We start from the raw sequence: 72,089 nt of genomic DNA, 5'->3' as shown, positions 1-72,089 counted from the left end.
CAGTTTCAAGGCACAATCATGATTTCAAGCTCGATTACACTTCCTAGTGCTTGACACATGGGTAGAGCTATGTAGATGGCACTAGGAAGTGTAATCGAGCTTGAAATAATGATCACCAAGGAGAATTTAGATGTCAAGATTTCTAGTGAAAATGTTGTTACATTTTGGTCTGTTCTCACCCAAAACCGATTGGATCAGACATGGATTAAACCACTGGAGTCTTATGCATTACTTTTATGCCGCCTTTATGTCCTTTTCGGAGCTTAAAAAATTTGGTCACCATTCACTTGCATTGTAAGGACCTAAATAGCTGAGATATTCTTCCAAATATCTTTTTATTTTATCCCCTTTTTTCCCCCTTATTTGGCATACTCAATTCCCAATGCTCACTAGGTCCTAATGGTGATGCAGTTGCTCACCTCAATCCGGGTGGCAGCGGACAAAGCTCAGTTGCCTCCGCTTCTGAGAAAGCCAGTCTGTGCATCTTATGACGTGGCTTGCTGGGCGCGTTACTGCGGAGACTTAGTATGTGTGGAGGCTCAGGCTATTCCCCACGATCTTCGTGCACAACTTACAACTTACTTGCAACTTGCTTAGGAGGCCTGGCTGGAGTCACTCAGCACACCCTGGATTCGAGGTCGTGACTCCAGGGGTGGTAGTCAGCGTCATTGCTCGCTGAGCTACCCAGGCCCCCCTCAAAAATCATTTGTTTGTTTTTTGCAGAAGAAAGTAAGTCATACACATCTGGGATGGCATGAGGGTGAGTAAATGATGAGAGAAGTTTAATTTTTGGGTGAACTATTCCTTTAAAATGCACCGCACATAGTCGGAAATGCATCAAAACGATCAAAGATGTCCATGGAGTGCATGATTACCTAGACCAGTAATGAATAATAGCGCAGATGGGCACAAGATCGCATCCAGGACGCGTTTATTTTTCAAAACATCAAATTATATTTATAGTTATAACTTGACACAGCTTTTTTTTAAAGCAGTGCAAGATGCACAATAGTGGCCAAAGACGTCTGTCTAGTGCATGTTAATGTACAAAAATATTTCAACATAGTCCAGATGGGTACAAGAAGGTGTCCTGTGTAAGTCCTCTTTGGTGTGCAGGAATACTAGGCCTATCTGTCCTGCTTTCTCTCGGTTTACCATATGAGCGCCAGTGGGCGGGGCCAAGGGTGCGGTGATGTAAAAGTAGGCGTTAATGTCATTGCTGTCGAGGCAGTCATGAATTAATGCGCCCCGAAGTGAAGTAGGAAAACCACGAAAGTAGAGAACAAGGCGTTTTTGCAGCTTGGTTTCAATAAGTGCTTTTGTTACATTGAAGAGTAAGTTTTGAGTTCTGAAACTAACAGTATCTTTTTATAGTACAATGACCTCTTATGTCATAATATCAAGGAAAATTTGATTCCCCTGACATGACCCCTTTAAAGAAATACATTTGCTAAAAAGACATCTTTTAAGAGCCTCCTCATCTTTCCAGAATCATTTGGTTTCATTCTGACTGGCTGAATTTAACGTTTGTGTTAAGACAATAACTGTCTGTCCATGAAAGCGTGAAAGCCCATTTAAATCAAGCCAAACGTGTCAAGATACTAATACTGATAAATGTCTAGAGCATGTTTGGATTTGTCAGTGGGTGAACATCATAGTTTAAAAATCTCTTCACAGTACAAAAGCTCTCATGATTTGAAGAGAACAATGAAGAGCATAAAGATGAAAGTGATATTTAACGTTAACACAGCAATAAAAAAAAGTTATAAATAAATTCTTCACAGTAATACAGACCAAATTTGGTCATTAAGCTTTGATTTTTTTAAAAGACAAATGAGAATATAAGATAAGACAAATGAGGGGAAACTACATGGAGAACTGAAATAGAGAACAGAAACCAAAAAGGTGGTGAAAAGTTAATTCTTTTTGCTTGAAATATCACACCAATAAAATACTTGTGCTGTCACTCAGGTAGTTTTCCTGTAACTGTTTGTGGACCTCCCCAGTCTGGCCTCCCACCCCTTCACTACAGCATGTGCTCATATATAGATACTGAGACACACACCACCCAGGATCTGTACCCATTCCTCCAGTCCTCTCTCTCTCCTCCAATATGTTCACATGTTTGCTATCTCTCTGGGTGACTGGGGCTTTGTTGCTGCCCCTGAGCTGGGGTAAGTACAAAACCGCCCCCTTACCCGGCTGCCTGGGGAAATGCATGCATATTAGGATTGCGTTTATTGTGTAGATGAGATGTTTGGTGTGATACGATTACTGCATATAACTCAAAGAGTGCACAGATTTCATAAAGATTCTCATAATGAAGAGTGTTTATGTTGCTCAGCTGGTAAAGCATGTTGCCAGCAACACAGGGGTCATGGGTTTAATTCCCAAGGAACATGCAAATGTATTAACATATACCGTGAATGCACTTTAAGTTGCTTTGGATAAAAGTGCACTGTAAATGATAGTTTTCATACTGAGGATTTTTGTCTATTTTCCAGTCAAAATAGCTAAACATGCTCAAAACAACAAAAAACTATATGCCAATGGGGTAAGAAAAATAAACTAGTTTTCCATTTGAATCAAGCTTTTCTTATTATCCCATTGGAAAATAAATTTGTTCTCATTATAAGCATAAAAGTTACTAAATGTGGTTAGATTTCTCTACAAACATGACAAAATGTAATTTTGCTTCTCAAGTAAGTTTATCTTGTTTTAAGAATGTTTTGATATGTATACTGGAAAACAAGACAAAAATACTCAGTAAGAAAATGTTTTTTTTTTTCATTGTTTCTGCCAAATACATAAACAATGAGTCTATACATCTCTTCTGCACAGCAAAAATATACAGCTCTACTATATGGTACAGAGGATCATCTCTTAGAAATGATTCACCCTTATTTCCTTTTCTTCTTCCCGAATGTGAATTTGCATCAAGCCTCCTGAGTTTGTTTAACAGCAAAGCAGGACACAGGAGGAGACATTCCTTAAAGTTTTGTTATTCAGCTTGACTTTCTTACTTTTCTTCACAGCAAATTAGGAACAAAGGTAAATGTGAAGTGATAATCAAGAAGAAGAGGGGGAGAGAACAGGGTTGTCCCATATGTCAGTCATGGTTGAGAAACACCTACAAATTATGCTTTCATGTTTCTATAGGACTTGAGTCAATCTGTTCCATTTCATTCTGTGTTTGAACAAAAAAGTGCAGTTCAATAATAAAACTCTGCATCTTGCCACTGATGTAATTGGAGTTTTCAGTGTAAATATTGTTCATGTTGATGCCTGTCTGAGGAGGTATCTCAAATGATCGTGAGCCAGTGTCAAACCTTATCTGTGGTGGGGGGCATGGCTGGCATTGTTCACATAGATGGCATATCCTGGGAATTTTCACTGCATTGTGAAGGTTATCTTTTATAACTACAGAAAAATCCAGGGAAGAATTTGAGAATGCTTTAACCCTGTTCTGGTCAAATCCCAAACAATACTGCAACCAATATGCCAACAGCACAGCTGTGCCTAAGCATAACAAAAGTGATATTTAAGCTTTTATAAGGCAAAACATAGGCAGAGTGTTGCAATGGAAATTAATTCTGTGTATGAGGGCCTGTGATATAACCAATAAAGCATGAAGAAAAATATCTTCAATGGCTTCATCTTACACTGCAGTCTACAGCCCAAGGTGCAGTGGCTTAATGACAAAAGAAAGCAAAAGTCAGGGATTAAAGGAAGGGTAGTTCAGAAAATTTTTTGGCTGTCGCCAGTCAAGCTCTCCAAATTGAATCTACCCAAGGTTAGAACACATCCAGATCGTGTCTAAGCTTGTTTAAAAAAAGAGAAAATGAGCTTGGCGAAATGGTGATAATGCTACGGCTCATTAGTTCCTGGTTGGACAGATCTAATGCATCTCTTTGGTAAAGTTCTCTTGTGGGTGAGGTTTGTCGTTAGGGTCAAGATTATTGCAACTAAAACATACCTCGCTGTTTCTGCAACTTCAGGCACTTTTATGTTGCAGAGGTAGATTTTTCCTACAGTAAAACTAAAAAATGCATCTTTTTTCTTTATGTTTTATGAAGATCATCAGAGGTATCATCCTTTCAACTAATGCTCTCTCAGATTTTTGAGCCAAGTTGATTTTTAATCGATTATTTGAACTTCCAAAATGCAGGCCTGTTTGTTCCTTTGATAAATAAATGGAATGATTATTGTATCATATAACTTCATTTATTTTTCTACTTTTCAAATGCATTTTATAAATACATTTGGTTTTAACCTTGTCCCAGACCAAAATTTATCCTGAAATGTGAAAATATATCATATAAATTTAGGGATGTCCCATAACAGATACTGGTATAGGAATCGGGCCCGATACTACACTCATGTACTCATAACATCTGACGAATAAATGCCTTTTAGAGCTCCTTGGCTCATACAAGGAAAACGCCATCATAAGCATTGCACACCTCGTTTGTTGCAGCCTTTAGCGGTTTAATAATCACATTGGGTCATGTAGCGACCTACTTTTCCGGAAGTGAAAAGCTACTGTCAAAAACACAGAAATGGCAGGGCTTCAAAATAAAAGCTTCTGCCAAAATAAAAAATCTGTTTATGATGATAAACAAAGTATGACAGAAATATATCACTACTTTATAGTTATGTAATATTCACTGTAATACTACTACTACTACTAATAATAAATCAGTAGTAATTTTTTTAGTATTATATTTAAAGGGTTAATTCACCCAAAAATGTAAGTCCTCTCATGATTTACTCACCTTTAAGCCATCCCAGATGTGTATGACTTTCCATCAGAACCCCCCCCCCCCCCCTTCAGCAACCATTTAAGCAACATCTGATGCTCTGTTATGCAGCACTTTTTTGACCAAAAATAACTCCAATGTTGTATTTTGGATTGTGCTGTGAAGTTCTGTATAAACGCACTTCATTTGATCAAAATAATACAATATTATGTATAATTATTCTATTTTCATTTGATTAAAGTTTTAATGAATTCATTTATTTTAATGATAAAATTAAAATAAACTGTTTATATGGAATTCAGAAACAAAAAACAAAAGGTATCGGTATCTGAAGTCATTACTCTTAATTACTTAATTTAATTTAGTTAAATTAGGTAAAGTCAATGTACTATAGTAGATTTAACTAAACTTTTTTAGGTTAGTCAAACTAACACTAATAATGTTTAATTTAATTAATTTTCTTATGTTGGTCCAACTTAATTTTATTAATCATTAGTATATGCCAGATGAGCAAGTGTATAAGGACAGTGAAACTGTTGCACTGTCAATTTGATAGCAATTGCTTATAGACCAAGCAACACTCAAATAAAAAATAACTGAATGTGAAAATCCATCCTCAACCTAAGCACAAGTCCCAATCTTTACAACAAAGGTAACTTTCAAAACTCAAGCCTAACAGACACTCTTTTTAAATACCAATATAACAAAACATTAAACATTAACAAATCTCCTCCGATTCTCTTTTTGCTCAAAAAATGCATAAAATAACACTTTATTTAAACATCTGTTAAACCCATTCAGTCCCATGCAAAGCATGCTGGGAAATGGAAATTCCCTGTCCAGTTTTATCAATGCTAAAAAAAGTATTTATGTAGTCCCAATTCAAATGGTTTAAGTAAACTTAAATTTTACATATTGAATTGGATATAACGCAATCAAATCAAGTTGTGACAAAATGTTCTGGAATTGTGTTGCTTTAGTTCATTTTAATTAAATAAACTAAACAACCTGCAAAAATCAGGTTACCTTTTTGGTACTGGTTCTCATTTTCCAAAAAAACAAAAAACATTTTAGCAGGACATAACAGAAATATTAATTACAGCATTTTAAAGCTATGATAATCTAAACAAAGAGTATAATAAATAAAAAAATTCAGTACTGATTGGGTGAAAACTATTTCCAGCATGCTCGACAATTTTGTAAAGATTTAACGCCATAGAAATTAAATACAACTGATCATTTGAGATGTGGTGGAAATGACACTGTGTTGAAAAGGCTCATTACTTTAAAAAAATATATAAATGTGTGTGAAAAGTGTTTTTTAAAAGAATTTATCTTTTAAAAGGTCACAGTGCAAAAAGTTGAAGAAACACTGACCTATTCAGTCAACTTGGTGGTATTCGTCCTTTCAAGGGTGGTGTGATGGTTTTGAAATGAAAATCTACACAGATTGTTTGATATCATTAAAGCTATTCTCAACTTGCAATACTGTATATGAAGGAATTCAATTTGACTGAATCACAGTATTGGAACTAAATCAGAGAATGATGAAACTGGACACAGTGGGCTTGCAATGACTTTCTTGCAAGTTGTTTTATTGTTTTATTTTTAAAGAAAAATCTATTCAAATGGAAAGGCCCAACCATTCATTTTACATGTATCATTTTATGTATATAAACTCAAATATCTGTAGCGGTATATTTTTCTGGGAATAAAATATGTATATACTTCATATCAGACACAAGATGTAGAGAAGTAGTCCAATATGCATTTATCCAATGCAACTTACAATGTTTTCAAGCTAAACATTTTATTAATGTGTGTGTTCCTTGGGAACTGACCCCATGTCCTAAGGTACAAACTCCACAAACTGTTGTCCTGGAAATCAGATCTTTCATTTCATGGCTCATCCCTAGTGCTAAGCTTGGCTACATGTTCTGTCTCTTAAGAAAAAGACCGCACACTCCCCTATTGTGCTGTCTTGTCTCACTGAGCCATTCATTCTTTGGAAAATGATAAATAGCAACACTTGAACAAAAGCCTCAGGGTAAAGAAATTATATTCTTGGCTGAACCTACAGATAATATCTACAAAAATATGTGTTTTTAGCCAATGGCTATATTTTTAATTAAGAAAGTTGTAATGGCATCCCATGGCACAGCAAAATAAAAATCCTAAATTCTGTTTCGATGCTACGATGTATTCATTGTTCTTTTTTTATTACATGGCTATCTGGAATACTTGATTCTGCGGTCAAATATTTTCGTTTAATGACCACCAAACTTTATAATTTACCTTACTTTATAATTTAGTCCCAGGCAAACAATTTTTATTGGTCAATATTTCATGTTAATTTGTTTGTTTATTTGGTAAGTACTTGTGCAATAAGGTAGAGTAATAGACAGTCAGTGGGTCATTATTGCAAAATAAACCCATTCATGGTGATACAAGACCTGATCACTCTATCTGGGTTTATTTGGCTAAAATGACCAATGTACATTATCCCTTAAATGCTTGTTGTTGTTTGATTCATAAGAAACAAGGTAGTGCAAAGAACAAATGGTCTTTCTATAGATATTCCCAGATGATCGTTTTTTTGAATCCTCACAGGTTCTTCATCTGACAAAGAAGATTATGACGATGTGACACTAACATCAGATTATGACTACAATTCTACTTATGACTACTATTATTACAGTAAGTTAGCATGCTACTCTGGAGTGCTGGTGAGTGCATTAATCCAAAAACAGGAGCTATTATTGTGATATGTATCCTACTTGTTTCCATTTCAGATGGCACATCCAGTGTAATTTATGATCAGTATGCAATTCTTCTTGAAAACAGTGGAGATAAAAAGATGGGCAGAGCAAACAATGTCACTGAGCAAGACGCTAATAATCAAGGGAATAAGGTAGAGTGGTATAATCACAACATAATATTCCACCAGCATCAAATTTATAAAAATGTAATTAAACAGCCTCTGCTTTCTTTGGTCAAAAAGAATAACAAGATCTAAATCGAACAAGATTTACAATACAGTGTTATACAGACAATTCCTTGAACAAGCAACAGTTTGGTTACTCTGATTTCCTATTTGGCCTAGTGTGTTCAGGGTTAAGCAAAGTCAGAACAATTTTACTGACTATTTATCAAAACTTTGTTGTGTTTTAGGACTCTTTGCCAGTGTATAGACACTATGTAATGTTAACTGGACTGCTGGTACTGCAAGTCTGCCAGTTGACATGAATTAGAAAGTCCACAGTGGAACAAACAAAGGTGAGTTGAATCAACCAGTCCTATGTCGTAGGTGCTGTTTATAGTATAGAATACACCCTAGTCTAGATGCAGAAAGATTGTGATAATTTATGATTGTGCTACATGTCAAGTAAACAGTTTCTTACATATCATGTCTCCATTATAGATATTAAGCTGCTGATGTAAGAGGACAGGCCATAACATCTTCTGTCTGCATAAAAGGTCAATATTGATTTTCAGTGAAACAGCTTTGGAAAAAAAATCTTTGTAAGAAATGTATCTTTTAATATGGCTGTGTTGTTTAAAGTAATTGTTTCTTCTATATCTGACTTGAAATGGGCACAGATTTTACACATTTTCAACCCTATATCCAAGAATAAGTACTGTAGATGTATAATAATTTCCTGAGAAACTTTTCTGAGAAATGTAATCTATACTTTCACACTTTTTTGCCTTATGAAAAAATATTCAAATACAAAAACTGAATAACTATGGTAGTGTTGTCTTACTGATTGCTCATGACTAATTTCAGTCTGTAATTTCCAGCAATAAGAGTAAACATCTTTAATCTTTGACATTTAAATACATTTCAATATTCAACAGTAAGCAGAAAAATATAAAACAAGTAAAATGTGTCAGAGAAAGAATAATATAAAGGGTGATTTAAAAAAACAACGAGGAAAAGCAAAAGCAACTAAATGAGGTGTAATGGTTCAGTTCTAGTTCTGGAACTTAAAGGTGCTGAAAGTGATTTTAGCCATACCGGAATTTCCACAAGCTGAGCTGTTGGACAAGCCACGCCCCCTCTTTCCAAATCCCTGCACTCCAAAGACACCAAATGAGCTTTATTGAGACTGACACAGAGCAGAAGTGGTTGTCAAAAACCACAGCAGCAAAATAGCGCCCTCAACTGACAACTGTTATGAACAACATGGCATAATGACATTAAGCCTCAATAATTCAACTACTACACTATGAGAACGCGCAAAAATTATTGACAGCCAGAAAGTGTCAGAGAATGCAACCCATGGACACATTTTTGTTTGTCTAGTTCTGTCACAGAGACACTCATTAATTTTTCATTAATATCTGTCAAGGAGTAGGGAAATATTTGCATACCATTCCATGAAAAAATATATAGCACCTTTAAGAACCCCACAAGAAACACTTCCTGTTAACCATGTCAACAAGAGAAGCAAAGTTTAGTTAAAGGTCTGACAAATGTAGACTTAGATCTATGTAGTGTAGGCATATGGCATTATCATTTATGACTAAACACCAATCACAATTGATTATTGGCCACAGTTTATTCAGCAAAACTAAAAAATTAGCTCCCTGACCTTTGTACAACTGAGAATGTAGTCAAACATGCTGCTCAAATTAGCATACAGCCATAAATAACATTCATCTCATTTACTGTGAGACAGGTCCCAGAGCCCTGCTCCCAAGATCCTCATTAAGCATCAGCAGTATGCTGACCCACTAGCTCACTAAACCACACACATGTGCCTGACAGTTTCCTAAAAAGACCTAGACAAATAGGCTTCAGTTTTCTCTCTTCTGGTCTCATAAGAGGGTCACCTTCTGGACTATCTTCAGTCAATAACTGACCCCAGAACAGTATCAGTCAACTTTAACAGATAAAATGCTTCCCATTTGTATGAAAATGTACTTCTACAAACTAGTGTTTGACGGGTTTAACTGAAAAAATAGACTAAACAAATAAAGCCACAGCAAAAAAAAAAAAAAAAAAAAAAAAAAAAAAAAAAGGTCTGTGTGCAACCACAACAGATTTAAAAGATCTATTCTTAGTAAATGCAACATCAGTACACATGAACATTCAGGTCACCACAGTGCTCCTTTCATAAGACATTAAATTCTTTTGAAGAGGAAGCATCTAAGGCAATCATTGCTGTATCTTTCAAGCCTCTTATTATATGTGAACAGGGGTGAGTATCAATCATTGTAGAAATTTTGGAAATGTATTAATTTGTCCCCCTACAAAGAAAAATATTTGGAGAGGGGTTTACTTAAAAAACAATTTCCACGCAGATATAGCTAGTAAATTTAACAGACCATATTTTCAATTAAAGGATACAAACAATTCTTGGTGGCTTTAATGGAATATTCCGGGTTCAATACAAGTTTAACTCAATCGACAGCATTTGTGGCATAATGTTGATTACCACAAAAAAAGAAAAAAAGAAAAGCTAAATCAAGGTTACAGTGACGCACAATGGAAGTGAATGGGGTCAATTTTAAGAGGGTTAAAATGCAGAAATATGAAATAATTTTATTCAAGCATTTACATTAATTCTTCTGTTAAAACTCATGTATTATTTGAGCTATACAGTTGTTTAAATTGTCATTTTTACAGTCAATGTAGGGTTTTAGGATTTGTTCGCATTACATTGTTATGGCAACAAAGTTGTACAATTGGCTATAACTTTACACAGATAAGGTTCGAAAGTGATTTTATCACACTAAAATCATGTTTACAGGCATATTGTTTAGGTCTTGTGGCTATACTTTTGAAAAAGTAAGTAATGTTAAAAAATTGGCCCCCATTCACTTCCATTGTAAGAGCCTCACCGTAACCCAGATTTTTGCTAAAGAAAAGAAGAAACGAGTCGAAATTAATTTTTGTGGTAATCAATATTATGCTACAAATGCTGTCGATTGAGCTTAACTTGTGTTGAACCCGGGGTATTCCTTTAATTCGAAATTCTCTAGTAAAGTTTACTTTGCAATATTCTGTTTCAAGTACACTTTACTCACTCTTTGTTTGTACATTTTACTCAAGCAATGTAGCACTGAATTAAGCCAAGCTTTTAAAAATGTACTACCATTTCAATGTGTTTTCAATGCACTTAGTCATGTAGCCTTCAACATAGAAGTTTAATGCACACTATGTAGTCTATTAGACAACATCACCTTGCTTTAATGGCTTTAAAAAACAAAAAACAAGATCCAAAGCTGCGCATGCAGACCTCAACACTTGCAGGTGCACAAAACAAGATGATGGTAACAATCAACAGATACTTCAGACTTCACAAAATAAGAAGTTACCAAACCTAACAACAAAATCAACAATAAAAACAGTGTAAATCAACATGCAAACAGTAAAACCATGCAAGCTCATTAATTATTCAAGCCTGGTACATGGTGGGAACACCAGCTTTGAAAAGTTGAGAAAAATTTACTTATTTAATTTAACTGAGACATTTACTAAAATTAACAAATACATATGACTTGATTATCTATTTTAGGATTGGTTCATGATAATGCATTGTACAGATGACAAACAATAACTTATAAGCTAGAGCATTAATTTGTACCTGTTTGAAATTAGTACAAATGTAGAATTTACCTCAACAGGGGTAGTGGTGGCTCAGCAGTTAAGGCTCTGGGTTACTAATCAGAAGGTTGGGGGTTCAAGCCCCAGCACTGCCAAGATGCCACTGTTGGGCCCTTGAGCGAGGCCCTTGACCCTATCTGCTCCAGGTTGCTGCTCCGTGGCTGACCCTGCACTCTGACCCCAGCTTAGCTGGGATATGTGAAAAAAAGAATTTCTGTGCAAATGTGTGATAAATAACTATACTTAATATCCACACTTAAGGTTATATTTACTTCACCACAAAATATTTTTTTACAGTGTATACTTTTTGGGAGATTATCTTTTGTCATACACCTATTATTTAATGACAAAAATATACTTTTATTTTTCCCTTTGTTCTATTGTTACTTCACCCCTGTCTATGTTATAAATTTAACAACATTAATAATTGCTAGAGCAGTGCATAAACTGTTAACATACAGTGGATATAAAAAGTTTAAAACAGCAGGTTTTTGTGATGTAAAAAAATTAAACAAAGATAAATCATATTGGACTTTTTGCATCTTTAATGTAAAAATTACAACCTATGCAATGCCACTGAAAACCAAAGTGACACATTTCAGAGAAAAGAGAGTAAAAAAAAAACAAAAAAAACAAAACGTAGAATAACTTAACTGCATAAGTGTGCACACCCTTTTATAATTGGGTATGTGGCTATGTTCAGAATCAACCAGTCATCAAGCTCATGTGAAACAGTACACACGTGTCTTCACCTGAAATGACTCTGATTAACTCCAAATAAATCTCAGCTGTTCTTGTAATATTTTTCTGACATCTACTTGGTTGCATGCTACTACAAGAGCCATGGGCCACAAAGAGCTTACAAAGCATCAACAGGATCTCATTGTTGAAAGGTATCCCTCAGGTGAGGGCTAAAAAAATTTTTCCCAAGGTATTAGATATACCATGGAACACAATGAAGACAGTCATCAACAAGTGGAGAAAGTATGGCACAACAGTGACATTATCAAGAACAGGACGTCCTTCCAAAACTGATGAGAAGACAAAGAGAAAACTGGTCAGAGGGGCTGTCAATAGGCCTACAGCAACATTAAAGGAGCTGCAGCTCTTTCTGGCAAGTACTGGTTGCTCCCTACATGTGACAACTATCTCCCGTATTCTTCAACTGTCTGGGCTATGGGGCAGAGTGGCAAGACGCAAGACTTTTCTAATGAAAAAAATAAATAAATATCCAAGCCCAGCAAAAACCTATATCCAGTCTCCCAAAACCATGTGGAAAAATGTGTTATGGTCTGATGAGACCAAGATTGAACTTTTTGCCCAAAATTGTAAAAGGTATGTTTGGTGCAAAAACAACACAGCACATCAGCAAAAGAACACCATACCCACGGTGAAGCATGGTGGTGGCAGCATTATGCTTTGGGGCTGCTTCAGCTGGAACTGGGGCTTTAGTGAATGTGGAGGGGATCATGAATAGCTGCAAGTACCGGTCAATTTTGTCACAGAACTTTCTGGCGTCTGCTAGAAAGCTGAAAATTAAGAGATCTTTCACCTTTCAGCATGACAAGGACCCAAATTACACATCCAAATCAACAAAAGAATGGCTTCAGCAAAAAAAGATTAATGTTTTGGAATGGCCCAGCCCGAGCCCAGACCTGAATCCTATAGAAAATCTGTGGGGGAACCTGAAGAGGGCTGTACACAGGAGATGCCCTCGCAATTTGACAGATCTGGAATGTTTTTGCAAAGAAGAGTGGGAAAATATTACCAAGTCAAGATGTGCCAAGCTAATAGACTCTTATCCAAACAGACTGAGTGCTGAAATAAAATCAAAGGGTGCTTCAACTAAGTATTAGTTCAGGGATGTGCACACTTATGCAGTTAGGTTATTCTGAGTTTATTTTTGTTATTTTTATTTTTTTCTGAAATGTGTCACTTTGGTTTTCAGTGGCATTGCATAGGTTGTAATTTTTACATTAAAGGTGTAAACATTCTGATATGATTTATCTTTGTTTATTTTTTACATCACAAAAACCTGCTGTTTTTACAGCGGTGTGTAGACTTTTTATATCCACTGTACATGTTCTGACGTGTTGAGCTGTGGTGCTCATGCAGGCTATGCGAGTTCAAGTCTGATTTGCAACACTTCTGGATCAATTTCATCTCTTTATCCATTATCCTGAAAAATAGAAAAGAAAGAAAGGAGGGTTCCCACTCTTTTTGATCTATGAATTTCCATGACTTTTCCAGTTGCCCATGATTACAGGATGAGGAATTTTAAAGGTACACTCTGTAATTTTTTCCTAAATAAAAGTTGAACTCCTAAAGACATGAACTGTAATTTTGCAATATATGTAGGAAATCATGACCACTCACATTAAAAAGAAGACTCCAGTCATATCAGCAACCTTATAAAAGCGGTTTTATTCTACATGGAGAGAGTTCGCAAATGGGGGCTACCATTTTAGAATCACATGGCCAGCCGAATACTACTTACTTAATTTTAGTAACCGTCCTGTTTTTTTGACACTTTCACTTTCATTGATTAAAGTAATCATGGCCGACTGTGAATACTAGATTTCTACAATGGCTTCTGAAACTGAAACTATTGATTGTAAATGATGCTGCATCCAAGCCGCTTGGTGTCAATGTAAATCCAAGATGACACAAAGACAAAAGTTACTGAGTGCACCTTCAACAAATGTATAGAAAATTGCACTCAAAGAGAGCAATTTCTAGCTAATAAAATATTTTTGAGCTTAGGACAGTGAGGACAAACTTTAGTCACTATATTAATTTCCAAGACTTTTTCCAGGCCCGGAAACCACAATTTTCAAATTCCCTGATATTTCCAGGTTTTTGATGAAGTGGGAACCGTGAAGAAAGAACAAAGCATGAAAATTGCACTGTGGCTTAGCTATCGGCACACATACTGCAATGCATTGAGCTGTTGTTGTGCTTATACAGATGATGTGGGTTTGAGTTTGGCTTGCATCACTTTCCAGTCATGTTCATTTCCTATCCTCTCTCCACTGTCAATAATAAAACTTGCGAAAAGGTCCAAAACAATCATAAAAGTTCTGTAATCACAAGCCATGGATCATTTTAAGAGGAACAGAACAGAACGAAACAGAATAATAGTAGTAGTAGTAAAGAAAAAAGAAAAAGAAAAAGAAAGCTACATATAAACAGTTACATCTGTGTGAAGTGCAACTAGTATTTATTGAACGGCCATAGTTCAATCAAGTAGCCTGTGGCAGTCTGGGCACCAAGTCGCGCTCACCGACGCCCTTGCGGCGCTTTACTGCAGCACCTGACACATTTCCCCATTCATATGAAGCGCCTGGATTACAATGGATGAGAGAGGCGCGTGATCTCATTATATATTCACCACATTTCTCCTGATACCACCGGAGACCTCACATGCAGCGGCGATATCCTACTTAGACAACCCGCACCATCACACATTCATTTCTGCCTTTCACTTTTTTCTTCGAACACGCAAATGGGAGATTCTCGCATTATAAAGAATTATTTTTTCAGGAACAGACATCAACTGCTTATTTGCTCAGCTGAACGATCTAGTATATGCGACTGTATTGGGCTCGTGCGGACCACCCAGTGAGTGCTTTGTGGAACTGTAATGTTTTCCTTCTCTTAAGCTCCTTTATCGTCAGTTTTGGTCTGCGATTTTAAGATGCAGAGGTTGCAGTATTTAAATAGCACTAGTATACCAAACCACAATTATGAATGGAGCTACGAATACTACGACGACGAAGAGCCTGTGTCTTTCGAGGGACTCAAAGCACATCGATGTAAGTTTGTTTCCACTGTGTTAAGTGCATTATATTTTGATGTGTCTATATGATATGTGTATTTTGATGTCTATCTGTCTGTCCGTCCATCCATACATTCATCCATCCACACACAAATCTTAGACAAATAATACAATTATATTTTTATAATATCTTAATTATGATCTATTAGACACATTTTATTTAATTTGTATTATATTTAAAAAATATATATTATAAAAATATTTAAATTGTATTACTCTTTGAATATTCAATTAATATTAAATTGTAATTATATATATATATATATATATATATTATATTATATATATATATATATATATATATATATATATATATATATATATATATATATATATATATATAAAATATACAGTTGAAGTCAGAAGTTTACACACACCTTGGCCAAATACATTTAAGTTTTTCACAATTCCTGACATTTAATTGTAGAAAACATTCCCTGTCTTAGGTCAGTTAGAATCACTACATTATTTCAAGAATGTGAAATGTCAGAATAATAGCAGAGAGAATGATTTATTTCAGCTTTTATTTCTTTTATCACATTCCCAGTGGGCCAGAAATTTACATACACTTTGTTAGTGTTTGGTAGCATTGCCTTTAAATTGTTTAACTTGGGTCAAACGTTTTGCGTAGCCTTCCACAAGCTTCTCACAATAAGTTGCTGAATTTTGGCCCATTCCTCCAGACAGAACTGGTGTAACTGAGTCAGGTTTGTAGGCCTCCTTGCTCGCACATGCTTTTTCAGTTCTGCCCACAAATCGGAATGAGGTCAGGGCTTTGTAATGGCCACACCAATACCTTGACTTTGTTGTCCTTAAGCCATTTTGCTACAACTTTGGAGGTATGCTTGGGGTCATTGTCCATTTGGAAGACCCATTTGCGACTGAGCTTTAACTTCCTGGCTGATGTTTTGAGATGTTTCTTCAATATATCCACATAATTTTCCTTCCTCATGATGCCATCTATTTTGTGAAGTGCACCACTCCCTCCTGCAGCAAAGCACCCCCACAACATGATGCTGCCACCCCCACACTTCACTGTTGGGATAGTGTTCTTTGGCTTGCAAGCCTCACCTTTTTTCCTATAAACATAACGAAGGACATCTCTCCAAAAAGTAAGATCTTTGTCCCCATGTGCACTTGCAAACTGTAGTCTGACTTTTTTATGGCAGTTTTGGAGCATTGACTTCTTCCTCGCTGTGTAGCCTTTCAGATTATGTCGATATAGGAGTTGTTTTACTGTGGATATATATACTTGTCTACCTGTTTCCTCCAGCATCTTCACAAGGTCCTTTGCTGTTGTTCTGGGATTGATTTGCACTTTTTACACAGAATGCATCTCCTTCCTGAGCGGTATGATGGCTGCGTGGTCCCATGGTGTTTATACTTGTGTACTATTGTTTGTACAAATGAACGTAGTAACTTCAGGCATTTGGAAATTGCTCCCAAGGATGAACCAGTCTTGTGGAGGTCCACAACTTCTTACTGAGGTCTTGGCTGATTTCTTTTGATTTTCCCATGCTGTCAAGCAAAGAGGCACTGAGTTTGAAAGCCTTAAATACATCCACAAGTACACCTCCAACTGACTCCAATTAGCCTTTCAGAAGCTAATTACCTGAAGGCATGACATCATTTTCTGGAATTTTCCAAGCTGCTTAAAGGCACAGTTAACTTGGTGGATGTAAACTTCTGACCCACTGGAATTGTGATATAGTCAATTAAATGTCAAACAATCTGTCTGTAAACAATTGTTGGAAAAATTACTTTGTCCTAAATGACTTGCGAAAACTATAGTTTGCTAATATGAAATCTGTGGAGTGGTTAAAAAAATTAGTTTTAATGACTTCAACCTAAGTGTATGTAAACTTCTGACTTCAGCTGTATATACATACACTGTAACATTATGAATTATTAAAATTTGTACAGATCTCATTTTAGCTGTAGTGTAATTTTGACCTAATTTTTAATTTATGTGAATTCCCAATGTTTGTAATTTTGATGTTAGTAGAGACTGTAAAAATAAAAAATAAAAAATAAAAATAAAATAAAATAGGTTGAATGACAAATTTTAGGATACATTTCAGTTCCACTTTTTTACATCACTAAATTGTGTTTTCTTGCAGATTCCATTGTGATCGGCTTCTGGGTGGGTCTTGCAGTTTTTGTAATTTTCATGTTTTTTGTTCTGACTCTCCTGACCAAAACAGGAGCCCCACATCCAGAGTAAGTACATTTTTACAATGAACTGCTAAATACTGCTTCACTTATCATCTGTAGTGACCAGGGCAAAATAGAACAAACAAAAGTGAAGGTTTCTCTTTTGATTCCTGATGGGCCAAATTCTTCTCTCTGTACATCTGTTGCACAATCATGATGTACTGAACCAAGCCAGTGTTTCAGCATCCCCAGTCTGGCTGCTATTTGGCCACCTAGCTGCCTCATTATCTTGCCTTTGGTTCAGAGCGCTGTGTGTGTGTGTTTTTATGTGCGAGTGTGCAGACTGCCTCGCTCTCATTAGATGTATCTGCTAGGTCAGTGTCCCCGGAGTAACTCTATGTTAGTCCAACAAAAGATCTTTTCAGAAAACTTTGATTAAACTGACTGCGATCTGCAATCTCGGCCCAATAAGCATAAGCTCCAACAACTTTAATCTCGACAAGCTTGATCAAATAGTCGCTGCGACAACCATATTATTTGATACTGCTTTCATTTTTTATCTAGAATCCAGTCTGGTTCCTTGCATCTTGTGTGCTTGTACATACGCACATGCGAATTAATGTGTGGAAAAGCACCCAAATGTATGCACACTTAAACACGACACATTTATCTCCTTCAGCATTCTGGCAAGGAAACAGAATTAAAGGCAAATTAATATCCAATAACAGCCTAAATCTTTCTATATTCAAATGCACAGAACAACTAATTTTAAGGGGGTTTTGTCCGGCATATAATTACACTCTTTTATAATAGTAAGGCACTAAAAGCCCCTGTACTCTGGTTTAATGAAGCAGTGGTGAAGCCCAGTGGCCAAGCTGGCTGTCTGTTTAGCGTTCTTTTAATTAAACAACTCTATAGATGTGAGTCATTCATTTACACAGCACAGTAATGACCTCTTAGTAAAGATCACAGAAAAGAGGAAAGCAATATGTGATTTCCCATTCACACACATGCGCACACACAGATGGAGGATAGAATATGAAACAAGGCTAAGGGTACTCCCACGCTCCAAAAGCACTGGTGCTCATTTCATTCTCTGTTGCAATGTTCACACAGCAGCAGAATAGATATCAGTCCTGTTTTGGAGTGCTAAATACGGTTATGTTCATACACAGTTTGGTTTTACATGAGTGACAATCATATTCCAACTGCACGTTGAGAGTGATTTTTCATCAAACGTGCTATGTGAATGGAAACAGTGGACAACTTGTGAACAAATTGGGAGCTGCTCCCATCAGTTTTGTGGTTTAGGAATGACCCAAATGCTGCACTCTACACTGTTAAAAACTAAATAAGTGTTCGAAGTCACTGTTGGTAAACTGCGCTTTGACGGATGAACTCGTACCTCGATTGTTTATCAAATAATATTAGTGCTTTTCCACTATCGGGCTGAATGGTTCTGAGCATGGTGAGTAACGGTTCCATTAGGATTTCTACTTGAGTATGGTTCAGTATGGTAAGATTACAAACAGTTCCTGGCCTGGATTTCTCAGCATGGTTAGCTAACCATAATAAGGACGGAGAACCACACTAGTGGATCACTTTTAGCCAATTCAGTTGTGCTGTGGATTATTTCCATTGTGTTTTTAGCTTTTATTTGAATTGCTAATTTTGTTGTGTTGTGCACTAGAGGTCCGCAGGGGCCTTAAAAGTGCTGTAAGCAGAAAATGTTCCTATCCCTGAAAGATTTCACTGAAATAAGTGTCCTGAGATATCTCACGCTCTCTGTGAGAGCTCTAGACTCTGTAAACAGCAAACAAAAATGTGTCCGCAGGACACAGTCTTTGACACTTTGTTTCAAGTGTTGTAGTTGAAGTGGATCATTGAGGCTTAATGCCATATTCAGATTCATAATAGTTGTCATTTGAGAGTGCTTTGTTGTGTTTGACAACCGTGGGAACACACACTAATATTGCTCTTCTGTTCAGTTTTGATTTTTTTTTTGGCTATTTTTGATGTACAGGGTTTTGGAAAGAGGGGGCGTGGCTAATTCAACGGCTAGTCTCGTGAAAGTTTAGAATGACTAAAATCAATTACAGCACCTTTAAAATGAAGCCTGAACCCCACCCTTAACCAAGGCAGTGTGTCCCTATCCTATCTGACAGGTACCGTCAGATTTTAAGCTCAAACTGGACTGAATCCCAAAATCGCTCACTCTCTTTTTAATTTCTTCTCCAAGCAAGTATTGTTGCAACTCTGTACTCTCACAAGTATTTGAACCTGAACCCGAATACTTGAAAAACTGGGTTGGGGTGCAGATCTCTATTGTGCATCCCTGGGCCACTGTAGGATTTCGCAGCTCCACAGTGGATAAAGAAACTGTAACCACATCAATAAGTCTGGATCGGTACAGCACAGTTCCACAATGAGAACCATTCAGCCCAATGGTGGAATTGAAGTGCTTATTGTAATAAGTCTTTCCTGTGTTTTAAAGGCCGCCATCTTTGATATTTACTTTAGTCACTGTTATGTTTACAGGCGTTATCAACAGCCATCATGAGAGTAAAAAAAAAAAAAAAAAAAGGGAACTTGACTGTGGTTATTTGTTCATGCAGACATTATTCAATCTGCTCTTGTTAGCTGTTGGAAAAACAGGACAAATCGAGAGTTAAATCTGCTAGTAAATATGGTTGCCAACCCCAAACACTGACTACGTGAATGTAACCAATGGTTACTGGTATTGCTCATGGCTATTGCGAGAATAGAAAAGGGGCTTAACTTAGGTTATTCGATCATATAAATATTATTCGATCCACTTTTGTAAAGCAGTTGTATGAAAAGGACGTGGATTTCCAAAATGTAGGATGGCAGGGGAAGACTGGTTGGTTAAATGGTCTGCACTTATATAGCACTTTTTTAACTTTAGCGGTTCCAAAGCGCTTCACACTGTGACTCATTCACCCATTCACGCACACACACCAATGACGGCAGAGCTGCCATGCAAGGCACTAGCCTGCCATTGGGAGCAACTTGGTTAGGGTTAGCTTTAGGGGTAGTGTTAGAATTTAGTTCTAGTTCTCAGAAAAATTAGGTGGTGCTTTCCTGATGAATATTATAGATTCATCCAATTAGGTAGGCTATGGCTTTCTTCATGAATAGAAATGACTTTAGAAAGCAACAGTGCCCATGCACTTTTTCAGGCATCGGGGTTCCAAAAGTATTTTTCCATTTAATTTTTTTGCATAGGTTTCTCAAAAAATCCTCCAACTTTGTGGTTGTGAGCGGATTGTTGTCTGACCTGAGGGAATCTGTGAGTTGAACCACCACTGGTGGGCGGTCGTTTGGAGGCACGTTTCATGGGCTTTGTTGGCTGTAGTTATTTGATTGGTGAAGCTTTCTCTGCTGGACCATGGGTGTTGTAGTTGTTTACTAGGAATTCTGCTATTAAACATGATTTTTACACAATGAAGTTGAAAAAATATGGACTGATGGCTTCAATGGAAGCATGTATCATTGATGAACAACCGCGGAGCTCATGGTAAGTTTGACTTTAAAGGTTAAAATCAATTAGTCTATGGAAAGAATGAATGGGATTTTTACTTCTGGAACCAGACTGTTGCACTCAATACCCCTGCCATCCTACATTTCAGAAATTCGTGAACAGGACAATTTGTGAGTCACTACTGTTTTATTGTCAGTGTTGCCAATCACTACTAATGTGAACTTAGCCTATTTGAAAGGCAATATTTTGCTCTTCAATATATTGCTCTTTAATGCTGCATATGAGGTTTTGCTTCCAGAGTTAAATTCTTCCTTGCTCCTGTGCTGTCTCCAACCTGCAGGGCTGCCGAGCCTTACGAGAAACGGATGCGGCTCACCAGCTGTGCGGAGGGTCTGAGGGGTCAGCGTGTGGCAGATGCCCAGACGGGTCTCTCTCGCCCTTTACTAGAGGAGTCCCGGTCTTTTTTTCACTGTTACATCAATGAGGAGGAGCGAGAAGGGGGCAGGGCTCTAAATGATGCTAATGGTGCCATCCATAGCAGTGGCAACTCCAGAGGACAGGTGGAGACTGTCGGTCTAGTCGTCCAGAATATGGTCTTGGAGACTAGGGCGGAAAGAGAGGCTGCACTCCTGGCCCATTTCAACATTCCCAACTTTGTGAACTCTGAACTGAGCTCAGCTCTGGGGGAAGAAGACTTACTGCTGGGTGATCCACCAATCATAATGGAGGAGGCCCGTCCTCATTGTACGCATCACATCATTGACTAAATCACAAGTTTTGGACATCTGCTGGAGTTTGAGGATGCTTGAAGATGCTTTTATTCACTCATTATGGCTCCATCATTATCTTCAACTCAGTCCATGATCTCCAGAGGTGGAAATTGATAGTGTTTAGCTTTAAGACATCCACACCTCACCTCCACACTAAGGTGTGTTCAAGTACTGGGCTCAGAGTGCTTTAAGGCTGAGCAATTATCTCACATTTGGGGTCTACAGTGATTCTTTGAGTGAAATAATGGGTTAGGTCAGGCAGTCAGACTGCAAGATCTAAAGATCCAGATGGGATTGTGCAAAAAATGATAGACAGCAGAGACACAACATTTTCAAGGACACATATCATACAAGGACTCTGGGACTCCATTTCCAGAGTTATGGCTGTTGGGAAAAATTCCAACAGAATGCAATGCCTTAATGGTTAATTTAATTTCTACTATCAGCATGATTAAAAAAAAATGCTCTTCATATGCAGTGGAAAGATTCCCCCTCCCCCTTACATGCCATCATCCTTATGTAGCCAAATAGCAAAATTGCAGCAATTTGGTATTGCACTGCCTGGTTCTCTGGGCTTTTCGTGTAAGCAAATACGTGAGTAGAAAATAGTTTGCGCTGTCTGCACCTGTCAGCTGAAACAGTGGCTTTCTAAAGAATATCTGCAGTATACTTGCATTCTAACTCCCCTTAAATTGTCTAAATAAGATGCCTGAGGTTCTGTAGAAAAATCCAATAATCCAATACTTTCTCTCCTGTTTTATTGAACACCTTTATGCCAATAAAGTTCAGTTGAATACATCGCAAAGCTTCTTGTGGTGATATCGTCTGATGTGTTGTGAATAAAGTTTGGATCCTTTGAATACGGATCTGACGATGCTAATAAGCAATGCTTAGAGTTTTGTTGTCTTATAATTTTAGGATCAGATGCCATACATTGATTAAATCCATCATGTCCTGAATCCATTCATGATTAACAATGAAGACAAAATAGTATGTTCATTTATTGTCTGTTTAAAATGTATTAAATTCTAGATATGGTGCTTATGTATTGAAGAGAGTGACATTCTTACACCATCCACTGCACACAAATAATTCATAATTGATGCAGAGGACAGAAAAAGAGCACTTAGAACATAAATCAAATGTGCATGTCTCTTTAGTTTAGCAGGTTGCAAGTACTGCATTTATTTTGAGCCATTACCTGAGTTTTAGATTATGCAAATTTCACTATTTTTGAAAGGCAATGATTTTAGTTTAATCAAGTACATTTCCAGTTAAAAATTCTTGATACTCCATGAACTTTTGTCTCCAACATGCTGATCATCTCTTAACAGTCATCACACAATGCACAGCTTCATCTCCAGTCACTTATGCAATTTATGGTCTTTTAGTTTGTTTATTAGCATGCAGAGTGTGTGCAGTAAGCTTAGCAAGTAATAAATCCTGTCATCTGCATTATTTGCCAACAAGTTGTGTAAATGTACTTTTAGGCAACCTTCTGAAATCAGCCTTTGTATCTAACTCTTATGTGGGTGGTGTATCAACAACAGTAATTTCACTGCTGTCACAGTTTGTTTCACAGATTAACTTTTTGGATTCTGTTCAAGTGGATGTTATAAAACCAACAGAGCAGCAAAATATGACAAATAATTGTACAAACAAATTCATTTAAATACAAAACTTTAATAATTTAATTACACTAATGGAATGTGGTTATGTGATACAATAAATCCCCTGAATGTTCCTTGACAGTAATTAAATTAGCTTTATCTCTATACTAAAAAATACCTAATTTTTAATATTACCGTAGAATGATCACTACAGCCAAAGGAAGTCTGCTAGTCCTGAGCATCAGAGTTTTACAAATTTGTTTACATCCCCGTTCTGACTGGTGCAGAGCAAAGACAGCTCATGATCGGAGGGGCAGGTATGTGTGGGTGGAGGTGGAGGTGTGTCCGGGGGCAGGGATAACCACACCCTGTCTCTGGAGCTCTCTGAGTACATCCAGTATGGAGTCCAGCTCCAGTCTGAAGGCCTCCAGCTCTTTCGCCCTACCTTGGGCGAGTCTCCGCCAGCGCTCCACTTCACCCTGCTGCTTCAGCTCCACCGCCTGTCGCGTGTCTGCAATTACCTGCACCACAATGAGGTGAATCATATTATAGTGAATGTGAAAGTGTTTGCATCTGTACGTGCTGTTTTTTTAAATAGTTTTTCTATGTAAACGAGTGCTAAGGTTTTAAATGCTGTCAAGTTAAAAAGAACTTGCTCAAGACACCTGCGTTCTGTTCTATTCATCGCACTGCATCTTGCTTTTTTAGTGCAAAAACGTGTTCGTGTGAATGGCCCTTAACGCTAACAAAAGGAGAGAAGACATGAACAAACAAGTTGTCTCTAATATCAATATGCAGTTTTAGATTCATAGTTGTCACAAAAATGTTTTAGGGCTAATTATTAAACTTTTATGACAAAAGGGCTTGAGTGACTAGCGCATACTGGAAAGAGCAAGTGTGTGTGAGAAGGCGAAACATACTGTGGTTTTTGGTCAACAAAAAATTAATTATTTCTATTTGACCAAAGTGTAAACTCAGAACAATCCAAGAATATCAGTCTATAACTCGATTAATTTGTAACAGTTTCTGTACAGATCCTCTATAAAGCTCGATTGCAAGGGTTTTTGTGTAACGATACACATTGGAATCAAGGCGCACTACTCCCTCACACTGTTTTTTTTTTACTCACTAATGTGCCTATGCTCTACACTACTACGGCTCTACGATTAAGTAAAGCTGAAAGTTCAGCACTTGTTGGTGCAAAGCACTAACATCAAATGGAAATGAATGAGAAACAAGCGAGTCAAAGACAGCAATATATCACAGTTTTGAATCGCAATACATTAAACATAAAGAAACAAAGAATATTTTTGTAACATGATTCAGATATCAATATATTGTATCACCAGGTCCCTGCTGATTCCTACCCCTAGTATGCTGTTACCTGCTGGAGTTGTTTCTCACGTTGATTGTAGCGGAGCTCCATGGATTGAATCTTTTGTTCCAGACTAGTAAAGTGCCTTAGTTCAGGACTGTGGGCTTCTTTTGCCAGTTTCAACTCTTCTAGAAGCTTAGAAAGCTATTGACATGCACATAAATGGGAACAATGGAGAAATATGCCAATTTTTTTTTTTTTATAAAATAAAAACAGTGTTGAAGTAGACAAGAAGCTGAATCACAAAACCTTGGTAGCACAGTTATGGAAAGACAGAAATACTGCAGAAATATGACTTAACTACCTGATTTTGCAGGGTTTCCTCTCTGATCTTAGAAATAGCAAGAGCATCTTTGGTTCTCTGAAGCTCCTTCACTTGCCCTTGTAAATGCTGCACAATGATCTATATAAATAAACTATTTTTTACTATAATTCATTTGGCATGATTTTATCCAAAGCAAATAACAATGCATTTTTATGGTTCATTTTTTATGGTAATGCATTCAAGGTATATATTTCATCGGTATGAGTTCCTGGGAAACAAAACCATGACCTTGATATTTTCAAGTACCATGCCAACAGCCAAGCTTGTGCCAAATCAATGCAAACGGTCATGTAAACAGATCTGTTGGAGAGTCATAAACAACAAAGAATGAATTCGTTTAAATAACCAACCTCTTGTGTGTTCACTTGATTGGTAAGTTCAGCCACTTTGGAGGAGGAATGCTCGAGGGCATGGCAGGCCAGGAGGCGTTCAATCTCTTTATGATGTTCAGCCTTGACCAAGGTGAGTTGCTCTGCTTTCTGCTCCTGAACCCTGTAAACATTACACCACACAAAAATAATTTTTTCATACTGTTACTAGTACACATTTAGATTCAGAGATGATTAAATCTGAAGGCAGATGACATTGAATGTGTTAATAAAAATTATATTAAATGAATAGTTCACCCCAAATGAAAATTCTCATTTTTGACCCATCTTCATATCATTCCAAACCAACCTACTGTAAGTGACCATGATTGTCAAGCTCAAAACAGAAACATACAGCTCATTCCAAGTTCCTAAATATCATTTGCGTTCGTGTTTAGCTTCAACAATGGCATGTCCATGCGTCGCTCCTAGTTTAACATCACTGACGCCAAGTGGCATTGGTTCTTGTATGGCTTAACTGCACGTGGCATGCCAGTGAATGCTAAGGCAGAAGGGAGAATTTTCAGTAAATAACAACTTAAATTTTCACTCACAAAGCTTTCAAATGGCTTCAGAAGACTTGGAATATAGCACACAAATCATATGAACTACTTTTATGTTGTTTATTTGACCCCTTTTGGAGCTTAACAGCCGTGGTCACAGAAAAGAGTTGCGTGAAGATTATTTAAAATATTCTCATTTTGTGTTTCAGGGAAAAAATAACAGTACATGGGTTAGGAATGACATGAGGGTTATTAAATGTCAGAAATATTCCTTTGATGCTTTACCTCCTATTGATCATAAATTCTGCAATACTAATTTTCAAATAATTTTTATTATTATTATTATTTTGTATGCCAACTTTTTTTTAAGCTCAAATCCTGTAAATATAATCAAGCTCTGATTTCAATTCTGTAACAGTCATTTGAAGACACTTTGGAATGAGTTGTTTTTTCCTCTTTTCTTTTGGAATGCCCTTGTAATGGTGATTGATTATGTTGCTACTTAAATGGCACTACAAAGTGTTTACAAAAACCTTATTGGACCACACCAAACAGCTTTACCTCTGGAGTTGACTCTGTGCCTGTGTGACTGCAGCCTGCAGGGAAACTCTCTCTTGTTCTCTCTGTTTCTCAAACTGTTCCAGTCTCACCCGCAAACTGTCATTCTCCAGCTGCAACTCTGAGATATGTAACCCTGCAAATGCTCCGGGATGGTAGTCTTTCTCGTCCTGGGTAGTAGGGAAAGTCTCAACAGTCGTGCTTTTGGCCTCTTTGGCTACAGCCAAGTTCCGTTTGGTTTCAATAGTGGGTCGGTCGAAGCCTGGGGTCGAGAGCATTGTCCTCCTCTCCCTCTGCAGACGATCCACAGTGCGACTAAGCTCCTGGATAGTGCGACTCTTGGTGCTTAACTCCTGGGTCATCCTCTCGATGCGGGTTGCTTGTGCCGTCTCCACTTGCAGTTGGTGGCGTGAGGGGCTTCGGGTGGGCTTTTCAGATTGTGTTAAAGCCTGGGCCTGGCGGAGCTGCTCCCGCAGAGAAGCCACATCTGCTTGGAGAGCGCTCTCTTGCTTCAGATGGTCCTTCTTCAATTCTTCCAGCTCTATCTTTAACGCCTCTGTATGTGGTTCCGATTTTTCTAGCAAAATGGTGCATTCATTCTGGCTTTTCTCTGCCAAACGCTGCTCCAGATCTGAGATCTGCTGTTCGTACTGGAGCTGAAGAGATACAGGAAGAGAACACATTAGAAGCAAACACTTTATTTCAGCTTTAAATCTGACTGTTCTCGACATCAGTTTTCATTTTATAATTATTGGTCTTCATGACAGACAGCCAAAGGATTGGAAAATGTCAGCATCAGATAAGCATAATGCATCTCTGACAGTACTCTGCACTTAAGACTTTAAATAGAAACATCGTTTGTAGTTGTAGATCATTCCAGCTGAGAGCACTGGTAAACACAATTTTTGGGAAATGGAAAGATCATTTGATTTTGAACATACTGAGAACAGAAATACTGCGATCAGTCGGTTTAAAGCCATATTGAATGAGGTCAGGGTTACTAGAGGTGGGCGGTGGGACTAAAATCTTACATAACAGTACAAGTAGTTTCATGTTTACAGTATATATCACAATATAGTTATTTTTTGATCAAAATTCAAGCCCAAAATGTTTAATATTTCATAATAATTTAATAATAATTATTATTATTATTTTTTTATAATCCACTCAATTGAAAAGTACTTTATCTCATTTGATATTTTGTTTTTTTTATTCAGAACTTGATGGATGCAAACCAAAAGATAAGATTATTTATAACCAATAAAGAAGTCTTTTATATGTGGAAATAAATCGGGACACATATTGAATTTTTTTCAAAGTGCCTTCAGTATGAACAGCCAGGTCAGATTTAATGTGATTTTTTACATCAATCTAACTCAACATTCGTCACTTAAGCAATTGATTTACCGTGAAATATGCCTGTTATGGTTTAAAACCTTTAATTTCAAGTCATATCCTTTCTAGTTAATGCATTCAGTTCCTTTTTAGGAAAATAAACTTATAGGCTTCAACAGTTGGGTTCAGCGGTTTGTTTGAATTTCAAATAGTAAAATATGCCGATTAATCAGAGGTAGATTAAGGATATGTATAGTAACACGGCTCTTTGCTCATGTCACACGTGCAGAAAACAGTTTCTATATTTCTCAAACTGTATCAAAAAGCAAGTCAATGGATATCTTAAATAATTACAGATAACAACTCTTACCTAACATACACTGTCTATAATGCCATTATTCGTGCTGTCCTCTTGCTCATAATATTACATGCTTGAGCTTCATTGGTAATTAGATTCCACCAGACTGCAAATTACTTTATTTAAAATTACTTTATCCATCTAGTCTTCCATCACTTGTGGATAATTTATTAGATAGTCATTAAGTGTCCTATTCTGGTTAAAAAATCCTGCTAATAACAATTTTAATAAGTTAATTCATTATACATATTAAAATAATAAACATGTCTGAGTTTGTTATACGCATGCGGATCAGTTAACGAGCGTTGGCTGTTCAGACTAGTGTCTAATCTGGGCTACACTTAAAATGTCATGTGAAAAAACCTTTAAAAACAAAATCCGATTTGAGCAGAACATCAGATAATCTAATTTTCAGGGCTTTCACACAGAATTCCCTTTGCTTCATTTTGTGCTGTACTTTGATCCTGTGGTACTGTTGCTCCATGGTTCTGAGACTCCGTTTGGCTGCTTCATCGCGGCCCTCCAGCTCTGCCTCCAGTCGATGGACACGTCTCTCCAGTAGGGCTGCTGCCTGGGAGGACTGAGGGGCAGTGGAGGGATGGACGTCCGACCCACCCTCTTCTCCTCCGGAAGATGCGGCAGCAAGGATCAGGGCTGGCAGTGAGTTTGGGTGCCTGCGCTTCAGGAGCTCCTCCATATGTTTGAGCTGAGATGCATTGGAACATGAGTGACTGATGGGCAAGAATTCAAAAAGTGCTCATTGATGGAGCCAATATTAAACTTTACAAGGGCTGAGCACGTTCAAGGGGCTGAAATCGAAGTCCCTTGATTAATTTTTCAATTTAAATTTTCTGGTTTATTATTAGATAAATATAATACTGAGTGACAGGAAACTATCAGGGGAGAGAGAGGGAATGGGTTTGGGAAACGTTGCAGGCCAGACTCAAACCAACGTCACCCAATTAAGCACCATGACTCAATGTGTATGGAGCAAGTGTGTTAACTACTCTGCCACAGCTCCGAAACCATTTGTGATTTTAACATCACATGCTTTCTGCAACCTAACTATGAAGTAAACAAAGGCCACATAACATTGGTGAGGTGTTTTACCTGCAGTTTGCCTCATATACAACTCAGTGCCATTGACTAAATAGCTAACCAGAGGCACTTCACTCAAAGAAGAGCATTTAGAATGGAGAGGAGGTGGTGGGTAAAAAGCATCTGAATCTATATTAAGACAGATGGGCTATTACGTGCAAAAATGGCTGGATAATTCCAGCTCTCAGGAAACAAAGCATAAAAGAAAAGAACATGCCCTGAATAAGCAGCATCTGCAAATGAGGAAGCAGGAAGTGCAGAGAGGCAGGAAGCTTGTAGTTGTGTCTGACCTGTCTCTCCAGGTCCTGGATTCTTTTAGCTTCACCCGCCCTCTCCTTCACCTTTCTCTGCTGTTCATTGGCTCTCCTGTTAATCTCTGTCTTTAGCTTTTCCACCTAAATGAAGAAACACATCAGTTAATCACTTTAAGTCAGGTGTGTCATTCTCAAAACAAATCGAAACACAGTATTGTTTACATAAAATAATACAACTTTCAGACTACATGTGATTGGCAACTTTTTTAATGCAAAAATAAATACGCTATGCTTATTGTAGGGTCACGTTATTCAATTTCTAATATACATATAAATACATATAGAATTCAGTGGTGATCCTTATTTTAATGTGTTTTAAATAAAATAGCCAAGTGTAATTTCATAGCTAACATTTTATGTATCCCAAATATAGAGAATTAAATTATATTTTCACACTGAATAATTTGGCTAAATTACTGCTTGATTAAAATAAAAAAAAAAATACTCTGCTCCCAATGGATACTTACCCTGAATTTTCTTTGTTTTCTTCAAACATCGCTCACCTCATAATTACTCTTAAGTACTGTACGCTCTTCACTGAAAACTTTGTCGACATTGTTAAATTCATGACAAGTTCAATAACTTTTGAAAAAATTTATTAGGGGCAAAATTATTTGGTGTGGTGGAAATAATGTAAAAAAATTTTTTTTTTTTCATATAATAAATATTGAAATGGTTTATTTTTTCACACTCTGTTTATATTATCATAGTTTTAAACATGAAATAATTTATATTCTTATAATGGATCTTCATAGGTTAATATTGAAAGTCTGGGGCACGTCTAAAACAGTAAAAACTATACATAAAAGGCATTTGAAACATACCAGAAATAAATTATGAATGTATGGTATAAAAAGTTTCCACCTGAGATATATACCCTACCGTTCAAAAGTTTGGGGTCACTTGCCTGAAATGTTTCTCATGATCTTAAAAACCTTATGATTTGAAGTTGTATGCTTAAATGTTTGAAATTAGTTTTGTAGACAAAAATATAATTGTGCCAACATATTAATTTATTTAATTACAAACTAAAATTTTATTAAAAAAAAAAAAGTTTTTGAAATGGATGACTTGGACCGAATAATTAAGAAAAGCAGCCACTAAGTGCCCAGCATATAGAAGGGAACTCCTTCAATACTGTTTAAAAAGCATCCCAGGGTGATACCTCAAGAAGTTGGTTGAGAAAATGTCAAGAGTACATTTCTGCAAAATCAAGGCAAAGTGTGGCCACTTTGAAGATGCTAAAATATAACATAGTTTTGATTTATTTTGGATTTTTTTAGTCACAACATAATTCCCATTTTTCCATTTATATTATTCCATAGTTGTGATGACTTTACTATTATTCTAAAATGTGGAAAAAAATAAAAAATAAGTAAGTGACCCTAAACTTTTGAATGGTAGTGTGTGTGTGTGTGTATATATATATATATATATATATATACACACACATACACACACACACACATACACACACACACACACATACACACACACGCAGCCAAAAGTTTGGAATAATATACAGATTTTGCTGTTTCAGAAGGAAATTGGTACTTTAATTCACCAAAGAGGCATTCAACTGATCACAAAGTATAGTCAGGACATTACTGATGAAAAAACAGCACTATCACTATTTGAAAAAAGTTATTTTTGATCAAATCTAGACAGGCCCCATTTCCAGCAGCCATCACTCCAACACCTTATCCTTGAGTAATCATGCTAAATTGCTAATTTGGTACTAGAAAATCACTTGCCATTATATCAAACACAACTGACAGCTATTTGGTTCGTTAAATGAAGCTTAACATTGTCTTTGTGATTGTTTTTGAGTTGCCACAGTATGCAATAGACTGGCATATCTTGGTCAATATTAGGTCAACAATGACAAAAAAGAAAGAGCTTTCTCTAGAAACTCATCAGTCAATCATTGTTTTGAGGAATGAAGGCTATACAATGCTTGAAATTGCCTAAAAACTGAAGATTTCATACAAAGGTGTACACTACAGTCTTCAAAGACAAAGGACAACTGGCTCTAACAAGGACAGGAAGAGATGTGAAAGGCCAGATGTACAACTAAACAAGAGGATAAGTACATCAGAGTCTCTAGTTTGAGAAATAGATGCCTCACATGTCCTCAACTGACAGCTTCATTGAATTCTACCCACTCAACACCAGTTTCATGTACAATAGTAAAGAGAAGACTCAGGGGTATAGGCCTTATGGGAAGAATTGCAAAGAAAAAGCCACTTTTGAAACAGAAAAACAAAAAGAAAAGGTTAGAGTGGGCAAAGAAACACAGACATTGGACAACAGATAATTGGAAAAGAGTGTTATGGATTTTAACTGCATTGAGCTTTTGTGGGATCAGCTAGACTGTAAGGTGCGTGAGAAGTGTCCAACAAGACAGCCACACCTATGGCAAGTGCTACAGGAAGCGTGGGGTGAAATGTCACCTGAGTATCTGGACAAACTTACATCTAGAATGCCAAGGATTTAAAATTTTTTTTTTAATGAAGATCTCATTCAAATTTAATTGGAAACTTTTTATACCATACATTCATAATTTATTTCTGGTATGTTTCAAAAGGATCGGTGATGTTCTGGGGGTGCTTCAGCAAGGCTGGAATAGGGCAGATTTGTCTTTGTGAAGGACGCATGAATCAAGCCACATACAAGATTATCCTGGAAGAAAACTTGCTTCCTTCTGCTCTGACAATGTTTCCCAACTCTGAGGATTGATTTTTCCAACAGGAAAATGCTCCATGCCACACAGACAGGTCAATCAAGGTGTGGATGGAGCACCACCTGATCAAGACCCTATCATGGCCTGCCCAATTTCCAGACCTGAACCCCATTGAAAACCTCTGGAATGTGATCAAGAGGAAGATAGATGGCCACAAACCATCAAACAAAGCCGAGCTGCTTGAATTTTTGCACCAGGAGTGGCATAGTCACCCAACAGCAATGTGAAAGACTGGTAGAGAGCAAACCAAGACACATGAAAGCTGTGATTGAAAATCAGGGTTACTCCACCAAATATTGATTTAACTCTTCCCAAGTTAAAACATCAGTATTGTGTTGTTTAAAAATAAATATTAACTTGTTTTCTTTGCATTATTCGAGGTCTGAAAACACGTAGTTTGGTGCAAAAAGTGCAAATCAATCCCAGAACAACAGCCAAGGACCTTGTGAAGATGCTGGAGGAAACAGGAAGACAAGCATCTATATCCACAGTAAAAACACCTTGCATCTTTTTGTTATTTTGACCAGTTGTCATTTTCTGCAAATAAATGCTCTAAATGACAATAATTTTATTTGGAATTTGTAACAAATGTAGTCAGTACTTTATAGAATAAAACAAAAATGTTCATTTTACTCACACATACCTATAAATAGAGAATCCAGAGAAAATGATAATTTTGCAGTGGTCTCTTAATTTGTTTTCCATAGCTGTACATGTATAAATAAATAAATAATAAATAAACGTTTTGGGTAGCCTTCCACAAGCTTCTCACAATAATTTGCTGGACTTTTGGCCCATTTCTCCAGACAGAACTGGTGTAACTGAGTCAGGTTTGTAGGCCTCCTTGCTCGCATATGCTTTTTCAGTTCTGCCCACAAATTTTCTATCGGATTGAGGTCAGGGCTTTGTGATGGCACTCCAGTACCTTGACTTTGTTGTCCTTAAGCCATTTTGCCACAAATTTGGAGGTATGCTTGGGGTCATTGTCCATTTTGAAGACCCATTTGCGACTGAGCTTTAACTTCCTGGCTGATGTCTTGAGATGTTGCTTCAATATATCCACATAATTTTCCTTCCTCATGATGCCAACTATTTTGTGAAGTCCCTCCTGCAGCAAAGCACCCCCACAACATGATGCTGCCACCCTCATGCTTCACAGTTGGGATGATGTTCTTCGGCTTGCAAGCCTCACCCTTTTTCCTCTAAAAATAACGATGGTCATTATGGCCAAACAGTTACATTTTTGTTTCATTAGACCAGAGGACATTTCTCCAGAAAGTAAGATCTTAGTCTACATGTTCACTTGCAAACTGTAGACTGGCTTTTTTTATGCCGGTTTTGGAGCAGTGGCTTCTTCCTTGCTGAGCAGTCTTTCAGGTTATGTCGATATAGGACTCGTTTTTACTGTGGATATAGATACTTGTCTACATGTTTCCTCTAGCATCTTCACAAGGTCCTTTGCTGTTGTTCTGGGATTGATTTGCACTTTTCGCACCAAATTACGTTCATCTCTAGGAGACAGAATGCGTCTCCTTCCTGAGCGGTATGATGGATGCGTGGTCCCATGGTATTTATACTTATGTACTATTGTTTGTACAGATGAACGTGGTACCTTCAGGCATTTGGAAATTGCTTCCAAGGATGAACCAGACTTGTGGAGTTCCACATTTTCTTTGCTGATTTCCCCATGATGTCAAGAAAAGAGGCACTGAGTTTGAAGGTAGGCCTTAAAACACATCTACATGTACATCTCCAATTCAGTACACATCCGATCAGAAGCTAATTGGCTTACTGTCTAAAGGCTAGACATAATTTTCTGGAATTTTCCAAGCTGCTTAAAGGCAGAGTTAACTTAGTGTATGTAAACTTCTGACCCACTGGAATTATGATATAGTCAATTAAAAGTGAAACAATATGTCTGTAAACAACTGTTACAAAAATTACTCTGTTATGCACAAAGTAGATATCCTAAACAACTTGCCAAAACTACAGTTTGCTAATATTAAATCTGTGGAGTGGTTAAAAAATGAGTTTTAATGACTTCTACCTAAGTGTATGTAAACTTCTGACTTCAACTGTGTGTGTGTGTGTGTGTGTGTGTCTGTGTGTATATATATATATATATATATATATATATATATATATATATATATATATATATATATATATATATACACACACACACACATGCATATATGTATATATTGACTCTGGTGTCGCCCTGACACGAATCATGAATGCAGCTTCACGACTGCTGTAGGAAAGCAGATAGCCATAGTCTACGGGCAGATTAATAGTGTGGGTGATGAGAGTTAAAGAGATTTAATGCCCATTGCAATGAATACGCAACCTATGTGGGGACTAGTTCATTCAGTTAGTCAAACTCCCACTTAAACTTTGGAAACGTTTGATGTGACTTAAATTGGTGATATTTTAGTGCATTTCTATGTTTATATTGTGGAAGGTTTGTCTGGAAAATGTTAATAAAGCATTATATTGCTACACGTTGTTTTGTTTTCTTCCTAAGAAGAAAATAAACACATTTTGACAAGAAAAGAAGTATATACAGTGTCACATTTCAGCACTTTCGAAATCTGCAGTTAACAACAGAAAATTATGTGATTAATCGCGATTAATAAATTTAATCGACTGACAGCACTATCACACACACACACACACACACACACACACACACACACACACAGCAAAAAGTTTGGAATAATGTACAGATTTTGCTCATATGGAAAGAAATTGGTACTTTTATTCACCAAAGTGGCATTCAACTGATCACAATGTATAGTCAGGACATTAATAACGTAAAAAATTACTATTACAATTATAATTTTTTTTAAACTACTTCAAAGAGTTTTCAGCAAAAAAATCCTCCATGTGCAGCACTGACAGTTTTGCAGATCACTGGCATTCTAGCTGTCAGTTTGTCCAGATACTCAGGTGACATTTTACCCCACACTTCCTGTAGCACTTGCCATAGATGTGGCTGTCATGTCGGGCACTTCTCACGCACCTTACAGTCTAGCTGATCCCGCAAAAGCTCAATGGGGTTAAGATCCATAAATCTCTTTTCCAATTATCTGTTGTCCAACGTCTGTGTTTCTTTGCCTACTGTAACCTTTTCTTTTTGTTTTTCTGTTTCAAAAGTGGCTTTTTCTTTGCTATTCTTCCCATAAGGCCTGCACCCCTGAGTCTTCTCTTTACTGTTGTACATGAAACTGGTGTTGAATGGGTAGAATTCAATGAAGCTGTCAGCTGAGGATATGTGAGGCGTCTATTTCTCAAACTAGAGACTCTGATGTACTTATCCTCTTGTTTAGTTGTACATCTGGCCTTCCACATCTCTTCCTGTCCTTGTTAGAGCCAGTTGTCCTTTGTCTTGGAAGCCTGTAGTGTACACCTTTGTATGAAATCTTCAGAAATCTTCAGACCTAATATTGACCTTGGAAATGGAGCCTGATTTGCCTGGAAATGTCTAGATTTGATCAAAAATGACTTTTTTCAGATAGTGACGGTGCTGTTTACATCAGTAATGTCCTGACTACACTTTGTGATCTGTTGAATGCCACTTTGCGTGAATTAATGTATCAATTTCCTTCAGAAACAGCAAAATCTGTACATTATTCCAAAATTTTGGCCGCCAATATATTATATATATATATATATATACACACACACACACACACACACACACACACACACACACACACACACACACACACACACACACACACACACACACACACACCAATCAGCTACAACATTAAAACCACCTGCCTAATATTGTATGGGTCCCCCTCGTGCTGCCAAAACAGCGGCAACCTGATGCTATTCTTCTCACCACAATTGTACAGAGTGGTTATCGGAGTTACCGTAGACTTTGTCAGTTCGAACCAGTCTGGCCATTCAAAAAACTGGACGTTTTTTTGTTTTTGGCACCATTCGGAGTAAACAATCAACAATCAGCCAACAATAAGTCCAAATCACTGAGATCACATTTTTTCCCTATTCTGATGGTTGGTGTGAACATTAACTGAAGCTCCTGACCCGTATCTGCATGATTTTATGCACTGCAGCCACACGATTAGCTGAACAGAGATAATCGCATGGATGACTGTTGGTGCCAGACAGGCTGGTTTGAGTATTTCTGTAACTGCTGATCTCCTGGGATTTTCACACACAACAGTCTCTAGAATTTATTCCAAATAGTGCCAAAAACTAAAAAAAAAAAAAAAACTAAAACAAAAATCCAGTGAGCGGCAGTTCTGTGGACGGAAATGCCTTGTTGATGAGAGAGGTCTACAGAGAATGGCCAGACTGGATCGAACTAACAAAGTCTACGGTACTCAGATAACTGCTCTGTACAATTGTGGTGAGAAGAAGAATGCTATTCTGACATGCGGGTTGGCTCTGTTTTGGCGGCACGAGGGGGACCTACACAATATTAGGCAGGTGGTTTTAATGTTGTGGCTGATCGGTGTATATCTATACATATCTATATCTATATCTATATATATCTATATCTCTCTCTCTCTCTCTCTCTCTCTCTCTTATATATCTATCTATCTATCTAGACACACACACACACACACACACACTATAATTTAAATACTCAAACCAGCCCATCTGGCACCAACATTTATGCCACGGTCAAAATCACTGAGATCAAATTTTTTCTCCATTCTGATGGTTGATATCTGCGTGATTTTATGCATTGCACTGCTTCCACACAATTGGCTGATAAGATAATCATATGAATAAGTAAGTGTACAGGTGTTCCTAATAAAGTGCTCAATGAGTGTACTGTATATATGATCTAAATGTTGTGCTTCTTTATAAATCATAACTTAAGTATAAATCAGAATTTATGCGTGAAAAAGTTCACACAGGTTTAATGCACAAATACGTATCTGTGTGCAGTCCCACCTGTTCGGTGAGCCTCTGAGTCTCAGCCGTGGCAGCTTGCAGTCTGGCTGCGTCTTTGTCCAGCAGCTCCTGGTTCTCTGCATACCACTGCAGCCTCTTCTTTAGCTCTGTCACCTCCTCCCGATGTTTCTCCTGGAGCATCTTCAGCTCGAAACCTTTATCACCTGCCAGATGCAGCCAGAGGCTTTTTGCTGTCAAACTGACAATTATACCCCTGAGAATAGACAGCCCTTAAACACCTCCACATCTGATGTTCCTACCTGATGTGTTGATAACATGAGCTTTGGCAAGGTCTCGCTCTTTCCTCATCATCTCCAGGTCTACGTGCAGGGCTTGTTTCTCCTGTTTAAGTCTGCGGATCTCGTCTTGCAGTCGCTCCTCCTTTCTCTGCATACAAAGATGTGATGTGATGACGTATCTCTATGAACTTCACTTTAATATTAACTATGTTCCAAAACCTAATGTACTACCTAGTTGTCCACTGCCTTCTAATGCAACATCCTAACCAAAATGGAACCTCATAAATGACTGAAGTGGAACACTATGTAGGCAGCAACTAATCGCAGCACATGCAAAATGCGCTCCTCATGAAAAGCCCACAGAAGACATGACTTGCTTTTGATTGAAATAGAGTTTTCCATTAACATGTTGCTAAGCTAATAATTCAATACTCTTATTAAACATAAAATAAACTGCAAACACAAATACTGGATAAAATAGTCGGTTTTAACTACCTTTTTAAACTTTTTTCAATAGAACACAGGTTATGGTGCCTTAAAATGCTGTCGAATTAGGCAGCTTATTAGGTTTCAGAACAGAGCTACTGTGCTGATATTGTGTGCTCTACTTACTTGTGCAGCTTCCACCTGACTCGTCAGCTCTGCAATGCTGAAGCTTTGATCAGCAAAGCTTTTTGCAGTTCTCTGAATCCTGTTCGTATTTAATCGGTCCCTGAGAGTGAAATGAACATTCACTGCTTTTATATCAGCTGCAGCAAAGCCGAGTGTGAATACTGAAAGCATGCTGTGCTATGTATTACAACACTTTATAGACACACTCAAGAGTACTGACCTGGTGAGGGTCAGCTCAGTCTGAAGTCTTTGGTTCTCCATAAACAAAGTCTCCTCATTTTGTCTGCTTTGAGCCTGGAGTGCTTTCATTTGCAGATAGAGTTTCTCATTCTCCTACATTGTCAAAACCATCAAAACATCAGGAATAAGTTTCAGACGTTTTGCACTGAATTAATTTGTAGCACATGAATACTAATGACCAAATGCAAATATATTCAGCACATGTATAGTTCCAGATAAGAAATAATTGGATGTGGTTTGTGAAAAGTCCATGACTTCTTTTGTCATTAAAGAAGCATGAACAGTAATTACCAACGTTATTCTAAATCGTGAGTGGTAATAATGTAATCTTATCACTTAAAAGCATAGTGTTTAATGTTGAAATGAACTACAGTGATCTGAAGGCCTTAAAGTTTTTTTTTTTGCTTTTTTTAATCATTATCTGACATTTAGCAAGCAGGACACAACAAGAAGGATAACCTGGATATTAAAAATGATTTGTAATAGTCTTGGAAGCATCAGCTGAAAATTATAAACAACTGAGACACACTTAATATTAAAGATTACATCTATGTTTACACAATATGTAATCACCTAATGTGGGTGTTAATGTTTAAATGTCATACATTTTCTACCTGGACAAAGTAATGAACACATATGAGAGAGCTGGATAACATGTTTGGGATTTTGTCAAAATTGTGTGAATGATAAAGGTTTTGGAAGCATCAGTTAGACAGTTTGAAAATTCTAAATTAATCACTAGGTGCATTATATTGGTTGGAAAAACTATAAATCTGAACTACTGGATCAGTAGGAAAAATCCTTATTGTTGAGCCCTGGGATCTCACCACCATTTTGAAGAACTGATCTAGAAAACTAAAACCCATACATAAAGAATGCATGTCCACATCAGCCATGTTCCAGCATGCCTTATATTCATATACAGTATACACTAGAGTGGTAAGCAAGACAGAGAGAGAGAGAGAGAGAGAGAGAGAGACTCACCTGATGGTATCCGTGAATTAGAGTCTCCTGCTCCTTCATCTCTTTCTTGATGAGCTTCAGTTTCTCTTCAGTCACAGGGTCTGAGGCCTCGCCAAAACTCCACCTTCGTCTTGTACTGGCCTCCTCTGCAATGTGTAGCTATGGAATATGCATTTAAAAGTTCAGAACTTAACTTGAGTTATTTTTGCCCAGACAGCTCAACTGGTACAGCATCAGACTTTTAATTTGAGGGTCCAGGGTTCAAGTTCCTGTTTGGGTGAAGGCAGTTCAGTTTAATGAGTGGAATATTTAAGGGGTGGTATGTAGGGCTGTTACATTTTTTTAATTTGGCTAGTGATTATTTATCATACACATAATTGCAATTAACTTGCGATCCAAGAGTCCAAGTAAAGAGATTATTAAATAATCAGGTGATTGTGTAATAATGCAACAGGCCTAGTGGTTCCACCATTAAACTTAGTTGACAAGTAACTTGCATACACTAAATATTTATGGAAGCCTCCGAACAGACGTAATGGTTGGAATAAAAGGGCAGACCGAAAGGATCACTGTATTTTCCACTAATATAAGTCACGTTTTTAGACAGAAGCGACTTACACACATTATTTAAACGTAACTGATGCCGGCTGGTCAAAGACATGTGCACCAAAACAGATGGAAAAAAAACCCCCAAAAAAACCCACCAGTCATAGAGATGGTAGAAGAGTTTTAAAGTTGCCATTTCAGAATATTTTGCCTTTACAAAGTACTTTATGCAACCAGTTTAAATATTTTGTCCATCATAACATTATTGTTCAAATAAACTCTAAACCGCTGTCAAACGCAACTCCTCACATGCCCACAAAATGACGTTTCATAAAACTTGTATTAAAAACATTCAGTCAGTGAACCGGATAATTAAAACATTGCAAAGAAGGTTGCAAATACCAGAAATATGCACAGATAGACAATTGCTAATGTTAATGAATGAATAGAATACAACAGGCATATTGTTTTACTCACAGACTAAAAGCTGTTTATTTGTGCACAGCATAGAGTAACAGATGTTATAAACAGATGTTGCTTCCTTGTCGCTTTTCTTTCATGAAACATAAAAATAATTTGAGAAACTGTTACACACGATTACTTAAAACAAATTCTCCCATTTAAAACAAGCCCAAAAACACCGTGATACGATGTGTAGATTCTGAGGTAATCCCAGCAAACACAGAACGTTGTTGCAACGTCGCTAACCTACCAACGCTGCAACAATGTTGTGTGGTGGAGTTTGTCACCACGCTGTCACAACGTTGACGTTTTACCATCGTTCAGAGTCACTGTTAAAGGTTGTGCTTACGTTGTGTTGACTACCACTGTATGACATACACTGGGGGCCAAAAGTTTGGAATAATGTACAGATTTTGCTCTTATAGAAAGAAACTGGTACTTTTATTCACCAAAGTGGCATTCAACTGATCACAATGAAGCACCCCCAGATTATCACCGATCCTTTTGAAACATACCAGAAATAAATGATGAATGTATGGTATAAAAAGTTTCCAATTCAGTTTCAATGAGGTCATAAAAAAAATAAATAAATAAATAAATAAACACACACACACACACACACACACACACACACACACACACACACACACACACAGACAGACACAGACAGACACAGACAGACACAGACAGACACAGACAGACACAGACACACACACACACACAGACAGACAGACAGACAGACACACACACACACACACACACACAGACAGACACACACAGACACACACAGACACACACAGACACACACAGACACACACAGACACACAGGCAGCCAAAAGTTTGGAATAATGTACAGAGATTTAGCTCTTATGGAAAGAAATTGGTACTTTTATTCACCAAAGTGGCATTCAACTGATCACAATGTATAGTCAGGACATTAATAATGTGAAAAATTATTATTACAGTTTGAAAAAATGTTCAGAACTTCTTAAACTTCTTCAAAGAGTTCTCATCAAAAAATCCTCCACGTGCAGCAATGACAGCTTTGTAGATCCTTTGTAGATCCAACTGATCACAATGTATAGTCAGGACATTAATAACGTAAAAAATTACTATTACAATTAGAATTTTTTTTAAACTACTTCAAAGAGTTTTCAGCAAACAAATCCTCCATGTGCAGCACTGACAGTTTTGCAGATCACTGGCATTCTAGCTGTCAGTTTGTCCAGATACTCAGGTGACATTTTACCCCACACTTCCTGTAGCACTTGCCATAGATGCGGCTGTCTTGTCGGGTACTTTTAACACACCTTACAGTCTAGCTGATCCCACAAAAGCTCAATGGGGTTAAGATCCATAACACGCTTTTCCAATTATCTGCTGTCCAATGTCTGTTTTTCTGTTTCAAAAGTGGCTTTTTCTTTGCAATTCTTCCCATAAGTCCTGCACCCCTGAGTCTTCTCTTTACTGGTGTACATGAAACTGGTGTTGGGCAGGTAGAATTCAATGAAGCTGTCAGCTGAGGACATGTGAGGCGTCTATTTCTCAAACTAGAGACTCTGATGTACTTATCCTCTTGTTTAGCTGTACATCTGGCCTTCCATATCTCTTTCTGTCCTTGTTAGAGCCAGTTATCCTTTGTCTTTGAAGACTGTAGTGTACACCTTTGTATGAAATCTTCAGTTTTTTGCCAATTTCAAGCATTGTATAGCCTTCATTCCTCAAAACAATGATTGACTGATGAGTTTCTAGAGAAAGCGGTTTCTTTTTTTTTGACCTAATATTGACCTCAAGACATGCCAGTCTATTGCATACTGTGGCAACTCAAAAACAATCACAAAGACAATGTTAAGCTTCATTTAACGAACCAAATAGCTGTCAGTTGTGTTTGATATAATGGCAAGTGATTTTCTAGTACCAAATTAGCAATTTAGCATGATTACTCAAGGATAAGGTGTTGGAGTGTTGGCTGCTGGAAATGGGGCCTGTCTAGATTTGATCAAAAATAACTTTTTCAAATAGTGATGGTGCTGCTTTTTTTTTTAGATCAGTAATGTCCTGACTATACTTTGTATACTTTTTTGTAATACTTTTTGTTTTGTGACTTTCAGTTGGGTGTACAAATGAGAATTTTACTGTAGCCCATGTAGAAACGTGATGAAACACGACTTGTGACTTTTTTTGTTGTTGTCGTTATTTTTTATAAAACGTCACTATTTACACTATTTCAATGTTTCCATGAAATTTAAACAATGTTGAAGTTTGACAAATCACTGGGGTGATTTGTAGCAAGTTGTATTATGTATGTTTGAATAAATCTTCTGTTAAATAATGTCTTAAAAGGTAAAAGTATGGAGCAGAAACATAATAATTAGCCTATATCATTAGAAAGCTGAAGGGTGTCACGTTATGTGCCAAACAATGATGTTAATAAAAATCTATAAAATAAAATTATACATTTTCTGGGTCTCAGGATGTGAGGGTAAACAAATAAAATATTCTGCTAGTCCTGGAATAAAGCAATTAATCAGTGTCATTGCTTTTCTTTGCTCAACAGCCTAATGTTTTCGGGTCGAGGTAAGCTGGTAAAAGTATTTGAAGTCTTTTCTTAAATACAGTCAACTTAAAAACTATAATTAAATAAATAATTTCAAAACAATGTCTCATCTTCAAGAATGTTAAACAAAAGAGGAGTTTGGACAGTTTTGCTGGATTTTGTGGTAAGTGTGAGTAATAACGTAGAAAAGTATATTCACACAATTCACAATACACTGCATGACAAATGGTTGCAGGCGAGTAATTTACTAATATATCATTGATCCATAGATGCCAATTGGTCAACAAATCAGATACATGCAGATAGCACACATTCAGTCATGCCACAACATTTGGAAGATAATTCTTTCCTTTCCTTTTTGGAATGTATACATATCAAATTTCTGTTAAAATGTCATTGACTGAAAGCAAACTACTAGCCATCTAACAGCTGAATTGGGCAACCATTACATTTAAAGCAAATGTTTACGTGACGGCGTGCGAGGAGCAGACGTGTGAGCGGCAAGCTCTGCACACTTTGCTAGTTTTAATACTGTTTGTCATGAACCGGTGAGATTTGACACACCCTGATTCTTAACTGTTCTAGGAAGACAATATGACAAAAAATTCAAAATCCTCGGTTCTGGAGACATTAAAAGACACTTATGTGCTCAAGCTGATTCCCCGCAGTGGCAGGCTGGAAGCCCCGGACTCAATTCGGACGGTGAACTGAAAGAAATCCGGCGTGAACTGATGAATGTGTTGGCAATGCTGATGAAGGTCGTTGCAGACTTGGAGGATCATGCTGTGATACGTCGATCGGTCACTTCCATGGAGACGAAATTCTCTGAGTTGGTTACAAGATTGTCGGATGTCGAGAAACGGATCGATTATCTGGAGTCATCGGAGAGGGAATTAGCAGCTAATCCGCTAGCGACCAAGGGAGATTTGGAACGTGTTTGGGAAAAACTGGAGGATTTGGTGAATCGTAATTGACGAAACATCCGAATTGTTGGACTTCCTGAACGTGAGGAACGCAGAAATATGGTGAAATTCCTAGACGAGCTCTTCCCGAGTCTGCTCAACATAACAGGCCATAAGCTGGAAATCGAGCGAGCTCACAGGGTTCCGGCTCGCAGATCCGCTGAGGGAGACAGGCCCCGATCAATACTGGCCAAATCTCTGAGATCATCTGATAAAGAGCTCGTGTTACGTTAGGCGAGGAGTAAAGGAAAGCTTTCATGGAAGAACCACACCATTTTCTTGTTCCCAGACTTTGTGAATTTGACAAGAGAGAAACGTGATCGATTCAGGGAATGCAAGAAACTTTTACATCGATGGAAGGTTGCTTTTGCTCTGATGTTTCCGGCCAAACTGAGAATAGATACTAACGATGGCTGTAGAGAATTTACATGCCCACAGCAAGCACTGTCCTACATAAATACATTTGGTGATTTTCATGTTGCTGCCTAGTGGACCTGACTCACTGAACATTCACTTGACTGTTCGAGGAAGCTGGGCGCCTTTTTCGTTTCCTTTTGTGCTCGTTCCGCCTAGTGGCTGGGGTTTGTTTGGTGTAATATAATTTCTTCGCGACAGCTTGTGGATTTTAGGTGCTTATGCCTCCTGTTGGCTGGAGATGGTTTTGATGAATATTTCTTGCATGAAATTGGAGTGAGTTTGACTGCCCGAAGAACTGAACGGCCCGTTTTTTTGTTTGTTTTGTTTTTTTGTGCTGATTCCGCTAGTGGCTGGAGCTTGTTTTGTGGAGGAGCACACCTTCGAGACAGCTAAGTGAATGAATCTACATGTTTTTTTTGTGTGTGTGTGTTTATTCCGCTTATTGGCTGGAGTTTGTTTTATAGACTATTTTTTGCTGTGCAATTCTGTCTTACAAAATTTGTATAGAAACACCGGACTTGAGCAATCCGACAGCAATGCATATACTAATATTATGTATCTCTTTTTCAGCTGTCCAGTCATCTCAAGGCTGTCTGAGCTGCCAATAAGGAGAGGGAGACAACAATAGATATACATACACATATAGATATCTATGGATATGACCCTGTGTTGCATTTTTACTCTCCAAAGTTTGCACGTGTTGAATATAACGGAATATTTTACTGTAAGCGTAACTTTTAAAGAACAGTGTTAACTATTAGCAATATTGAAAATGTTATTGCATAATTTCCTATTTTATTTTGAGGCTTTATTTGTTATAAATAATGGAAATAATGGGTAATCAAGAAAGAGTAATGTGTTGCTATAGCATCAGGAATAAATAAATGTAGCTGGAACGTTGTGTTGCAGTTGCTGAAAGTTGCGCAACAACGTTGTCACAGCCTTCTCGTGTCTTACGCATCTATGTTGTCACGACATGGAGAACACGTTGCGAACAACGTTGCAAAGTAAAAATGGAACATGGCAGCAACGTTGCCACAACGTAAATATGTTTGCTGGGATCTTCACGGAGCGCGTTTGCCATCTGAACTTGACGAATCACAAGCTCTAACACTGTTGAAGGGAAGTCAGGTGGCTGATCCCGGGTCCTAGTGACTGCCGGATGCACCCTCTGTCAGTGCGACTTATACAGAGATGCGACTTATCTGTGTTTTTTTTTTCTCACAACACCGTGATTTTGACCAGGCGCGACTTAATAGTCAGGTGCGACTTTCCGGTGCGACCGGAAAATATGGTACATCAATAAGCTTTACATGCGTGACAGACTTCAATCCTTTACAAGAAAGAACATTAATAAATACACAATTTTCCAGTTCTTTACATTTTAAAAACAGTTTCTGAATATTTAGAGTTTACATATTTAAACATATTATTTAGTATATTTCATGGTTATTTATGGATCTTATTTCAATGTAAATTTTAATTCAAAACTTATGTGCGAGGCAAAATAAACATCAACAGTAGCAAGATAACTCTGAAATTCATGGATTTTCATCACTACTTCGGTTTACAAATTTGAAGTCTGCTTATTGAATCAATAAAAGTAAACGTCATATTATGCAACTACACATTGCTTTACAGAGAGTTTACGGCTTACAACTGTCCCAATTTAAGTAAGACCAAGTGAATGGCTGGTGCAACCCTACCCAGGGCTTCCTGCAAGGTGTAAGCCATAAGCCATCACCACTGTGCCCTTGAGCAAAGCACTTAACCCAAAGTTGCATCAGGGGAATGAAATATGTTTGTGGCACCGTTATATGGTAACAGTGCAGATAAGCCTTGGATTCTTTCTCATATCCACTGATTAGAAACGTTTGCACTTTATCAGAGGGATGGATAAAAGGTCTTCATTCCCATGTCCTCAGTGCTACAGGACTCACAAGTTTATGTTCATTTCCTGTTGGATCCAAAGTTGAGTGTCAAATGAAGACATTATTTGCCAGTGCAACAAAAAGCACGTCAAAATATTGACTCGTGGTACAGCTTTTAAAATGATACTGTTTATTTAGTTAATTATTATTATTTTATTTGTTTTACATTTTTATCCCCTTTTCTTCCAATTTGTCTCTGCTTCTGAGACCACCAGTCCGCGCATCTTATCACTTGGCTCGTTGTGCATGACACCGCATGTGGAGGCTCATGCTACTCTCCACAATCCACGCACAACTTACCAAGCGCCCCATTGAGAGCAAGAACCACTAAATCACGACAACGAGGAGCTTACCCCAGGTGACTCTACACTCCCTAGCAACCGGGCCAATTTGGTCACTTAGGAGACCTGGCTGAAGTCACTCAGCACACCCTGGATTCGAACTCGAGACTCCAGGGGAGGTTGTCAGCGTCAGTACTCGCTGAGCTACCCAGGCACCCAATAATATTGTTTTTTTGATAAATCCTTCTAAGGATACTCAAACAAATACATAGAAAAAACCCAATTTACATAACACACCTGTGCATAAAGCACAATATATCACCGGGACAGGTATTGAATAGCTATTTTAACAGTGTATGGGTGAAAATGTATGTATGTACAAGGGTGGAATATCCATAGAAATACATGTCAACAGTTGAGGATGTTATGAATGTATGCTTTAACAAAACACTCACCTGAAAATACAGATGGAACATTTAAGACATGTTACAAAACACACAATACGGCATACATTCGTACTTGAGGAGCTGAAGGTTTTCTATTGAAACCTATTATATTAACAAGAAAAAAGTTCATATGTAAGGCTGAACTTGAGTGTATTTTTAGTCTTTAGCCAGCACCAATTATAAAGAGCTGAGAGCTTCTTGAGGGCTTTTACAAAGTCTGAACACACAAAAATAACTGTGGGTGATATAGTGCCATGGCAACCCCCTGAGGCAAGACCATTCTCCACGAGCACAACATCCTCAAATTTTCCAGAAGCTTCTTTTAATATCCATTTAAATATTGTCTTAATTTATATTACTTAAATGAATGTTCCGGGTTCAATACAAGTTAAGCTAAATCGACAGCATTTTTGGCATAATGTTAATTACCACAAAAATTTATTTCGACTTGTTCCTCTTTATATTTGAAAAATGCAAAAATCTAGGTTACAGTGAGGTACTTGCAATGTAAGTGAATGGGGACAATGAAAGTGAACGTGGCCAATTTTTGAAAGGTTTAAACACATTTTAAAATAATGTTTACACTCATATACTTTTAAAAAAGTGCATATTTAAACATTAAGAAATTAGCCACCATTCACTTCCATTGTAAGTGCCTCACTGAAACCTCGATTTTAGTTTGTTTTTGTTTTTTTAAAGAAAATGAGGAATGAGTCCAAATACATTTTTGTGGTAATCAACATTATGCCACAAATGATTTTGATTGAGCTTAACTTGTATTGAATCCAGAACATTCCTTTAAGTTTTAAAAGGGATGTCAATGAAATGATTTTCCTTCAATTTAAAATAAGTGTTTGGTGTAGTACACACTCTAATGTTAACTTTAAAGGAATAGTTGAGAGTGAATAATGACTTAAATTCCATTGTTCACAGATTCCAATTTCGATTAACAAGCTCTCGATTCAATTCTGATTGCAATTATAGGTATATTTCCGTTATAATACCCCTTTTGCTCACATATGAAATACATTTTCTCTCTAATGTTGTTAATTGTACAGGGGACCTTCTAACTAGGTACATTATGAAAATAGTAATTTTACTAATTATATTTTATCAGTTTTTTATCATTTTGGTCACACTTTACCTTTTTAAAATGAACAAATCGATGTATTCAATCAATAAATAAAATATCAGATTTCATATATTTTGTGTTACATATTTATTGTTTAATTTCATAATTTGCATAAGTATTTACACTGGTTTGTCGAACACGTGCTAAAACTGGTCTCTTTTAACAAAACCGCCATTTCAGTAAAGAGTGTCTGTAGATGAGCACGTTAACGAGACAGGACTTGAATGGCTTTCTTATCTGTGCCATGCATGATTATAATTAAATGTTTATTTTTTAATCAACAACTGACTGTAGAGAACAGAAAGTGTATTAAAAGAGACATTATTCAATGACAAATGGGTCGCATGGATCTTGTCTTTGGAAAAAACAGACATGGAACACGGAGCAGTGAAAGGATCTTGCTGCTGAATACTCCACCACTATTCACCTTATTTAGCCCCGCCCCTTTTCCGCACTCCGCTCTTCTGTATTTTGTCATCCAACTTCCTGTTTGTATTGAAGCTACTGAGAAGAGTTGATCAAAATGGATTATGTGTGAGAGCACAGAAATTATTTTTCTTCAAGAGTTGATGGTGAGTCTACAACACCCCTTGACTATGTGAAAATGCTCATGAGGTGTTTTTTCTGTCACACTAAATGTTAATTTTTTTCTGACACCCGCAGAGGTAAATTGGACCTGGCAGATCACATTCAGACAGCTATGACACAGTACACCGCACTTTTTCATGATACAAGCGTTTAATTGTTATACGTGTAATTCTGCTTAATTTTTAGGGTTCAACTTGTTAATAATTTGTGTTAAAATGTGTAGTTGACATGAAATTTCCAACAGTGACAGCTCGTATTATTACACAAGCAAATTCATAACATTTAAGTTAATTACAAATATACTTTTTAAAATTAATTTGTCACCCTACTTAAAGCTTTAAATGTGATTAAAATGGTTGTAAATGGAATATAAAATAAAACATACACTTTTACATGTTTAGAGTATGTGTGGATGAGTGTGTGTATAAATATAGTTGCACCCTTCCCCCGTCCTGGTTTAACAATAAAACAATCTGCTCACCTTAACTATGACACGATGGGTGAATGACATGAGATGATGTTCAGATGTGTCTAACAGAGATATTTTTAATGACTTTATTTTGTCTCTTGGAGTTTCATGAGCACAGATGCATATCAGTACATCCAGAGCATAGAGGTAGGAGCTTGTGTATTTATGAATGAAGTTCTCGTTTTAAAATGTCCCTGCTCTGCTTCCAGTTGTACACGATCCCCTGTAAACTTTAAAATACTCATGATAGCTTTTGACAACTCTATAACCTCTATTCACTTCACTAGCTAATTACACTTTGACATCAACACCACAGATATCTATACAGAATGCACTAGACCGGAAGTTCCAAGACAACATTTTCTCTGTTTCTCTGTAGTTTCTCTGCCGCATGCGGTGAATACTACACAATTACTGGTGAGTAAAATCTATACATTTAACAGGCAGTTGCCAAATGTATATATTTTAGTCGCATAAGGCGAAATTTGTTTGCTAATGCGAGTGATTTCCTCTTTTTGTAACGCCACGTAAAAGATTGATTTTGGGATTTAAAAATCAATATCGAGATCGTTCAAATGAAGATCGCGATGCATCAGAAAATCTATATTTTTACCCACCCTACTTGGAATCTGGTGCAGAAGTTGTATTGATTACTTAATGTGATTTTATTGTTGTTTTTTTTTGGCCTTTTCCAAGCTTGACAGACTGGACTCACTATTCACTTTTATTATATGGCAAATAAACTTTTTGAACATTCACTTTTTGTGTTCCACGGAAGAAAGAAAGTCATACGCATTTACAGCGACATTAAGGTTGTAAATATTGACAATTTTCATTTTGGGGTGAACTGTTCCTTTACTATATGAATGTATGAGTGTTTTGCGTTTGTGTGAGTTTCTGCACAGTCAATGCAAAGTGAGAGAACCTCACAAGTGAGTCAGGTTTTCCCATCACACAAAAAATTAACAATGATCTGATAAAATATGATATCAAATATCCAACACTCACATATTTAAGAGTGTATGATGAAGTACATTTATATATATAAAAAAAGAGCTTACCTTGCTCTGCAACACAAAGTTCTCCTGTCTGAGTGTTGTCAATTCTCGGCTATGCTCCTGTCGTAACTGCTCTTCTCTCAGGTGGAGCTCTCTCTCTTTCTGGGCAAGCTGCAAACGGAAACATTCCAGTGAAGTCCGCTCCTGTTGAGAGGTAGGGCCACGTTCCGTTTCCCCACCTATGGTCTGAAGCTGACAGGCAAAAAGAATGGAACAGTAGGTTAGCAAACAGAAAAACCTGATCCAATCAGTCCTAGTTAATCAGTCCTAGTTAACTCACTCCTATCTCGACATGGGGTGTGATCCTGTCTGCTTGGTGAGGGCTGTTATCCTGTAGACTGCTGGTTTGAACCTGATGCTGGAGGAATGTCGCAAAGGACTGCACTGAGGCCACAAGTTCACTGCTTAGCCTTAAACTTGTGTCTAAACCTGTAAGGAAATGCAAAAATACTTAAGTGAAAGAGAGCTTACCATTTATAACCACACAAGCAATTATTAGGGCTAGGTTTCGCCAACCACCTTACCATACAATACACTTATACGAAGGACCTAAAGTTTTGATTAGTGACAGATCGATGTGGGTTTTTTAATGGCCAATGGTAATCCCGAAATTTAGAGAGCAAGGTACAATTTAATGATAGCAAATAAGATGAGAACAAAATTACTGAATTTAAATAAACACTTATTTTACATGAATCATACTCAGAATGTTGGCCAATGCCAATAATACCAAAATAGCCAAATATTGGCCGATTAATCGGCTTGTGCTGCATTTCCCAAAGCTTTGCATGCTTAAGTTGATCGTAGAGACCATTGGTGCCAACGTTTTCTACAATCTACTTAGCTTACGATGCTTTTGGGAAATGCATCCCTGCCTGATATATCCGTCTAACACTAGTATTGATTCAATATTGTGAGAAAAGGCAAATTTAGTGCACCCAAGCAAAGGCACACACCTTTGGCTGTTTGTGTCTGGCTGAGGATTTGAGACTTTTTAGGAGCCTGGTTCTGGGCTTTTCTCTGCATTAGAGGTGAAGGAGGTTTAGCAGCTTGACTGGTTATGCTGGGTGCAGGTGCTCTGGGTAACAGCCTGCTTTCAGGTCTTTTGGTCCTCAGTGATAAAGCAGGAGCTTTTCTAGAGGGAGCTGAAAGGTGTGCAGACACACTGGATCTGCTAGGAACCTGAAAAAGAAGTTAATATCCCCTGTTATCATAATTATTGTGATTATCACAACCATGTGAAGAAAAAGGAAGTAGTTACCCACTAAAATGATACCTCAATTACTTTGCAGTCTGTGCCCCTCCCTTTCAATTTTTATGTATCAAAACCATATAAATTCTAGAATCTAAGGCTCATTTACATAGCTGCAGGACACAATCCCAATACTCTGCTCAAATTCAATGTTTTTGTGAGGTTGTTTAAAAGAACTTGTAGATGTGGCCCATATCAAACACTGGTTTGAACAGGCAATGCTTCTATACTGAAACACATTCGTAAAGCTCCCTACCATGGCAATTGAGGCAATTATAGTGAAGATGCTGTGTAGTGGAGGCCTAAATCATATTGTATGTATCCCAAAATTATGAGGACAAGGAGGCGAAAAGGGGAAAAATATTAGGGACATTTTATAGTCATAGTGGTGACCTCAATCAAAGGGAGCGTAAGTGGGACTGCAGCATTGATGTGTTATCTATAGAGTTGTAGTAGCGACCTCAATCAAAGGGAGCATCTATGGGACTGTGGTGTTGATGTGTTATCTTTTTCTAAAACTATAGGATGTCCAGAGTGCCTGTTAAAGGTGCACCCAGTAATTTTTCCTCCTAAAGACATGAACTCAAATTCTGCAATATATGTAGGAAAACATGACCACTCACATTAAATGAAGACTCCAGTCATATCAGTAACATAAAAACTATTTTATTCTACATGGAGAGGGTCCACACATGGGGGCTGCCATGTTAGAATCACACGACCAGCCTAATACTACTCGCTTAATTAATCATGGCTGACTGTGAATACAAAATTTCTACAATGGCATCTGAAACTGAAAACTACTGATTCTAAATGACGCTGCATCCAAGTTGCTAGGTGTCAATGTAAATCCAAGATGACACAAAGACAAAAGTTACTGAGTGCACCTTTAACTATATGTCAGTGTGTAAAATAAAGAAGAACTACATTTTGACAACGTGATGTAAAAATGACTGTTCACCTGCCTGTTCACGATGAAGTTCAGCTGTCAAACTTTTTATTTGAGCTTAAAGATATACAACGGCATCTGATAAAGCTGTTGTTGCATTGTTGAGATGATAAAGCTATACAATAGCTGTTTAGGGTTGACTGCATTGCTTTGGGTCTGTTTTCATTTTTAATGATGCAATCTCACTTTTCAGGCTCTCTATTAAACTTTATTACATTTTTGCATAGATTGTGTAACATATTTGGGCTTAAACTGCCTAATTTTGTTCTGAGAGATTCAATTGTTCAAAGAAATAGGATAATTATGATGTGACTCACTCTCATGAGGGTTAATGCATTCAGACAAACCAGTGGCTGCACACAGACTCTCTCCTTCTGTTTTCATTTTTCTGGTCTTTATGGAGGCTTTTTCGCAGATTTTAGATAATATTTATACATAAATGCTAAAAACATTTCAAGCAGAAATTTTAAGTGCGTTGAATTTTTTGTTTTTATGAAAAAAAAAAAAAAAAAAATCAAATCACAGGAGCTAGCTAAAGTGTGTCTTATTCCATTATACACCCAGAAAGTCTGCACTTTTACACTGAAATCAGATTGCAAAAAAAAAAAAATCTGATACATATTAAATTTATTTCTACCTATGAAAATGGCTTAGATTGGAAATGAAAATGTCTGATTCAATGACATTTTTCATCAAAATAGATCTACTTCACAAGCGTGGTAAAAAAATTGGTGTCAACTATGGTCTTAACATTGCCTCATTTACAAAGGAAATTCACATTCCTCATAGCTCTCTGCTTGTCTCTCACCTGGCGTTTCTTTGGTCTGGGAGGAGGCGGCTCTAAAGAGAAGCTTTCCTGCTCCTCCATCAGCCGTTTGATCTCCTCAGCAATGCCTCCTCCACAGTCATTATTAGTGGAACTGAAACGGCTTTCATCTGAAGATATCCTTAATGGATCATGAGTCTCACTGCCTCTAGGCCCTGCCTCACTGTAAGAGAAAACCTGTTTCAGCATCTGCGCTTTCATCTAAAGCCACTGTGATATTATTGTATGGCTTATTCTGTGTAATGGTGAAAGGCAGAGTCACATTATGGGCTGGAGGGAGAAGCCACGGGTGAATCCAGAGTCTGGTCCTATTGGGCGCATCAGCTCCTCAGCAGTGGGTAAATCTGTGGTACACACACAAGAACCTGGTGATGCAAATCTTATAATTCTCACTAGTCAATTTTTATTTGTAAGCTTAATCTACATTGATGTTGTAAGGCCGTATCTCTCAGCAGATAAACCATAATAGCCCAACTTCCTGCTTAGTTAATGGCCTGGCCGTTTTAAAGAACTTAAAAACTTGTTTGAAATTATCACTGGTAGTGACTCCGGCAGACTTCCGTAGACTTGCCAGTGACCAATGTGCCTTTTCTCACACTAAATAACTGACAAGCCATTGATCTGCACGGATCTGATCCAAACAGTTTTCCTCAGCAAACAAAGGCACATATTGCAAATGCTGATTGTTTTTCTATGTTTCCACCACTTAAATAACTAATGAAAAAAGCCAAGCAGAAAATCTCATCAACTAAATTACTGACAAAAACGTTATCATTTATTTTGTCAGTGATAACGAGGTGAAAAAGATACATCACGACATACGAGATACATTAAAACATACTGTTGAAGAAAATACGACAAGAAAAAAAATAATACAAAAAACAAATTAACAATGGACTAACCCATTCTTAATTGGTGACCTCCAAAAGAAGAGGCCAATATTTCAGCAAAAACAGTCGGTGGGTGCGACACCCTCCAACCAAAACAGAGACTAGTGTGGCACCCATGGCACAAACAAACCAGCTGGCAAAAATCTCACGTCTTTCAGTTTAAACCATTATTGGAAACATTTGCAGGGAAAAGACTACTAATCAAAAGGTTTGAAGCACCGGCATGAACATCGTGACTGGCAACAATTAGTTAGGTGCTGAGTCTGACCTGACTCTGCGGTAGAGGCAGGTTGGAGGGAAGATGGAGAGAGGGGAGTCCTCCTGCCCACAACTTGCCTCTCCTCGCACTCCCAAACTGTGCCACTGATCTGCCTGTATGCCTCCTGCAGCGCCTCCATCTCGCTCCCTGCACTCTGACCGTATGATTGTCCTTCAAAGAGGTGGTGAAAAGAATGTTACATCACTCACTCTACATAACCTGTCAGAGACTAACTTCAACAGTACTAGCTTTAAGAAAATAAATTGTCTCACAAACCTGCAGGTTCCAGTGCTGGCGTCTCAGGTTTTTTGGGGTCAGACCATTTTTCTTGCCCAGGAGCTACACTGGCAACAGGAGGAGGCAGTGCTCCATCCGTGGAGTTTAGAGAGTCATGCAGTGATACTGTGACATAGGAAGAGTATTTTATGGATAGAGCAGAACATACACACCCCAATGTACACTTTTAATTACTTCATTACCTTTGGCTAACATCCCACATCTTTCAGGTTTCTGAAACAGAATGAAACACATCATGTTACAAATAAACCAACTGATTAAAATTAGGGCTGCATGATTTGGTCAGAAAGTCATTGTAACAGTTCAATGGAATGAGGAAGCGGGAGACGGCGGTTCCAACTCAAGAATGTCTCTTTTTTATTAATACACAAAACAATAAACACGTTCACATAAGGCGTAATGGAGAAGCTTCAATCTATCGTTGCGGGCTGGGGCGATCAACACACACACACACACAGCGTCAGGTGTCTGTCTCACTCTCATAACACACTCTGAGGACTGGCCCTTTTTATTAACCCCGTCTCTCACTGCGAACACAGAAACAAGCAAATACCAGCAATTAATCTCTGGTGAGAACCCTTACCACTTACTCTCTTTCCAGGCCTGTCTAGATTTGATCAAAAATGACTTTTTTCAAATAGTGATGGTGCTGTTTTTTTTACATCAGTAATGTCCTGACTATATTTTGTGATCAACTGAATGCCACTTAAAGTACCAATTTCCTTCCAAAACAGCTAAATCTGTACATTATTCCAAACTTTTGGCCACCAGTGTAGGTTGAAGTCATTAAAACTCATTTTTTTAACCACTCCACAGGTTTAATATTAGCAAACTCTAGTTTTGGCAAGTCGTTTAGGACATCTACTTTGTGCATGACAAGTAATTTTTCCAACAATTGTTTACAGACAGATTGTTTCACTTTTAATTGACTATATCACACTTCCAGTGGGTCAGAAGTTTACATACATACATACAAGTTAACTGTGCCTTTAAGCAGCTTGGAAAATTCCAGAAAATGATGTCAAGCCTTTAGACAATTAGCCAATTAGCTTCTGGTACGAGGTGTATTGAATTGGAGGCGTTCCTGTGGATGTATTTTAGGGCCTACCTTCAAACTCAGTGCCTCTCTGTTTGACACCATGGGAAAATCAAAAGAAATTAGCCAAGACCTCAGAAAATAAATTGTGGACCTCCACAAGTCTGGTTCATCCTTGGGAGCAATTTCCAACTGCCTGAAGGTACCATGTTCATCTGTACAAACAATAGTACGCAAGTATAAACACCATGGTACCACGCATCCATCATACCGCTCAGGAAGAAGATGCATTCTGTCTCCTAGAAATGAACGTAATTTGGTGCAAAAAGTGCAAATCAATCCCAGAACAACAGCAAAGGACCTTGTGAAGATGCTGGAGGAAACAGGTAGACAATTATCTATATCCACGATAAAATGAGCCCTATATCAACATAACCTGAAAGGCTGCTCAGCAAGAAAGAAGCCACTGCTCCAAAACCACCATAAAAACACCAGACTTCAGTTTGCAAGTGCACATGGGGACAAATTTCCTCTGGTCTAATGAAACAAGATTTGAAAGGTTTGGCCATAATGACCATTGTTATGTTTGGGGGAAAAAGGGTGAGGCTTGCAAGCCGAAGAACACCATCCCAACCGTGAAGCGCGGGGGTGGCAGCATCATGTTGTGGGGGTGCTTTGCTGCAGGAGGGACTGGTGCACTTCACAAAATAGATGGCATTATGAGGAAGCAAAATAATGTGGATATATTGAAACAACATCTCAAGACATCAGCCAGGAAGTTAAAGCTCGGTCGCAAATGGGTCTTCCAAATGGACAATGACTCCAAGCATACCTCCAAAGTTGTGGCAAAATGGCTTAAGGACAACAAAGTCAAGGTACTGGAGTGGCCATCACAAAGCCCTGATCTCAATCCGATATAAAATTTGTGGATGGAATTGAAAAAGCGTGTGCGAGCAAGGAGGCCTACAAACCTGACTCAGTTACACCAGTTCTGTCTGGAGAAATGGGCCAAAATTTCAGCAATTTATTGTGAGAAGCTTGTGGAAGGCTACTCAAAAAGTTTGACCCAAGTTAAACAATTTAAAGACAATGCTACCAAATACTAACAAAGTGTATATAAACTTCTGACTCACTGGGAATGTAATGAAAGTAATAAAAGCTGAAATAAATAATTCTCTCTACTATTATTCTGACATTTTACATTCTTAAAATAAGGTTAGTGATCCTAATGTATATGGCTTTAAATGTATTTGGCTAAGGCTTATGTAAACTTCTGACTTCAACTGTACATTTTAGTCGCATAGCGCAAAATGTGGTTGCAAATGCGTGTGATTTCCTCTCACTGTAGTGGAGGATTGCGCATAGAGTAAAAGATAGATCTTGGGATTTAAGAAACGATATCGAAATTATTCAAATGAAGATCGCGATGCATCGGAAAATCTATATTTTTACCCACCCTTAATGCATACTGTTCCATTTGTTGCGCTGCAACATTTGAGTTTTTTTTATGCAATTCTGCCTTCTGTGTGAACAGCCACTTACACTTTTATGAGCATGCTTCTTATTAGATACTTGGAATAGTCAAGTAATTTTTATTTGTATAGCGCCTTTCACAACACACATAGTTTCAAAACAGCTTTACAGAAAATCATGCATTAACAGAAAATGAAACTGTAATATCTATAATGTCTTAGAGTCATCATAGTGTAGTTTGTTAAAATACGATTGTTAATTGTGTTTAAAAATAAGTAATTAAATAATAACTGTATTTAGAAACCCAGAGAGAAAGCCGAAGGAGACTGTGGCAAGGAACACAAAACTCCATAAGAGGAATAATGTACTGAACAGAGAAAACTGCATGCAGCCCCTCATTTTGAAATATGCAGTGCAGGCAGACTATAAACACACCAGCCGGTCATTATTGCAAAATAAACCAGGACAGGATGATCAGGTCTTGTATCATCCTGAACGAGTTTATTTTATGATAATGACCAGCTGGCTGTACATTATCCCTCTAATTACATGACTACTTACAGAACCAAATAAATAAATAAAAGGACATGAAATATTGATTTGTGTTTTATTGTGAAAAGAAAGAAACTGTGGAGCGATATAAAAGATATGACACTATCACAGCTACTGTGTGTAGGAAATCGTTTGCCTGGGACAATGCAGTTAAAATATTGCAGATTTAAGTAGTAGTTGCATATGTCTTGGCCAGTATATGCTACAGAGATTAGATACAAATATCTATCCAAGGCCATTTGTTTCAGTGTATATCTGCATAATTCAATCCTGAACTTTCCAGTTATGAACACTTCCACAGATTGTGATGCGTTTCCGCCTTATTTAGCAGTGTAAATCTAGCAAACGTTTTTATATTTGCAATTTTTACATTTAGTGCAAATTTATAACATTATACTTTGTAGTATATTAACCTGAAATTAGTTTTAAAAAACAAGTTACCACTGCTGTGATGAGGTTTCTAATCATCTGCTGAGGGAGTGACTGAAAATGTGGCCTCTTTCTCTCTTCTAACTACTGTAATCCATCACTCTCTATTTGGATTTTCTTCTTTTGGAAAGCTGTCATAGCATAATAGTGGATTTTTCATTTTGCTGTTGGAGCCAAAACTATTCATAACCATTCTCTGTGGTCTCCCATTCACCGCTATACAAGTTTACCCTGCTTTCGTTTTACTTCCGCATTACAAACCTGGATTTGTGGAAAGGGTCCATTATTTCAGGACTTGTTTATCAGGCTTAAAGTGCTCTAAAAAATATTGATTCACCTTCTCTTGAGACTCTTCCTCACTTTTCTCACTGTCTGCTTCTTCAAAATCTTCACTATAGGCAGGAGATGCTGCCACAAACAGAATAAACACATGTTTTATTGGTTTACAAAGTAATAACAGCAAATCACATCTCATCAAATTTATATATTTGTTTTTCTGCTGTGCGCTTACCAGCATTATCTCTATTCTTCCTCTGTTCTTCCTCAACTGTTGAATCCATCTCTTCTCCCCTGAAAGGAACACAATGAAACTACATTTAGAGAAAACAAATATGCAAATGTTTCGTCACAATCAGCAGTCATAGTGCAGATAATGTTTATCATTTCCTCAGACAGCTCAAGCACCTTTGTGGGGAGGTGGGGGTGGAAATCTCTCGTTCTTGGTTCAGTCTGGAATAGTCTGAAATGGGGGATGAGGTTTCTTTCTTTAGGTTGAATAAAAACCTGGTTTTGTCCTCCTCGTATAATGCGTCCAACCCTAGAGCCCCTGTGCTTGCTTCCGGTCCAGATGCTATAACAGGATCTATATGGAAGTAATAACAGATGGTGCTGGTCAAACAAGCAGAGTGGTTGTAGATGTTATGCTATGAAAGGTAGGCTAGGTGAAGGAGCATAGATGAAGAGACTGACCCTCAGGCTCTAGACTGTCTCTGCTAAAGATGAATGGATCTCCTTTCCCTTCATCCTCCAAGATGAGCTCTCTCGACTGCTCTTCATCCACCTCTTTAATGGAGGGAGTCTTCCTCAGGGATCTGAGGAAGGACTTTCCTGACGATGTCATCCCTACAAGTGAATGAGACCAAATATTGTTATTTGTAAGTGTCAACTGGAAAATATTCTACACTTTTTTGCACACCTGTGTATATCAACAGAGATCATCAAACCCTTTTTTAAATGAGCAAACAATATGTTTTAATTATATGTACACTTTCACGACTGAAATTTTCTCTGAAAAAAAAAAAAAAAAAAAAAAAACGACAGATTTTAGAGGTGAGGCCAAAATCGGACTGTCTTGGTTGAGAGTGCATGGCTAAAAACAATGTATAAACACACTGACCTTCTATGTGGTATATTGTCATTCTGAGCCATACACATTCAATTAACCAGAGTAATTTCAGAGAAATTACTCACTGGCACAGTACATGTTCTTCAAACAGGCACTACACCAAGGGTTTGTTTACTGCTAAATTTTGTTCTGAAAACACACTGCTGCAATTACACGTAACCAAAACAACTGTATAATACAGCACTGGTCTATTGTGGATAATTACTGTATGTATAATGGTAAATTACAAAGAGTTTGCCCCCCCAAATATAAATTAAAACAGCATGAATGTTACTTCTCCATCTATCTATCTAAACACACATTAAACATTAAATAACACCAAATTTACTTATGCATCTCTGTGTCAGACTGTCCAAGTTTGTTTTACAACAGGAGGTTTTCAAGTGCCACTAAATATTTACCATTTCCTTTCTCGATTGAATTACTACTACTGCTCTCCACGGACAACTCATTAGAGTCTGTGTGAATGGGACTCTTCTGTTCTGATGTACTGGAGGAGTTGTCAGTTGCTTGAGTTGGCACACAGCGAGAGATATTATCTAAGACCCGTTGCTCTTCCAAACAGTAAGAGTGGTCAGGCGATGGCCTCTTTTCATCAACTGCATCATGTTCAAGATTCTCCTGACTGCTTGAGTTGTGGAAGCCCTTCTTCTTCGAAAGATGAATATTGGACAATTGGCTGACCCTATCAAGGGCTTTGCTACGAGGTTTAGGGCTGGGCTTACTAGGTAATATAGTCTTGTAAAAAGGGCCAAGGGACAAAGAAAGAAGAAACAACACAACAGAAGTTAAGCAAAAAGCTGGCAGACAGGTAGGCAACATAATGACAGTTACACTGCCAAAGAGGGCTCATGGGTGTTATAGATAGGGATGCACCGATGTATCGGCTGCCAATATTTATTGGCTGATTACTGACCAAATTAAAACCATCAGCAAACCGCACTTTGTAAAAACTCTATGAATTCAAATGCACAGTCCAGAAATAGCAACAGCTACAATATGTAGAATGGTTGGCACTCCTAAGAACATGTAATAATTAATTTTTATTGTTTCTCATTCTCATTTTAATGCGGAAAAACCTTTTCCAACAAAATATCTTTGATTTTTAACATGAATGAAAATGAGGCTATGAGGGACAGACATACAGTCTCTTTAATGGCATCCGCTGTATAAAGTTCCTTGATCACATCCCACGTTTTCTGGATTTCATGGAAAGATTTATTTTCAATATTTCCTCAGCCGAATGATCCAAAACACATTCAATAACAGTACAACCCATTGAAGAGACTGCAAGTCTATCCCTCACAACCTCGTTGTCATTCCCATAAACTCCAGAGGGTAAGCTAACTTTAAAGTATTTAAGGATTTAATCCTACAAGGTGTGTGTGACCTCTTTTTGATGAAATTTCACCAATTTCATCATCTTCAGCTGATGTCTGACTCCACTTAAAGACTTTGTGACCCTCCTCCAGCTAAGCAGGTGGCGGTAATGCACCATAAGCTGGATTGTCAACCATCAATATACATCACAAGAAGCCTGTGACAGCGCTATGGATCATGAAAAAATGTTTAACTAAATAGTACATAAATAAACAGCAATGGTGTTGAAGTCGGAGTTGCTGTTATGTTCAGTCAATAGCTGTACTGCATTCTCACTGCGGTCTTGTTTGGTACACAACATCATATTTGCTGGATAGATAGCTTGCGGCTACCGAGCCTCATTACCGGTTTCCATTATGGCAGGGCTATGTAGTCTCTAGGCTGCTAAAACTTCCTGACAGTCTGATTTCATTACTGTGATTCAGTTAGCTAGTTGTGTGTATAACTTTGCCAAACTGCTTGCTCTTTTAGCGAGACATACCTGACCCTATCGTCTACAAAATATACAAAATTACTCAAAGTTCATCGTCAATATTGAAAAAATTCTCGATAAATATCTATATTGTTTTATCGTCCAGCCCTAGATGGCACTACTGAGGATAGCAGTGGCGAATTCTCAGGGCCAGCAAAGCCTTCTCAGCTGGCCTAACATGCTAAATATATAAATATTTTTCATTCTTTCATTCTCAATCACCTTTTTGCCTATGTATTTTTTATCGGTTTCCACTCTGAATTAATCTACAAACAAATAGAGAAATCAAAAAGTTTTTCCAGTCAGAATTTATTCCTAGTGTGACAGCTGTTTCACAAATCGCATGCCCAAAGCCGAGCTTGTTAGCCGAAGCAGCGTGTGAGTTTGAGCTCCACCCCCTCAGGCCATCAGAACTTCCGCAGAATCCCTCAATCGTGCAAATGAATGGGCAACTAAAGTCAGACTGTCAGATTCATCAGCCAGTCAGATTGATTTATTTGTTCTTGGTGGGTGTGATCTTTAGGATATGTCCCGGTCGAGGCCTTCTAGCTGGCCTTGAGTGACGCAATCATGCTTTAAGTGATGTACGTAATTTGAAAGCGAAGAGCGCGAGATCTGTCTGATGAGTCGGCTGTCATCACTGCTGGTACTGCCATTGAGAAAGAGATCCTTATGGTTTTAAAAACATGAGATGTTCTGCATGACCGTGTGATTGCTTAATTTATTAAACAGGAAAGGAGGACTGATTTTCACTTCAAGTAAATTGGTAAGTGCTTTTTGCATTGTTATAGCAACATCAGGAATTTTTTAAGTGTAAATTAGGCTGCTTGAGCATTCAGTGTTGGATCAAGTTTTGAAAAGTAGTGCTGTATTCTATTCAACTCGGAAAGTCGGATTTTACAACTTCCTACTAGGAAAAGTGCAATGGAACGCATCTTTAAGTCAGAATTACAACTTGTAGGCTCGTGCAGAAATTCTCAACACCAATTTCGCAGAGATGAAGGGGCATGATGTCACACAAACATTTGGAAACTCAGGAAGATATAAAAAGTAAGTGATAAACATTCACTTTATTAAGTAATATCGATAAATGAGTTCGTTTCCACATTACATGATATTAAAGCTTGTTTAACAAACACCTGTAGAAACAGGTGTATAAAACATGGTAAATTATAATCTCTTTTGATAATTGTACACCTGAAGCAAAAATGCTAGCGCTGCAGCATTGTTTATCAGTTGGGTTGCTAGGAGACATCTTTAATGAGAGTCAAACCCCTGCTAAGCTAACGGGAGCGTTGCAGTTCTGAATATTGGGGAATGGAGTGCATTTATGTTCAGAGATATCAAGTAGGAATATTCCACATCCAACTTGAATGGAACGCAGCATAACCGTGTACCCTGACGAAACGAAATTTATTGCAAGCAACATTTAAAATTGCAAATATTATTAGATACATTTTTCCAGGTATTATAGACATCCTTGGTAGATTCATATGAAAGATTATGATTTTTGACGTTCATTTCACAACAGTCATGCTGCAGTTAAAATTAGGCTTGCTTGAGCATTAAGTTTCGTTTCAATTTCTGGCTTTCGTGTGTGGACGTGTTTTTAAAATGTCAGTTGGTATTACTAGTTGACTGCCACGTAATGTATGATAGGCATACGACGTCTTACTCACTGTGAAACTGTTTTCTTAATGGCATGAATCACACTGAAGACCTAGACTTAAAATGCATGGCCCGTGGCTGGTGGATAGGTTCTATAGCCTACATAATAAGGGAAACCATCCAAAACGCTTTGAAACCAGCAGACTTTGACTTCTGAGACATTGGTATGAGACCCATCAATGCTGCATGATTGATTGAATTAAGACTGAAATCGCAATATGGCCTTGCGCGATTACTAAACCTTGGAATGCTGTGTTTTAAAACAAACCTGTATCTCATAATATACCTGTATCTCATAATCATCCGAGGGATTATGAGATCCTTAACTGTTCAGTCGTTCCACACTTCAGAATTTCGCCGGAAATAGTACGCCATCTGGGTATTTCTCACTGAGTACTGAGGATTCTAACATACTACTCCATAGTTTTGGCATATTATATAGTAGGAAGTATGGATATTCGGACACATAGTCTGCATTCAATGTCTCAGTCAGTGCTGTGTGAGCAGGTGGCACTCTCTAGCAGTCTGGACATCATTTTCAATTATACCACTATAATACAGATTTTAAAAGAGGGTTTTGTTTTTATTTTCCATGATGTGGTTACAATTTCCGTGGAATTGCCCAACATATGCATAGTATGAATTTGAAATGTTCTATCATATAGAGAACATACATGTAAAATATGAGTTGTTGTTTTGAATTGTTGTTTTGTTTCTGATGTTTTTTTGTTGTTGTTTTTTTTATTTATTTTTTTTACAAATAAATCATGTTAGTTCTTTTTTAAATCTTTTTTATAATTTTATCTTCTATTTATCTTTCGTTGAGGCTCTCTTTAAATTTTACAACAAACTTTTGAACAAAATGTGTTCAAAAGATTCAATCCATGTTCAATGGAAATTATTTATTTTTATAACTGGAAAAAAGCTTTTGTACATCTCTGCACATTTCCTAAGTAAAACAATGATCTGATGAAAAAAATAAGACATTTTAACGTGGAGAATCTTTGATTTTTGACGTGAATGAAAACAAGGCTATGAGGGATAGATATACAAGTGGCAAAATATCTGTATCAGCTTATAGGTTTTTGTTAAAATTGATATCGGCCAAATATTTTCATATCGGTCCATCCCTAGTTAATTGCTCAGAAGTCATACAGTACTAAACTAGATCCTGATGTCATGTATGAAGCTACAACAAAACAAGATGGATTCAGAATGGGTCTAAGTAAGGGACACACTTATGACAAACATCAGAAATCTAAGGAAATAAATTAAATGGACCGTACACCCAAAATTAACATTTTGCCATCATTTATTCACACCCATGTTGCTCCAAACCCATATGGCTTTCTTCTGTTGAACACAAAAGGAGATGCTAGGCAGAATATTAGCCTCAGTCAGCAGTGTATGGAAAAAAGATGATATGAAAGTGAATGGACACAAAGGAACAACATGAGGGTGAGTAAATGACCGAATTTCCCTTTTTGGGTGAACTATCCCTTTAGGGACATGAAGGGTACATCATTAAATAATTAGTCAGGTGCACCCACAGGGGGGCTTTCTCTTTTCTCTTTGGTTTCCTCCAGAGGACTCACCGCTTGGGACATTTTTATTTTAGTGAATTGACGTTTAGTGGCCTTTCCTGTAAGAGTTAAGGAAAATAGAAAAAGAGAGGAAAAGGGAATTAGAAAAGTGAAAAGGACAGAGAGAGAGAAAAAAAAATTAAATCACCAGAGCTGGGTGTCAGATTAAACGTGAAATTGGACAAATTACATAAGTGCTGATGGTAGGGGAATCTTTTTCTTTCATTGAAATGCTCAACAGTAATAGCAGTCAATGATATCTTTGTGAGGGCACAGTGGAAAACAATCTCTATTCTTGGAAATGTAAGAAATTAACATTTACCAGACACACAATGTTCTTATATTGGCTAAGTAAACAATGCAGTTGATGAACACAAACCTAGATGGGTAGTTGACACATACATAACATGTCCATGGGTTTTCAATCAATGTCAAGATTTTAGATTAACATATGCTGTGACTGACTTTTCATCACTTTTATTATTTAAAATTTAAAATATTTTTTGAAGGAATATAGTTCTTAAAAGACAGGACTACATGTTGATTTTTTTTTACTTTTCGTAAGTATTAAAATACAGAGGAAATGTATTATAAAATCCTTAGATCTTATTATGAACAGCTCTTTGATTTGAGAAAAGATATTGAGAAAATATTCAGAACTAAGATGCATCGAAAACAGTGAATTCAGCAGATCAACGAAGTTTAAGCAAAGTCTGCCGTGAACTTTTTTTTTAATCACTGTAACACGTAAGACATTTGGAGCAAATACAAAGCAATATTTCTTTAGTCAGCATCAAAATATCGACTCATTTCCATGCTGATAAAATTCCAGAATTTAAGAAAATTCTTTAAGAAAAATGAAGACGTCTAATCTCAGGTCTACATAGAGATTTTCAGAAGTAATTTTTGTAATTAGATTAAAGTTGCAAAATTTTGCATATCTTACAGAAAGAAAAGAAGGACCAGTTCATCCACAATGTGTTTATGTAGTAAAGACCCAAATCACTGCTCAAAGAGCAGAACAAAACCTAGGCCTAATTATTTAATGTTTTTCCATTATGCCATACATTTTTAATGTCGTTAAAAACACACTTATAATGCACATTAGACCTACACAAAATGTTTTTGTTAGGCGTTAATAGGCAAAATAAATAATAAATTTACAGGCATCCAAGTGCAAAGAAATGGTGACACCAAAAATCAAACGCAAAAGAAAACAAAACATTTCCTTTAAGAGCAGAATGTAATGAGAAAACCACAGTTTTTCATTCCAGGAGGACAAAGTAAATAGTCTGCCTAGTTGACTGATGTAAGGCAAACCAGAGCAGGTTTATTCATATCAATAAAGCACCTGCAACAGTTTATCTCTTGAATAATCTATGCAAGATAGCTATCCAGCTTTATTCACGTTCTAGTGTGCAAGTCAACAACGTTGCAGCTATTATCTTGGACATAAACACGGATTAGTCAAGCTGCATATTTGGAGAGGATTAGAAACAAAAGCCGCACAATCCAGGGTTAATCAAATAATTTGCTGCATTCCAAGGGGATCCCAATGACACATCTGGATCTTGATCTGAAAGTATAAAAGAGCCTCTGCTTTTAAGCAGGGAGCCAAGACTTGCCATGATGTATTTTGTCTGCTGTTTTGTAATCGCAGACCTCAAGTGGACAGACACCTGAACTACAGTCTTGTTTTTTTAAGAACACCAACTTAATTATTAGATAGTTAAATATTTGTACTTTAGACAACACTCTACTATCCAAACAGACTTCAAATTTACTAATAGTGCATACCTGTAGAAACATGGGATTAAGGGCATAATGCCTTTAGGGCATTTTAGCAGTTTCATAAATCATCCCACCCCTTCCAGAGTGTAAACCGAAAACGGGCTGTAGCTGCTGCTATGGAAACTCCTCCCAGGAGTGACTATCTCTGAAACCCTTAAAAAAAAAATAAAAAAAAAAAATAAATAAATAAATAAATTTTTTGACAGATGGTGCTTTACGCTCTCTTTGCTTCATCTCCTGACTTCGCGTGTCTCCCTCGTGTGGTCCCTCGAGATGCGCAGAAGTAGTATGGCTAAAGGAGAGCAGGTGCGCCTTTCAGAACGAAAGTGAGCCGAAAGCTAAATTTTTTTATGCTTTATATTAGGGCTGGGCGGTATGCATATATATATTGTGGGGACGGAATAAAATGTCAACCGGTTTAGATTTTTCTATACAGTCTATATCGCAGTATGTAAATATCTGTGTGTGCGTCACTCCTCCTGACCGCACGTGAGACTGATAGTGAGAGACAAACATGGAGAAAAATGAACACAGAAAAAGGGACTACCCCAAATCAAGTCAAACTCAGGAAAAGGATTTTATTTTTTGCATTTAAATGATGAAGGTGCTATTCTGGATGCGTGTGCACTCAGGTTCTAATCATTTTACATTCCGAGAGAAAATTAGGAAGAGCTTGTTAATAATACGCTGCACTATCTGTGGTGTGTAATGGATCCTCCACTAAAAGCCCCACTGCTCTTTATAGTGTTGCTGATGCTGTCAAGCTTTCCTACCCGCATCGTTACCTCCGCGAACATGGAAAGAGAAGCAATCACACTGAATAAATTCCCTCAGGAATTATTAAATAAATGATACCATAGTCAACCGTGCATTTATTTCTAGTAGGATATATATATATATATATATATATAGGTACCAAAAAGATTTTTATAGTGTCCAGTGGAAGGCTAAATTCAAAACAAATACCTGGAGGGGTTCAATTACAGAGAATCCATTTTTTGTTGTTGCTTGGATTGAAAAACGATGCATAGAATACAAAACAGACCAAATATTATTTTAATAATTATTTATTGATTGAGAAAGTATTTTTCATTGCAATTGACATGACAGGTGCACCATTAGGCTACTTTGGACATCGTTTTAAATTAAAAAAATAAAATTGTATTATTTTTCCAGACGTTTTTGAAATCACTTTTCATCAAAATACATGTCAATGTAGGCTATAAGCCTAATTTTTTGATTATCACCCACCCCCATCACTTGGACATTAAAAATTGATACACTTGTGAAAATGATGATTTTCAAAAAACAAAAACTATATTGTAATATATACCGTTACCATGATATATAATTACTTATACCGTAATTGGTCATATGATATCGCCCAACCCTACTTTATATGCTCGCGATGACACGCACATCGGCATGCGGAGCGTCAAGCACCATCTGCCAATAAATTAGCGTCATTTTAAAGGGCTTCAAAGGCTGTCACTCCTTGAAAAAGTTCCCATAGTGTCGGCTACTGACGTAGCGTCGAAGTGACCGAACTGAAAAGGAATACTAGCTTTCTAGCAAGATTCAACAAACCCTTAACTTTGATGCGACTGGCCCCAGATCTTTAACCACTAAACAACCATCACTATTCTCTTGCTGTTTCAGGCAATAAAGTAGAACTGACTTGTTTCCTCCTTACTGTCATCATCATCCTCCTGCCACCAGGGCACAGACACAGGGGCCTTCTTCTCTGGTCTAGTGGCTGGTTTTCCTAAGATGTCAAGAACACTGGGGTGCTTAGTACTGGAGCCCAAGTCAACAGAGTCATCAGAGACAGACTGTAAAAAAAAAAAGAAAACACAGTACCTTTTGAATAATGCATAAAATCACAACAACATAAAGTTCACCTAATGATCCCATTAATGCAAATATCATCATTACACATTCATACGTGGTTAAACACCCACATCTGACAACAGTAAACAATACAACAGCACCTCTTTCAGGAACTGCTCAAACTGTTGATCCAACTCTTCTTTAGTCAGCCTATGGGCCATAATTCAGCAAACTGACACACTGTAAGACAAATGTATAAGATTTACAAGTGTTATGTACAGGTGACATTTAAAAGAATGAATACACACATGTATAAAGTGAAATACTAAATATCCGAGACAAAGAGTCTTAAAAAGAAAGTAAGCCTGCCAGTGCGACATCACAAACAAGCAGTGTTAAATTCGATGTTGTATTGTGATTGTCGGATTTCGTTATTAGCGCGTTAGCTCGTATGTCATGGCAACTGAGAAAAACGGAACACCTGCCAACCAAAATAAGGAAACATTAGAAGCAAACAAGACTCACCAATACAAAAGGAACAACTGAAGATGTATGTCCTGTAATGTTCACATTATTTAGAAATGATGCTGTTTATCACTAGACTTAAAAAGTTTCCCGCGACAACACCCGGAGGATTACTGACAGTTTATTGGTCATATTACGTCATGTGCGTCCGGGGATTTGATTGGCTATGTTCAGTTCCGTTGGTCCGGGTTGCCATGTTGGAGAAATCATGTTTGCGCTTATGAAAAGATGATTCAGACTTTTTAAATTGTCCAAATGCTTTTGTTGTAAACTCAAATAATTGTTTAATGATATGTTCTTCTGAAGATATGTTACTAAACGTACTTAAAAATTATTTGTAAACGTTTGAGAAACAGAAAATACCATGTACGCTCTCATTTCAAATTTTCTACTGCATTGGCGGTGTGTCACCTATATGGGGCAGTCTTGTTCCATATATTAATATTTACTACAAGCTCTGTAGTTCAGTGTTTTGCAGACGATCAGAGAGCTGCACCATTGTAGAAATAATGTTACAAAAATATGACAACACTGAACAACATAAATAATAGTACACCCTATTTATATTGTTCACAATGCCTCCTTAACAGAATTGGATGTGGAAATGACAGAATCTTGAAAATATTCAACTTAAAGTTAATTTTGTTCCTGTAGTCTAGGCACTAGGCCAACACTGTGTTTCAACCGTATGTAGTAGACAGAACACCAGTTAAAATGTGATTAAGATTCAGAATTAAGCTTGTGCTATGTAAATGGCTGAAACGTTAGTGTGTGACATCATATAACCATTTGAAAAAATCCAGCCTCATCAATTGTGCATCATTTGCCTGGTCATTTCTGTTGCATTAGCCCCCTGATGTGAACCCGGATAGGACAATCAGCAAATCACTGCCACGAATTCAGAGAAACGAACATCTGTGAGTGTGGTTCACGCTCTTCTTTTCTCTGATTTCTCTAAATTAATGCTTAATGCATTCTAATCGTGACCCTGATGTCATCAGAGCTCTATCTGACTCTGTCTCAAAAAGATAACTGACTGAGTGATCAGGATGTGAACGCTTCCCTCCGCCCTCGTTTCTCATGTAAATGTGCCCCCACCATCCACAAAATGCCCATACCTTAACGAAGGCAGCGTCCACTCTTGTCGCCTTGACATTGGGATGCTGGTGCACTCGCTGATAGCTGGACAACATCTACCCATCTGTCCCACCCTCAGTGTAATTCATATTCTGCAAGTCCCTGTTAATATTTTTGGTGGGTTGGGCATCTTGCAAGGGGGGGAGGGCTCCATTATAGATAATTGGACTGTCCTTCAATTGTATTTTAGCGTCATACACTACGCTGACATTGATCGTCCTTTACCAAATGTAATACATTACATTTCACCAAGCTCTGCTTTTTGAAGATTGCTATTACTCCAAGTTTAATTTACCAGGCAAATAACTTTGAATGAATCCATTGTATTGATAACCAATTCTTTAGATGCTATGGTGCTGTACTACTAGTAAGGTCACACTATGAACTTTGTACTACTGACTGTATGTAGTACAAAGTCTGAAATGCTTCCAGAGAGCATTGATATATATATATATATATATATATATATATATATATATATATATATATATATATATACTGTATGTATATATATATATATATATATATATATATATATATATATATATATATATATATATATATATTGTGCTGGGAGATTACTTGTGAATTGTAATCAGGTCCTGATTACAAATTACATGACAATAAAATGCAATCAGTAACATAATCTCAGAGATTACATTTTGGGGTAATCTAATCCGATTACTTTTATGATTACTTTCAATCTAATTCTATTTTATTTTATGTCACATGCATTTGAGTAGGATAATCATTTTAACATAAAAGTACAAAGAGGAAGAAAATGTATTCCATTCTTTATAACTAACAAAAAGAGCCTCACAAAAAGAGCTTCTTAAGACCAGGGCTAAATGGGGGGGAACTTGTGAGAACGGCATTCCCATTCAAACTGGCTACATTTGTTAGGGGAATAAAGAGTATTTCTATATTTTCCCCACTAAATAGCCTACGAAAGCTTAAATGCGTGGGATCTTCTGCATCTGTGGTTGTGCAATGTTGAATATCGTGAGTGGCCAGAACACATTCATGTAACAGATCTGCACGTGTTCAATTTACAAATCCACGCACAAGAAGAATGCACAAATAAATAGCTTTCTTTGCCTACAATACCATCCACAAGTACAAAAGTGTATGTGTAATTTAATGCACAAATAAATGCTGAGAGGTTTGTATTGGTATTCTTCTTCGAGAATGTCTGTTTTGCAGTCTTGACATACACACACGTGCAATGCTGGGGGTGTGGTTTAGCGTGGCTGATAGCAAATGCCCATTCATTTATTTATTTATTTTCTCCCCTTTTCTCCCCAATTTGGCATGCCCAATTCCTAATGGGCTCTAAGTCCTCGTGGTGGCAGTGTCTCACCTCAATCCGGGTGGCGGAGGACGAATCTCAGTTGCCTCACCGTCTGAGACAGTCAATCTTCGCATCTTATCACGTGGCTTGTTGAGCGCGTTACCACTGAGACCTAGCGCATGTGGAGGCTCACGCTATTCTCCGTGGCATCCACGAACAACTCACCACGCACCCCACCGAGAGCGAGAACCACATTATAGCGACCAGCGACCATTGTTAACCAAACGTGACTCAACCCACCTTAGCAACCGGACCAATTGGTTGCTTAGGAAGCCTGACTGGAGTCACTCAGCGTGCCCTGGATTTGAACTTGCGCTGTGGGCAGATGTGCAATAAGATCTGTTTCAGAGTTAACATTTTGATTGGGCGTTTAGCAAGCGCACTGTTCAAGTGTCTCAGATCTGAAATCGGCCAAAGCCTGCCTCCTTTCTTCGGAAAGAAAATGTAGCAGCTGTAAAACCCTTTGCAGGCGTAGCAGCTCGGGACAATCTCTATCGCATCATTTGTGAGATTGTGAATTTCTGTACGAAATACAGTCACTTCTGTGACGGAACCGTCGAGGAAAAATGCTGTTGAAGCGAGGCGGTCTGCGTGCGAATTGGATCGAATACCCGCGTTCGATCATTTTTAGCGCCCAATCTGACGTCAGCATTCGTGTAACGGGATAGTGGCTGCTTTATATTTGACTATTGTGATAGTGCGCTGCTCACCATTGGGAAGCGGTTGTGCACAGTATGTGAAATAGGGAAGCAAGGAAAATTCTCAAGAATGGCCTGAGCCAAAGTTAATAAGTACACAAAGGTATGATTTATGAGCATGCAAACATAAGACAGAGAATTGTTTTTATGTGATTATTATGAACAGAACCCAAAGAGGGCTCAATTCAAATGTCACAGATGCAGATAGGCTGGAGGCCGAC

General features: G+C 37.5%; 2 protein-coding genes across 8 annotated transcripts; one reads left to right on the top strand and one right to left on the bottom strand.

Moving 5' to 3' along the window:
• Positions 1–14,734: 14,734 nt before the first annotated feature.
• On the top strand, positions 14,735–22,984 carry LOC127454157 (melanocortin-2 receptor accessory protein 2A). Its single transcript, XM_051721158.1, has 3 exons — positions 14,735–15,188; positions 17,332–17,431; positions 21,208–22,984. Exons 1-3 carry the CDS (start codon positions 15,071–15,073, stop codon positions 21,632–21,634), a joined length of 645 nt encoding a protein of 214 aa, XP_051577118.1. The 5' UTR covers positions 14,735–15,070; the 3' UTR covers positions 21,635–22,984.
• Positions 22,985–23,317: 333 nt separating this feature from the next.
• On the bottom strand, positions 23,318–68,820 carry cep162 (centrosomal protein 162). Of its 7 annotated transcripts, none has more exons than XM_051721151.1 (29): positions 68,683–68,820; positions 68,319–68,397; positions 68,006–68,159; positions 64,549–64,595; positions 59,835–60,171; positions 58,998–59,150; positions 58,713–58,890; positions 58,540–58,598; positions 58,366–58,436; positions 54,721–54,751; positions 54,518–54,643; positions 54,251–54,412; positions 53,355–53,436; positions 53,075–53,255; positions 51,022–51,247; positions 50,346–50,494; positions 50,069–50,257; positions 39,238–39,375; positions 38,234–38,346; positions 38,014–38,113; positions 37,423–37,549; positions 37,163–37,326; positions 29,458–29,562; positions 28,527–28,775; positions 26,380–27,032; positions 25,298–25,439; positions 24,927–25,025; positions 24,632–24,766; positions 23,319–23,768 (listed from the first exon to the last, which is right to left on the bottom strand). In XM_051721151.1, the coding sequence occupies exons 2-29, from the start codon at positions 68,376–68,378 to the stop codon at positions 23,547–23,549; spliced, it is 4,452 nt and encodes a 1,483-aa protein (XP_051577111.1). In that variant the 5' UTR covers positions 68,379–68,397; positions 68,683–68,820; the 3' UTR covers positions 23,319–23,546. The 7 variants fall into 7 exon arrangements, with proteins under 7 accessions (XP_051577115.1, XP_051577111.1, XP_051577112.1 ...); XM_051721152.1 differs by having other exon boundaries at positions 68,021–68,159; XM_051721155.1 differs by lacking the exon at positions 28,527–28,775 and having other exon boundaries at positions 23,318–23,768.
• Positions 68,821–72,089: the final 3,269 nt, after the last annotated feature.

Source organism: Myxocyprinus asiaticus, chromosome 16 (genome assembly GCF_019703515.2).
Source record: "Myxocyprinus asiaticus isolate MX2 ecotype Aquarium Trade chromosome 16, UBuf_Myxa_2, whole genome shotgun sequence".
Taxonomy (NCBI): domain Eukaryota; kingdom Metazoa; phylum Chordata; class Actinopteri; order Cypriniformes; family Catostomidae; genus Myxocyprinus; species Myxocyprinus asiaticus.
Note: the sequence above shows the minus strand (reverse complement) of the source record. Positions and strands in the feature narration are given on the sequence as shown.

Excerpts from the sequence above, each read along its gene's own strand:
- LOC127454157 (XM_051721158.1), top strand. The coding sequence starts at position 15,071 with ATGCAGAGGTTGCAGTATTTAAATAGCACTAGTATACCAAACCACAAT. Across the intron at positions 15,189-17,331 it reads GGGACTCAAAGCACATCGAT|ATTCCATTGTGATCGGCTTC; the intron begins GTAAGTTTGTTT and ends GTTTTCTTGCAG. Across the intron at positions 17,432-21,207 it reads ACAGGAGCCCCACATCCAGA|GGCTGCCGAGCCTTACGAGA; the intron begins GTAAGTACATTT and ends TCCAACCTGCAG.
- cep162 (XM_051721151.1), bottom strand. The coding sequence starts at position 68,378 with ATGGCCCATAGGCTGACTAAAGAAGAGTTGGATCAACAGTTTGAGCAG. Across the intron at positions 58,437-58,539 it reads GAAGAATAGAGATAATGCTG|CATCTCCTGCCTATAGTGAA; the intron begins GTAAGCGCACAG and ends TGTTTGTGGCAG. Across the intron at positions 29,563-37,162 it reads CTCAGAGGCTCACCGAACAG|GTGGAAAAGCTAAAGACAGA; the intron begins GTGGGACTGCAC and ends TTCTTCATTTAG.